Here is a 72089-nt window from a genome sequence, read left to right as displayed (position 1 = left end):
GCTGGTGTAGGAGTGCATTTACAGTATATAGCCAGCAGACTCCTTTTACCATCTACTCCTCCTTTTACTATCTACATGGATGCAAGTTCTCAGTCGCCAGGACTGTTCTCCGTCATTTGGATTCCATAGAAGCCAGCATGTACTTCTATGGAAGCATGTTGCACAGCAAAAATAGCCTATAAGAGCTCAATGACGCATTGAGAGCTTGTAGATAAGCTATTTTTGGTTCTTTTAAGATTAGGGCATTTTAAGTCGTAAAACTAGCAATATGTCCAGAAACATCTTCCATGCCATTTTAATAGTCCAGGCCAGGTGCACCTGCCACTGTTTATTGTAGTGCTACAGGTTTAAACCCTCAATCTGTGAATTATTCACCAAATTGGTTAATTAGTTAATTGGCTAACAGCAGGAACTGTTACTAAAACATGATTTTGTAGGAGTGGAGGCTCCTTTCACATGGATTCACAAATCACACATTAGGAGTTGGCCATACAGTAACAGAAATGGTAAATGGTGCATTTATATAGCGCCTTTATCCAAGGCACTTTACAGAGATTGTGCATTACATTCACCCATTCACACACACATACATACACCGATGGCAGCGGAAACCATGCAAGGCACCAACTAGCACATCGGGAGCAATTAGGGGTTCAGTGTCTTGCTCAAGGACACTTCGACAGTAACTCTGCGGGAGCCCGGGTTCGAACTGGCAACCTTACGGTTACCATCCAGGCACTCTACCCCTGAGCCACCGCCGCCCCGTACAGTACAGTACAGTACAGTACAGTACAGTACAGTACAGTACAGTACAGTACAGTACAGTACAGTACAGTACAGTACAGTACAGTACAGTACAGTACAGTACAGTACCAACGTCAGTCGTGAGATTCTATTTTAGCTTTAATGCTAAAATAGAGGGGGGGGGGGGGGGGGGATTCAGACAGCTAGCCATCAATGAGTACAACGCTCCCAAACATTCTTTTCTGTCTCTGTGACACATCTAGGGGCCGCAATCTGCATTCAAATATGTTCTTGGAAGCGTTGTCATTGGTGGGAAAAAACCCGGTCGAAATGACTAACCAATCAGGAAGTAGACAGGCAAATCGACCAATGACAAAGCTTCTAGGATGCAGATTGCGGCCCCTAGATGTGTCACAGAGACTACTTTTTTTTAAGAGCGTTTTAAAAAGTCATTAAAATTGACATTTCGTCAGTGAAAAAAGGTAGTCGACGAACATTTTTCGTCTTAGTTTTAGTCGACTGAAAACAACACTGCCTGGCATCCATGTTGTTTTGTGCATGTGATAATTATGGCAGAAATGTTGTAATACTGTGGGGGAAACAGAGGGAATGTGGATAAATAGCCGATCTACAAGCTCTCAATGTGTCACATTGTGATGCAGTGTTGAGCTTGTAGCACTGCTATTTAACGACGTGCCCAAAATGGGGTTAATGGTTAACTGCTGGAGTCCTACTGGGTAAGAAAAGGAAAGGGGGAGGGACATTTTGGTGGGTTTTTACAACAAACACGAGTATTCTGTTCCGTCTAATCTAAGCAAGTGAGAGCATCCAGGCTGCTTATATATATAGCCTCTTTCTTTCCTTATCCAGGCAGACAGAATTAAATCTATTCTTATCTACCAATAAGAAGTGTTTTTAAACTTCTGAGCATCCTGCATCCATTCTTCCTTCCTCATATCCGATATCCTAATATATCCTGATGTCCCTAACATCTCCGGTCTCCTCATCTTAAAACCTTTAGTGACCAGTAGCTGGTCACCTTCCAGATGTCATTATGTGTCATCATGTTCTTTTTTGTTTTGTTTTTTTTCTTAATTTTTATCCCACGATTTTGTAACCCATTTCACCCCTGTGTCAATTATCTAATGTGATCCTGGGCTCTACACACCCTCCGCCAACCTGGGGAGAGCAACGGACTTGAACTCATGCCTGAGTGTCCAAGTTGCTCCTTTTACACCTGACATGGGGGAGTTTCCCTGGTTGGACATGGCGCGTGGAAGGAACACGTTATTCCAACCAGTTCCTTTCCCCTCCATCAGGCGCCCCGGCTGGCCAGGGGTTACTGCATGTTTTTTGTGAGGGTACCTACTAGGGATGCACCGAAAGGGAAATTCTTGGCCGAAAACCGAATACCGAATATCCGAATATGATTAATATTATATATCTTTTTTCCTACCATTGTTGTCATGGCCGTACCTTAAAGCTACCTGATTTATGGCAAAAGTAATGGTTATGGCAAAACTTAACTTAAATAATAATCACTATTATGGGTCCATACAACATTTATTCAGCTCTTTTGAATGCATTAATTGCATACACTATTCGGTGATATATTTTCTGCCTATTCGGGCCGAAACCGAATAGGCCTAAAATGCATTTTTAGCCATTTTCTGCCGAATATTTTCTGTGGCCGAATATTCGGTGCATCACTAGTACCTACCCTAGGGGACACGGGGAGAACATGTGAGGGTACCTACCCTAGGGGACACGGGGGGAACATGCAAACTCCACACAGAAAGGCCCTTTCGCCAACCCCGCCTCGGGTATGGGCACTGATGACGCGGAGGAGGGAACACGTTGTACATGTTGGACATGTTTCATCATTCTTAATATAGCAGTTCCATATCACCGCATGATAGTATAGAATTTTCCTAACAACGTAATTTGGTCCTCTGCTCCAACTACATCCATGGTTGTTCTGGTGCTGTTGTTCACAGACAAGGTGGATGGACAGTAAGGTGAGCTGAATGATGTGTGTTTATCCTCTCCTGTTGTTCACAGACAAGGTGGATGGACAGTAAGGTGAGGTGAATGATGTGTGTTTATCCTCTCCTGTCGTTCACAGACAAGGTGGATGGACAGTAAGGTGAGCTGAATGATGTGTGTTTATCCTCTCCTGTTGTTCACAGACAAGGTGGATGGACAGTAAGGTGAGGTGAATGATGTGTGTTTATCCTCTCCTGTTGTTCACAGACAAGGTGGATGGACAGTAAGGTGAGGTGAATGATGTGTGTTTATCCTCTCCTGTCGTTCACAGACAAGGTGGATGGACAGTAAGGTGAGGTGAATGATGTGTGTTTATCCTCTCCTGTCGTTCACAGACAAGGTGGATGGACAGTAAGGTGAGGTGAATGATGTGTGTTTATCCTCTCCTGTTGTTCACAGACAAGGTGGATGGACAGTAAGGTGAGCTGAATGATGTGTGTTTATCCTCTCCTGTTGTTCACAGACAAGGTGGATGGACAGTAAGGTGGGCTGATGGAGGTCCAGGATGGATGGATGGACGGAGCTGATGTGTGTTCTGCTCAGCGTCGGGGACAGTGGATGATGGGTTTTGGGACAAAGCCCCTCGCTGGGACGCCCAGGACTCTGATGGACCGTGGACCCCTCTGGCACCGCAGAGACAGAACACTCTCGCGCACACAAAGTCAAAGTCGTACGATTTGTCACACACGTTACCGCAGTGAAATTTGTTCTGCTCCGCATTCGATCCAATCTCTTGGAGCGGTGAGCCGCAGCCGTGCCGTGCTCTGGAAACATTTGATTAGTTGATTTGACCCCCCAATCCAACCCTTTGATGCTGAGTGTCAAGCAGGGAGGCATTGGGTCCCATTTTTACAGTCTTTGGTATGACCCCGGCCGGGGATCGAACCTCCGACCTCCCAGTTTCAGGGCGGACACTCTAACCACAAGGCCACAGACTCTGGGCTGCAGCGACAGACCACTCACACACACAGACACGCACAGCTAATCGGTTAGCATAATTTAATTTAAACAGGATCAGTCTATCACATAATTGTCTTGGCTTTCGGGCGGAAACCTTGTGTAATAACTTTATGATAGAATCTTTTATTTATATAGCGCCTTTCTCAAACGGAAGTCACAAAGTGCTGCACAGAGAAATTACACTTTGAAACAAAACCAAGGGAAACTAATCACAATTTAAACGGATGCAAATAGAAAACGGCTAAAGCTGATACAGACATTCGACATGAAAAGAGAGGAATTGGGCTGTATAACGATGTCTAAAAGCGTTTTAGTTTCATTGGTTACAGTGCCTAATTTTGTCAGTTTTAGTCATAGTCTTTTGAATAAAATGCAGTTTAGTTTTAAGTCATATTTTAGTCATCTGAAATGTTTTGGTTTTAGTAGACCGAATAATTTGTGGGCGACTAAATTTACAGTTGATTTAAGTCGACGGATTATTCTCAAACGTGCATTCTTTGCAAACGTGAATTTCACTTGTTTTAATATGCGTTTCAATTTGAGAACGGTGGAACATTTACACTCATTCAGCATATCAATCAATCTTTTAATTTACAAACTATAAGATAAGCAAGTCATTCATCATTCACTTCTCTAACCAGTCCAGTCCATGTCAGGTCAGCGGTTTCTTTAGCTTGCAATAATATTTCAGGTTTAGCATAAACACACCATCTTTACCTACCTAAAGTAACCTCGGCTTGTGTGCTTTTGCATTTTGAATGAAATGTGGAATGACTTGTCTCTACTGGATCTCTATGATATTTTCATTGTTTTTGTGTCATCCTAGCTTAGTCTTTATTTTGTTTTTGTCAGTGAAACTTTTTTTGTGAGCTTGTAGATCAGCTATTTTCACGACTTGTTGTCGTGTGACACTGCCATACGACGGGGACGGAGCGGGCATTCCGACGCACCGCCATTCAGACTACGTTGGCTTTCCCGGGTTAGCGTCAAGGACTATTTAACCCATTTAGGCCTGACCTCAACATTTAAAAAAAATCTTCTAAATCCTCCAGTTTTCTGAAATAAATATTTTCACGATTTTTCAAAAATAGCAGACCTACAAGCTCGTAGCGCGCCACTCGGTGGCGCGCTATGAGCTTGTAGATCTGCTATTTTTCAATAGCTAAATTATAACATAATGTTTAAAACACCAAAAGGGGTTCCCGCCCCAAAATGGGTTAAAGAAGACGGGAAGCTGTACGGTGGACTCCATGTTGCTCCCTGGAAAGAAAGAAACATGCGCAAGTTGAGACCAGGAAGTTGTACATGACAAATCATAGATATGGCACAAATTAAATGGCCCCAGCAGATGGCGTGATGCCACTGAAAGGAGAGATGCTTGTATATCATGTCACGTCATTGTATTTTACCTTTTTTATATTAACGTTTTAACAGCAAGTGGATAAGTAAGACCCAGCATGGATCATCATCACACAGACAGTAATGTTGGTCTCAACTGCTCATGTTTCTTTCCTTCCAGGGAGCAACATGGAGTCCACCGTACGGTCTTCTTTCCTTCCAGGGAGCAACATGGAGTCCACCGTACGGTCTTCTTTCCTTCCAGGGAGCAACATGGAGTCCACCGTACGGTCTTCTTTCCTTCCAGGGAGCAACATGGAGTCCACCGTACGGTCTTCTTTCCTTCCAGGGAGCAACATGGAGTCCACCGTACGGTCTTCTTTCCTTCCAGGGAGCAACATGGAGTCCACCGTACGGTCTTCTTTCCTTCCAGGGAGCAACATGGAGTCCACCGTACGGTCTTCTTTCCTTCCAGGGAGCAACATGGAGTCCACCGTACGGTCTTCTTTCCTTCCAGGGAGCAACATGGAGTCCACCGTACGGTCTTCTTTCCTTCCAGGGAGCAACATGGAGTCCACCGTACGGTCTTCTTTCCTTCCAGGGAGCAACATGGAGTCCACCGTACGGTCTTCTTTCCTTCCAGGGAGCAACATGGAGTCCACCGTACGGTCTTCTTTCCTTCCAGGGAGCAACATGGAGTCCACCGTACGGTCTTCGCTTCCTGTCCTCCTTTAATCCATTTTGGGCGGGAACCCCTTTTGGTGTTTTAAGCATTATGTTATGCTTTAGCTATTGAAAAATAGCAGATCTACAAGCTCATAGCGCGGCACCGAGTGCCGCGCTACGAGCTTGTAGGTCTGCTATTTTTGAAAAGTCGTGAAAATGCCTCAAATCTTTGAATATATATTCTTTCAGAGCAAACGTTTTTAACTCAAATCTTTGCTTCTGGGGGGTCCCTGGAATAACATATTTTCAGATGGAGGTCGGTGGCCAATTACATATAATTTTTGGGATCCTTGACATGAAATATTGAGCACCTCTGACAGAAACATATCAGAATTTAGAAGACATTTTTTTAAATTTCGACGTCATGCAGGCCTAAATGGGTTAATAGTCCTTGGTTGGGGTCCGAGATCGGGTTAGGGACAGGGTTCGTAAATGTGGCGAGTCGGAATGGCGATCCGTTGGAATAATGGGCTTCGGAATGCCGGCGTGTACCCGTGACCGTCATGCGACAATAAAAATAGGGCAGTCATTTATAAAAAAGAATTTCCGCCTGATTTTGAATCATTACATTTAAGTTATGCATATAAAACAATGTCAGTATCGGTACACACAAAAGGGCAAACTTGAACTCACTGACGGTACCATACACATGTATTGTTTTAGTCGCTATATTTGGAAGTGGAAAATATGCAATTATGAAGCAGATAGAGTATATATATTTATTTATATATATTGTTTAAAAAGAAAAGAGCAAATTTCAAGTGTGCAAAGAGACAGAACTATAATTTTTGTAATGAGAATCTCGCATTGCTTTATCCATAGTGATAAATGAATGAATAAATAAATATACTTTTATAAAGAGAATTGTGCACTGTCTGCTGTATCTATATGGTTATTGAGTGTGTTTATGGTTTGCATTCTCCAACTTTTATTTACAAATCTATCTGTTATCCTCCCAGGGTGGACAACAGTAATGATTGATGGAAGAAAAGTACTCAAACTCAAACGTTTTACTTAACCCATTTCGGGCGGGAACCCCTTTTGGTGTTTTAAGCATTATGTTATACTGTTATACTTTAGCTATTGAAAAATAGCAGATCTACAAGCTGCTCTACGAGCTTGTAGGTCTGCTATTTTTTTTTAAATCGTGAAAATGTGGCGCAAATCTTTGAATATATATATTCTTTCATAGTGAATGTTTTTAACTCAAATCTTTGCTTCTGGGGGAGGTCCCTGGAACAACATCTTTTCAGATACGGGTCGGTGGCCAAATGCATTCTATTTTTGGGAGTCCTTGACATGAAAACGACTGACATACACTGCAATGTAGATTACAGCCTACTCTTGTACAAATACAAGTCCCGGATTGAAAATGTGCTTGAGTAAAAGTAAGAAAGTATTGGCAACAAAAACATAGCTAAAGCACCAAAAGTAAAAGTACTCATTGTGCAGAATTTGTCCCATTATTACACAAGTTCAAAATGTATACAAAAATCTTGCAAATGGCAAATCTACAAGTTCACAATGTGTCACATTGTGAACATGCAGATCTGCTATTTCCAAATGGCCGATATATATATATATATATATATATATATATATATATATAGCAAGGGTCAAGGTTGTACTTTATTGTTCCATCTTATTGTGTACAGGTACATAAGAGTAAACGTTTTTGTTTGGCTTCCTTAAAGACAAAGCAGCAGCATAGACAGCATAACATTCAAAACAACAAAACCACAGCAAACACAGCAAAGAGTGCAAGAAAGGGCAATCAAAGTGTAACAATAAATAGTGCGGCTGAAGTGGTAGTGTGTTTTAGTAGTAAAAAGTACTATATTTCCCTCTAAGATGTAGTGGTGTTGTGTAGAAGTAAAAGTAGCCTATACTAATACCTCCCCGTGTCACTGTTCAGCTGTGTACTAATTAATATACTGCCACCATGTGGTAGACAGGAGAACATGTGCTCCACAAATAGAATGGCGTGTCTACTGTGAGTCACCTGACCTAGTAGTATGTTTGTGCACATGTTCATTTTAGCTGTGGCCTGTGATGATGGCTGTAATCCCCAGTCTAATCCTTCGCAGACCTTCGCAGTATCTGGCATGGATCAAATGTGTCATAATATTGCTGCTTCACCTGTGGAGAACAATAATAATAATAATAATAATATCTCAAACTTATATAGCGTTTTTCTGAGTACCCAAAGACGCTTTACATGGGGGGGCTTTACAGAGGTAACAACAAAATAAAAACAACTTTATTAGAAAAAATAAATTAAAAAAAAAACACTAAAAGCTAAAGAACATTAAAAGACAGTGAAAAGGGTTAGCTAGGGAAGGCAATATTGAAGAGGTGGGTCTTGAGGGCGGTTTTGAAAGTTTGGAGTGTGGGAGCATCTCTGAGTGCCTTAGGGAGGGCATTCCACAGGGTTGGGGCAGCAAATGCAAAAGCTCTGTCACCCCACGTACAGAGTTTGGTTTTGGGGACGTCGAGGAGGTTTGCATCACCAAAGTATTGAATATAAGAACCAATTCCAACCTGGTGAGTGAGATGCAGTGCTGTCTGGTCTAGGGATGCCAGCAACTGACCATCAGCCAAATCGATTAATTGACAGCTCTCCCGATTATTAATCGATTAATTAATTGATTTTTTTTTCCGTAAAAATAAATATCACATAAAACATATATTATCCAGACCCCCAGGAACGCGCCCAGGGGGGCGGGCCGGGCCAGCGTGCCACCCTGCGTCTGAAACGGTTGAGAAATGACAGAGTTACCGTGTGCCGGTCCCTCTACTGTACCCTCTACTGTACTGTAGCCTACTGTACTGTACTGTCACTGTACTGTACTGGCACACCCAAAATCATCATATATACAGTTAATATGTGCGAGTGTGTTTGTGTGTGTGTTAGGTTGCGCACAGGTGGTGAAAAACAACCATGCTGTTCTGGGTACTCATACCCAGCCAGCCAGGCACCCACATAACTCCGTAAGGGAGTGGTAGCACCACTCAAAAACATGGCAGTCTAGTAAACGGAAAAGAACCACCCAAGAACAGAACACGGCTGCAGCTAGTACTGCAGTGCAGGCCTAATGGGTGTGTTAAGATGTACTAGATGTGTAAGCAAGCATAGACAGTGATTGTCAAAGCTTGCACATTGGTATATGGTTAACACAGGGGTCTGCAACAGGCGGCTCTAGAGCACACCCCTAGTGGCTCCCTGTAGCATTACAAAAAATCGATGGAAATGTATAATGTTTACCCTGTAGAAAAAGAAAGATAGCCGACGAAAAACACAATGCAGATTGGCTGCCTGTATGTTTAATCTGCAGTGAGAAGCTATCAAACAACAAAAAAAGTAACGTTGAAAGACATTTCCAGGGAAAGCATGCTAAATTCTGCTAGTTTCGTTGCAACCCGGGAGATAATAAAGCTTGGCAAGCCGTGTTATAATGCGTACATTTTCTTTGCGGCTCCAGATAGATTTAGAATTTATTTTTGGTAGAAAATGGCTCTTTCAACAACTTGGGTTGCCGACCCCTGGGTTAACAATACATGATGCATAGTGCTGTCGCCTCACAGCTAGAAGGTCCTGGGTTCGATTCCTGCTGGGGACGCTGTGGTGGGCGTGTTCCCTCCTCCGCGTCATCAGTGCCCATACCCGAGGCGGGGTTGGTGAAAGGGCCTTTCTGTGTGGAGTTTGCATGTTCTCCCCGTGTCCCCTAGGGTAGGTATACCCTCACAAAAAACATGCAGCAATCCTGGTCTCTAAACTGCCTCCCCCTGGCCAGCCAGGGCGCCTGATGGAGGGGAAAGGAACTGGTTGGAATAACGTGTTCCTTCCACACGCTACGTCCAACCGGGGAAACTCCCCCCTGTCAGGTGAAAAGATGCGGCTTGGACTCCTCATGCATAGAAGGAAGCATGAGGTCAGTCAGCTGCCCCCCCCCCCCAGGTTGGCAGAGGAAGTGTAGCGCCCAGGATTACATTAGATGGTTGACACTGGGTGAAAAAATGGGTTGCAAAATCGTGGGATAAAAATTATAGTAAAAAAAACAAAACAATAGGCTACATTAAAAAAGGACTGTGTCCTAGTATCATAGCCATTGTTGCTTTTGATTAGCCTGCAGCTGTAGTGTGTTGCTTACATCACAATAGTACTGCCATGTTTTACCCTGCTGCACACACACACACACACACACACACACACACACACACACACACACACACACACACACACACACACACACACACACACACACACACACACACACACACACACACACACACACACACACACACACACACACACACACACACACACACACACACACACACACACACCACCCCGCAGGCCCGCACACACAACACCCAACCCGCCCCGTCTTCTCCCATACCAGCCCTCTTCAATTTGTGGCAGCTCATCTCTCTCATCTTGGCTTCGCATTTCCACAGTGTTTCCCCACATGAGAGCCTCCACAGTCACATGTTCTACTATACTCTTGTAGAGAGAGAGAGTGTGTGTGTGTGTGTGTGTGTGTGTGTGTGTGCGTGCGTGTGTGCGTGTTTTTGTGTGTGCGTGCCCGTGTACCCAGGTATCATACTTATGAGGGCCAGGTGTCCCCACAAGTATAGTAGATCTCAATTGAAGTGGACCTTGTTGAGGACCATTTGCATTATTGTTTTCATGTTTAACAATAAAAAATAAAAACAATACTACAACATGACGTAACAATATCATCCGCTCCCGACCGGATCATACAGACTTTTGAAACAGAGACCAGGCTTTCCTCCGAGGTGGTGGAAAGCCTGGTGAGGCGAGGTCAGGCTTGGGGTAGTTAGTGGCAGGGTTAGACTTGTGGTTATGGTTTGGGTTCCACTTAAAAATGTCAAAAGAAATGGTAAAATAATGAAATAAAATGCTTCTATAATTAATACCACCATATCTCTACGTATTAAGACCACCCATTTCCCAGATGGGTGGTCTTGACCCATCTTTTACCTGCGGGAACGATTTTGTCTTCTAAATCCTGACAGTTTTCTGAAAAACCTATGTTTCTGTGTCAGTGGTGCTCAAACACTTTCATGTCAATTAAGTACCCCCAAGATTATATGTAATTGGCCGCCGACCCCCATCTGAAAATATGTTGTTCCAGGGAACCCCCCAGAAGCAAAGATTTGAGTTAAAAACGTTCGCTCTGAAAGAATATATATATTCAAAGATTTGCACCACATTTTTACGATTAAAAAAAATTAGCAGACCTACAAGCTCGTAGCGTGGCACTCGGTGCCGCGCTGTTATACTTTAACTATTTTTCAATAGCTAAAGTATAACATAATGCTTTAAAACACCAAAAGGGGTTCCCGCCCAAAATGGGTTAATAGCTAAAATTGCTGTACTGTTGGCATAGCGGCGCTGATTGCTATAACTTCTGCGTACTTTAAGCGTGATTTATTACCCAGCGGTTCTCAGCGTTTATCCTGGGTCACAGCCTGGGCCCACCCATCAGCTGCACGGCCCACCCATCTGACCACCCATCAGCTGCCATGTTAATGGTTAAGTGGTCTCTCAAAGAAGGAAGTATTAGAGGAGGGAGAGAAGACACATTACATTACAGAAATTTTTTCGAAAAAAAAGAATTACTGTCTTGTAACCCTTATTGGTGTTTTAAGCATTATGTTATGCTTTAGCTATTGAAAAATAGCAGATCTACAAGCTCGTAGCGCGGCACTCGGTGCCGCGCTACGAGCTTGTAGGTCTGCTATTTTTGGAAAATCGTGAAATCGTGAGTATATATTCTTTCAGAGTTTCAGTTTTTAACTCAAATCTTTGCTTCTGGGAGGGTCCCTGGATGGAACAACATATTTTCAGATTGGGGTCCGTGGCCAAATACATATAATTCTGGGGGTCCTTGATGAAAATGTTTGAGAACGTGGGGTTTTTCAGAAAACCTTCAGGTTTTAGAAGGCATTTGTAGAATCGTCCTCGGGTCTAAATAATATAATAATGAATTTATAATGAATTGCATTTTTATAGCGCTTTTCCAAGTGCTCAAAGCGCTTTACAATGGTTCATTCATTCATACATTGGGAGGTGAAGCGGCGAACAGTCGACGCCAGCGTCCTCACTTCCCACATTCACACACCAATGGTGGCAAGCTTACACCGACCGACTCATTGGAGGCAATGTGGGGTTCAGTGTCTTGCCCATGGACACTTCGACATGTGGACAGGAGGAGCCGGGATTCGAAGCGCCGACCCAGGGATCATTGGACGACCTGCTCTACCTCCTGAGCCACAGCCGCCCCTGAAAGACGCGGTAGGGGTAGGGTAACATACCTGGATGTTTGGCAGTCACATATTCCGCCGTGTTTTTCCAGCGTGAGGAGGATCTCGTCCTTACTGCCGTACTGAGCTGTGGACTACAAACGCACACGGCGTCAATTCTATACACAGACAAGGCGCACGCGAACGTAAAAACCTTTGCTTCTTTAGAACGCCACAACGGTAAGGCCCTCCGGTCTGCTTTTCGGATATGTTATAGAGCTCCACGAGACGCACGCGTGGAACTGTAGTACGTCCTCGGGCGACCTTTCTAGTTGACATGGCGCGCGCGAACGTTCCACTACACCGAGTGGCGCGCTACGAGCTTGTAGATCTGCTATTTAAAACCTTTGCTTCTGTAGAACGCCACAACGGTAAGGCCTTCCGGTCTGATTATCGGATATGTTATAGAGCTCCACGAGACGCACGCGTGGAACTGTAGTACGTCCTCGGGCGACCTTTCTAGTCGACATGGCGCACGAACGTTCCACTACACCGAGTGGCGCGCTACGAGCTTGTAGATCTGCTACTTTAAAACCTTTGCTTCTGTAGAACGCCACAACGGTAAGGCCTTCCGGTCTGATTATCGGATATGTTATAGAGCTCCCAGAGACGCACGCGTGGAACTGTAGTACGTCCTCGGGCGACCTTTCTAGTCGACATGGCGCGCGCGAACGTTCCACTACACCGAGTGGCGCGCTACGAGCTTGTAGATCTGCTATTTAAAACCTTTGCTTCTGTAGAACGCCACAACGGTAACGCCTTCCGGTCTGATTATCGGATATGTTATAGAGCTCCCAGAGACGCACGCGTGGAACTGTAGTACGTCCTCGGGCGACCTTTCTAGTCGACATGGCGCGCACGAACGTTCCACTACACCGAGTGGCGCGCTACGAGCTTGTAGATCTGCTATTTAAAACCTTTGCTTCTGTAGAACGCCACAACGGTAAGGCCTTCCGGTCTGATTATCGGATATGTTATAGAGCTCCCAGAGACGCACACGTGGAACTGTAGTACGTCCTCGGGCGACCTTTCTAGTCGACATGGCACGCGCGAACGTTCCACTACACCGAGTGGCGCGCTACGAGCTTGTAGATCTGCTACTTTAAAACCTTTGCTTCTGTAGAACGCCACAACGGTAAGGCCTTCCGGTCTGATTATCGGATATGTTATAGAGCTCCCAGAGACGCACGCGTGGAACTGTAGTACGTCCTCGGGCGACCTTTCTAGTCGACATGGCGCGCGCGAACGTTCCACTACACCGAGTGGCGCGCTACGAGCTTGTAGATCTGCTATTTAAAACCTTTGCTTCTGTAGAACGCCACAACGGTAAGGCCTTCCGGTCTGATTATCGGATATGTTATAGAGCTCCCAGAGACGCACGCGTGGAACTGTAGTACGTCCTCGGGCGACCTTTCTAGTCGACATGGCGCGCACGAACGTTCCACTACACCGAGTGGCGCGCTACGAGCTTGTAGATCTGCTATTTAAAACCTTTGCTTCTGTAGAACGCCACAACGGTAAGGCCTTCCGGTCTGATTATCGGATATGTTATAGAGCTCCCAGAGACGCACACGTGGAACTGTAGTACGTCCTCGGGCGACCTTTCTAGTCGACATGGCACACGCGAACGTTCCACTACACCGAGTGGCGCGCTACGAGCTTGTAGATCTGCTATTTAAAACCTTTGCTTCTGTAGAACGCCACAACGGTAAGGCCTTCCGGTCTGATTTTCATATGTTATAGAGCCCAGCAACACCGGCCGACACCTCCAAGGCTTCCTGGGTGATGGCGAGGAGGAGGGCTGCCACGTCACCTCACAGTCCAACAGTCTGTATGTACGCCTCTGCTGTGCCTGAGGAAGGCACGCGCGCACACACACACGCACGCGCACACACTCACCTGCCCAGGCCATTGATGCCAGACGACCCTCGGGCCAGGCACTGCAGCCTCAGCCTCTCCACGGGATCTGAACTCACACACAGACGTCTCTTGGCGTCCAGCGCCATCTCTCGGTCGTGCCTCGACGTCCTGGCCATGGCTGAACACACAGAGCACATTAATATAATGTGTAACATTATAGTGGATGCAGTTAGCTTAATGCTAATTCTGATTAGCATAGTTAGCTTCTTATCCATGCTACTGGTGACTGGTTTAGCACAATACAAACTCGGACTCATTACATAACATGCAAATCACACCACCACTCAATATAAAAATAAAACGTTGTCTTATAAAGCAGCATATACTTTGTTTACATTCAGACCCATGGCTTTGTACAACTACTGGCCAAAGTTGAAGTTCATATAGTTGTAAAACATTCACCATAAAAGCCAAAATCGCGACAGTCAGCTATTGATTCATTACTAACTATTTCACAGACCTTGATGTGACTGTTAGCTGTGATAAAGTAAAGTAAACAAAGTGATGATGAATGACACGACACGAAACACACACGTAGGATGTAGCTCTTCTCACAACATTGACGACACAGGTCGGTTCTTTATAAACGGGCATTTATTGGGCATTCTTCTCATCCCTCTGCTGTTCCATGCCGTGAGAACTATGTTCACACAAAATAATAAACACATAAACAATCAACAAATTACGTCGCAATACATAATATTGTCATTGATCAAACAAAGAAATACAAAACATGTAGATTTGCGCGATGCGCAGGTGAACGTGTCCGTCAAAACACCACAATACAACACAACAAAGATAACTCTCAAATAATAATACCTCGTTGGCCGCTTGTTGTGTAAAGAGGTTCTTGATGCTTCTTGAGTTTCATACAGTCCTTTGAATGTCCTTTTGACCGTGTTTAATAACTTTAAACAGTTCAAACACACTACTCTGCTGCGAGTGTGCTTCCTTGTGCAGACCAGAGTCTGAATGAGTGAGAGAAATGTTTGTACCACCTGTGTGCAATGCCAGGCAATCATGCATCAATCAGTCAATCAATCATGGTCCAGTGTTGCTACTGACAGACAGGGAACTTGGTTCTGCCTCAGAAAGTTATCATCACATCATGTTTACATTTTTAACCTCATATGAAATCAATTATGAACCACATATTTATTATTGTATCATGACATTATTATGAATTATGCTTTATGAACTTATGACCATGAATTGTTGTATTTTAGCTATTTTAGTCTTTTTAAAGTAAGCATTTTAATAGCAGCACTTACATAGGAAGTCAGAGAAACGAATCAAAGAAAAGACCGTTATCTGCCAGTGGAATTCAGAACAGCGCCACAGCCCATCCACATGTATGTGGCAGCGGTGGCCGAACGGATAGCGGCGCGGTCTAGATACCGGAAGGTTCCCAGTTCGAATCAGCCGTCCGACACGTTAAAATTACCACCGCTGAAATGCCCTTGAACAAGGCATCAACCACTACGATGAAATGTGTTCTATCCTGGCTGGAAACAAGTTCTTGAGCTTAGCCCAGATACCCTGGGTAAATATAGATTTCATTTCATTTCATTTCATGAAGCCATATGCCTCTCCCCTCCTCTCCTCTCCTCTCTTTTTGAATGAACAGACAAAACACAAAACACAACATGTTCATTAATGTTATTCTTCACAAACTAGACATTTTATTCATATTTAGAAAATGCAGAATCCAATGGCGTCGGTCTGGGCTCTCCACGCCGTTTGCAAAGGTCAATGGTCAGCAAAAAGACTGCCTCCTCTCTCCCCTCTCTCCACAGAAGTGAAAACAGACAAAACACACCTTTAAAATATGTTCCCTAACCCTATTCTTCGCAAACGAGACATTTTATTCATATTTAGAGCGTCCCAAATTCAATGGGGCCGGTCTCGACTTTCCAGGACGTTTGCAAAGGTCAATGGTCAGCAAAAAGACTGCAACGGTGACCCTTTGGGCCAAATTCTTAAAAAAACGGGGTGATATATATTTTTAAAAATATGTAAGAACCTCCAATATCCATATTCAGGACATGTCGAATCCAATGGAACCGGTCTCGAATTTCCACGACGTTTGCAAAGGTCAAAGGTCAGCCGAAAGACTGCCACGGTGACCTTTGGGCCAAATGCCTTAACAAATAAGTGATAGATATTTTTTTAAATATGTAACACCCCCGAATATCCATATTCAGGCCATGGCGAATAAAATGGCGTTGGTCTCGATTTTGTGGGACTCTTACAAGCGTCCGATAAAGGGAACTACACTGCAATGCTAGGCCTCGGGTCAGATTTGAGGTTCCCGAGGTCGCAGAAAAAAAACTCAGACCATCACGAAGATCGGCTCGTCGCCGCGATCGCAGAGGTGTTCGGCCCATCCCGAACAGACTTACGATCGTCGTCGTAGGCGCGCGTGAACGTCAAACTTTGCTTCACTGGAACGTCACGACGGTGAGGCCTTCCGGGATGATTTTCGGATATGTTATAAAGCTCCCGGAGACGCACGCATGGATCTATAGAACGTCCTCGGGCGACCTTTCTAAGAGGCACGGTCTCGTTTCACTTTTTCAGCCAGGACGCTGTTAGAGTCTATGGGTCTATGACGTGTCTGCATGCACAGAGCCAAAGTGAAGGACGTTTTGTACGACTGTCGGAGGCGTACGTCCGAGACACCTAACCGTTCGTCTCGGCTGGCTCTCCGACATATCCGAACGTCGGACCGTGATGTTTTATCGTTGGCGCGTTGTCGCGCGTCAAAGTCGGCAATTTGTAGGCGTTCGTTCAAGGCTACCGCCGCGGCCGTATGTCCGTTTGGCCCGAAACCTATACGGCTGCGATCGGGGCCGCGACCCGGCCGCGGTGATGGTCTCGGATTTGTTCTGCGACTTTCGCGTCAAAGTCGCAAATTTCGAGGCTTTCGTGCAGGGCTACTGTCACGACCGTATGTCCGTTTGGCCCAAACCCTATACGGCTGCGATCGGGGCCGCGACCCGGTTGCGGTAATGGTCTCGGATTTGTTCTGTCGAATTTCGCGACTTTTCTCGCTAACTTACTTTGTGGGAGCAGTTTATGCTAATGAAGGGCGTGGTTCCGGCTACTTTGTGGGTGTGGTATATGCAAATTAGTGGGTGTCGCTTATGTAAATTAGTGGGTGTCACCCCGCCTACTTTGTGGGAGTGGTTTATGCAAATGAAGGGGCGTGGCATGCAAATGAAGGTGCGTGGTATGCAAATGAAGGGCATGTTTCGGCTACTTTGTGGTATTTGCTTATGCAAATTAAGGTGCGTGGTATGCAAATGAAGGGGAGTGGTATGCAAATGAAGGGCATGTTTCGGCTACTTTGCGGGATTGGTTTATGCAAATTAAGGGGCGTGACATGCAAATGAAGGGGATTGGTTTATGCAAATGAAGGGACGTGGCATGCAAATGAAGGTGCGTGGTATGCAAATGAAGGGGAGTGGTATGCAAATGAAGGGCATGTTTCTGCTACTTTGCGGGATTGGTTTATGCAAATGAAGGGGCGTGGCATGCAAATGAAGGGGAGTGGTATGCAAATGAGGTGCGTGGTATGCAAATGAAGGGGCGTGGCATGCAAATGAAGGGGATTGGTTTATGCAAATGAAGGGGCGTGACATGCAAATGAAGGTGCGTGGTATGCAAATGAAGGGGCCACTCCCCTTCATTTGCATACCACGCACATGAAGGGCATGTTTCGGCTACTTTGTGGGATTGGTTTATGCAAATGAAGGGGCGTGGCATGCAAATGAGGGGGAGTGGTATGCAAATTAAGGTGCGTGGTATGCAAATGAAGGGGAGTGGTATGCAAATGAAGGGCATGTTTCGGCTACTTTGCGGGATTGGTTTATGCAAATGAAGGGGCGTGACATGCAAATGAAGGGGATTGGTTTATGCAAATGAAGGGACGTGGCATGCAAATGAAGGTGCGTGGTATGCAAATGAAGGGGAGTGGTATGCAAATGAAGGGGAGTGGTATGCAAATGAAGGGCATGTTTCCGCTACTTTGCGGGATTAGTTTATGCAAATGAAGGGGCGTGGCATGCAAATTAAGGGGAGTGGTATGCAAATGAGGTGCGTGGTATGCAAATGAAGGGGCGTGGCATGCAAATGAAGGGGATTGGTTTATGCAAATGAAGGGACGTGGCATGCAAATGAAGGTGCGTGGTATGCAAATGAAGGGGAGTGGTATGCAAATGAAGGGGAGTGGTATGCAAATGAAGGGCATGTTTCCGCTACTTTGCAGGATTAGTTTATGCAAATGAAGGGGCGTGGCATGCAAATTAAGGGGAGTGGTATGCAAATGAGGTGCGTGGTATGCAAATGAAGGGGCGTGGCATGCAAATGAAGGGGATTGGTTTATGCAAATGAAGGGACGTGGCATGCAAATGAAGGTGCGTGGTATGCAAATGAAGGGGAGTGGTATGCAAATGAAGGGGAGTGGTATGCAAATGAAGGGCATGTTTCGGCTACTTTGCGGGATTGGTTTATGCAAATGAAGGGGCGTGACATGCAAATGAAGGGGATTGGTTTATGCAAATGAAGGGACGTGGCATGCAAATGAAGGTGCGTGGTATGCAAATGAAGGGGAGTGGTATGCAAATGAAGGGGAGTGGTATGCAAATGAAGGGCATGTTTCCGCTACTTTGCGGGATTGGTTTATGCAAATGAAGGGGCGTGGCATGCAAATTAAGGGGAGTGGTATGCAAATGAGGTGTGTGGTATGCAAATGAAGGGGCGTGGCATGCAAATGAAGGGGATTGGTTTATGCAAATGAAGGGGCGTGGCATGCAAATGAAGGTGCGTGGTATGCAAATGAAGGGGAGTGGTATGCAAATGAAGGGGAGTGGTATGCAAATGAAGGGCATGTTTCCGCTACTTTGCGGGATTGGTTTATGCAAATGAAGGGGGCGTGGCATGCAAATGAAGGGGAGTGGTATGCAAATGGGGTGCGTGGTATGCAAATGAAGGGGTGTGGCATGCAAATGAAGGGGATTGGTTTATGCAAATGCAGGGGCGTGGCATGCAAATGAAGGTGCGTGGTATGCAAATGAAGGGGCCACTCCCCTTCATTTGCATACCACGCACATGAAGGGCATGTTTCGGCTACTTTGTGGGATTGGTTTATGCAAATGAAGGGGCGTGGCATGCAAATGAGGGGGAGTGGTATGCAAATTAAGGTGCGTGGTATGCAAATGAAGGGGAGTGGTATGCAAATGAAGGGCATGTTTCCGCTACTTTGCGGGATTGGTTTATGCAAATGAAGGGGCGTGGCATGCAAATTAAGGGGAGTGGTATGCAAATGAGGTGCGTGGTATGCAAATGAAGGGACGTGGCATGCAAATGAAGGTGCGTGGTATGCAAATGAAGGGGAGTGGTATGCAAATGAAGGGGAGTGGTATGCAAATGAAGGGCATGTTTCCGCTACTTTGCGGGATTGGTTTATGCAAATGAAGGGGCGTGGCATGCAAATGAAGGGGAGTGGTATGCAAATGAAGGGGAGTGGTATGCAAATGAAGGGGCGTGGCATGCAAATGAAGGGGAGTGGTATGCAAATGAGGTGCGTGGTATGCAAATGAAGGGGCGTGGCATGCAAATGAAGGGGATTGGTTTATGCAAATGAAGGGGCGTGGCATGCAAATGAATGGGAGTGGTATGCAAATGAAGGTGCGTGGTATGCAAATGAAGGGGAGTGGTATGCAAATGAAGGGGCATGGTTCCAGCTACTTTGTGGGATTGGTTTATGCAAATGAAGGGGCGTGGCATGCAAATTAAGGGGAGTGGTATGCAAATGAGGTGCGTGGTATGCAAATGAAGGGCGTGGTATGCAAATGAAGGGGAGTGGTATGTACGTCGTCGTGTAGGGAACATGTACGTCGTCGTGGAGGGAACATGTACGTCGTCGTGTAGGGAACATGTACGTCGTCGTGGAGGGAACATGTACGTCGTCGTGTAGGGAACATGCACGTCATCGTGGAGGGAACATGTACGCCATCGTGTAGGGAACATGTACGTCATTGTGGAGGGAACATGTATGTCATCGTGGAGGGAACATGTACGTCATCGTGTAGGGAACATGTACGCCATCGTGTAGGGAACATGTACGTCGTCGTGAAGGGAACATGCACGTCATCGTGGAGGGGACATGTACGTCATCGTGGAGGGAACATGTACATCATCGTGGAGGAAACATGTACGTCATCGTGGAGGGAACATGCGCGTCGTCGTGAATTGAACATGTACGCCATCGCGTAGGGAACATGTACGTCATCGTGGAGGAAACATGTACGTCATCGTGGAGGGAGCATGTACGTCATCGTGGAGGAAACATGTACGTCATCGTGAATGGAACATGTACATCATCATGTAGGGAACATGTACGTCATCGTGAAGGGGACATGTACGTTATCGTGAAGGGGACATGTACGCCATCGTGGCGGGAACATGTACGTCATCGTGGAGGAAACATGAACGTCATCGTGTAGGGAACATGCACGTCGTCGTAGATGGAGCATTTACGTCATCATGTAGGGAACATGTACGTCGTCGTGAAGGGAACATGCACGTCATCGTGGAGGGGACATGTACGTCATCGTGGAGGGAACATGTACGTCATCGTGGAGGAAACATGTACGTCATCGTGGAGGGAACATGCGCGTCGTCGTGAATTGAACATGTACGCCATCGTGTAGGGAACATGTACGTCATCGTGGAGGAAACATGTACGTCATCGTGGAGGAAACATGTACGTCATCGTGGAGGGAGCATGTACGTCATCGTGGAGGAAACATGTACGTCATCGTGAATGGAACATGTACATCATCATGTAGGGAACATGTACGTCATCGTGAAGGGGACATGTACGTTATCGTGAAGGGGACATGTACGCCATCGTGGCGGGAACATGTACGTCATCGTGGAGGGAACATGAACGTCATCGTGTAGGGAACATGTACGTCATCGTGGAGGAAACATGAACGTCATCGTGTAGGGAACATGCACGTCGTCGTAGATGGAGCATTTACGTCATCATGTAGGGAACATGTACGTCATCGTGGAGGGGACATGTACGTCATCGTGGAGGGAACATGTACGTCATCGTGGAGGGAACATGTACGTCATCGTGGAGGAAACATGTACGTCATCGTGGAGGGAACATGCGCGTCGTCTTGAATTGAACATGTACGCCATCGTGTAGGGAACATGTACGTCATCGTGGAGGAAACATGTACGTCATCGTGGAGGAAACATGTACGTCATCGTGAAGGGAGCATGTACGTCATCGTGGAGGAAACATGTACGTCATCGTGAATGGAACATGTACATCATCGTGTAGGGAACATGTACGTCATCGTGAAGGGTACATGTACGTTATCGTGAAGGGGACATGTACGCCATCATGGCGGGAACATGTACGTCATCGTGGAGGGACATGTACGTCATCGTGGAGGGAACATGTACGTCATCGTGGCGGAAACATGTACGTCATCGTGGAGGAAACATGAACGTCATCGTGTAGGGAACATGCACGTCGTCGTAGATGGAGCATTTACGTCATCATGTAGGGAACATGTACGTCATCGTGACGGGACCATGTACGTCATCGTGGAGGAAACATGTACGTCATCGTGGAGGGAACATGCACGTCGTCGTGAAGGGAACATGCACGTCATCGTGGAGGGAACATGTACGTCATCGTGTAGGGATCATGTGCGTCATCGTGTAGGGAACATGCACGTCATCGTGGAGGGAACATGTACGTCATCGTGGAGGGACCATGTACGTCATCGTGTAGGGAGCATGTACGTCATCGTGTAGGGAGCATGTACGTCATCGTGTAGGGAACATGCACGTCATCGTGGAGGGAACATGTACGTCATCGTGGAGGGAGCATGTACGTCATCGTGGAGGAAACATGTACGTCATGGTGGAGGGCACATGTGCGTCATCGTGGAGGAAACATGTACGTCATCGTGAATGGAACATGTACATCATCGTGGAGGGAACATGCACGTCGTCGTGAAGGGAACATGCACGTCATCGTGGAGGGAACATGTACGTCATCGTGTAGGGATCATGTGCGTCATCGTGTAGGGAACATGCACGTCATCGTGGAGGGAACATGTACGTCATCGTGGAGGGAACATGTACGTCATCGTGGAGGGAACATGTACGTCATCGTGGAGGAAACATGTACGTCATCGTGGAGGGAACATGCGCGTCGTCTTGAATTGAACATGTACGCCATCGTGTAGGGAACATGTACGTCATCGTGGAGGAAACATGTACGTCATCGTGGAGGAAACATGTACGTCATCGTGGAGGGAGCATGCACGTCATCGTGGAGGAAACATGTACGTCATCGTGAATGGAACATGTACATCATCGTGTAGGGAACATGTACGTCATCGTGAAGGGTACATGTACGTTATCGTGAAGGGGACATGTACGCCATCGTGGCGGGAACATGTACGTCATCGTGGAGGGACATGTACGTCATCGTGGAGGGAACATGTACGTCATCGTGGCGGAAACATGTACGTCATCGTGGAGGAAACATGAACGTCATCGTGTAGGGAACATGCACGTCGTCGTAGATGGAGCATTTACGTCATCATGTAGGGAACATGTACGTCATCGTGACGGGACCATGTACGTCATCGTGGAGGAAACATGTACGTCATCGTGGAGGGAACATGCACGTCGTCGTGAAGGGAACATGCACGTCATCGTGGAGGGAACATGTACGTCATCGTGTAGGGATCATGTGCGTCATCGTGTAGGGAACATGCACGTCATCGTGGAGGGAACATGTACGTCATCGTGGAGGGACCATGTACGTCATCGTGTAGGGAGCATGTACGTCATCGTGTAGGGAGCATGTACGTCATCGTGTAGGGAACATGCACGTCATCGTGGAGGGAACATGTACGTCATCGTGGAGGGAGCATGTACGTCATCGTGGAGGAAACATGTACGTCATGGTGGAGGGCACATGTGCGTCATCGTGGAGGAAACATGTACGTCATCGTGAATGGAACATGTACATCATCGTGGAGGGAACATGCACGTCGTCGTGAAGGGAACATGCACGTCATCGTGGAGGGAACATGTACGTCATCGTGTAGGGATCATGTGCGTCATCGTGTAGGGAACATGCACGTCATCGTGGAGGGAACATGTACGTCATCGTGGAGGGACCATGTACGTCATCGTGTAGGGAGCATGTACGTCATCGTGTAGGGAGCATGTACGTCATCGTGTAGGGAACATGCACGTCATCGTGGAGGGAACATGTACGTCATCGTGGAGGGAGCATGTACGTCATCGTGGAGGAAACATGTACGTCATGGTGGAGGGCACATGTGCGTCATCGTGGAGGAAACATGTACGTCATCGTGAATGGAACATGTACATCATCATGTAGGGAACATGTACGTCATCGTGACGGGAACATGTACGTCATCGTGAAGGGGACATGTACGTTATCATGAAGGGGACATGTACGCCATCGTGGCGGGAACATGTACGTCATCGTGGAGGGAACATGTACGTCATCGTGGCGGAAACATGTACGTCATCGTGTAGGGAACATGCACGTCGTCGTAGATGGAACATTTACGTCATCATGTAGGGAACATGTACGTCATCGTGGAAGGAGCATGTACGTCATCGTGTAGGGAACATGTACGTCGTCGTGGAGGGAACATGTACGTCATCATGTATGTAACATGTACGTCATCGTGAAGGGGACATGTACGTCATCGTGGAGGGAACATGTACGTCATCGTGCAGGGAGCATGTACGTCATCGTGTAGGGAACATGTACGTCATCGTGACGGGAACATGTACGTCATCGTGAAGGGGACATGTACGTTATCGTGAAGGGGACATGTACGCCATCGTGGCGGGACCATGTACGTCATCGTGGAGGGAACATGTACGTCATCGTGGCGGAAACATGTACGTCATCGTGGAGGAAACATGTACGTCATCGTGTAGTGAACATGCACGTCGTCGTAGATGGAACATTTACGTCATCATGTAGGGAACATGTACGTCATCGTGAAGGGAGCATGTACGCCATCGTGGAGGAAACATGTACGTCATCGTGGAGGGAACATGTACGCCATCGTGTAGGGAACATGTACGTCATTGTGGAGGGAACATGTATGTCATCGTGGAGGGAACATGTACGTCATCGTGTAGGGAACATGTACGCCATCGTGTAGGGAACATGTACGTCATCGTGAAAGGAGCATGTACGTCATCGTGTAGGGAACATGTACGTCGTCGTGGAGGGAACATGTACGTCATCATGTATGTAACATGTACGTCATCGTGAAGGGGACATGTACGTCATCGTGAAGGGGACATGTACGTCATCGTGGAGGGAACATGTACGTCATCGTGTAGGGAGCATGTACGTCATCGTGTAGGGAACATGTACGTCATCGTGACGGGAACATGTACGCCATCGTGACGGGAACATGTACGTCATCGTGAAGGGGACATGTACGTTATCGTGAAGGGGACATGTACGCCATCGTGGCGGGACCATGTACGTCATCGTGGAGGGAACATGTACGTCATCGTGGCGGAAACATGTACGTCATCGTGGAGGAAACATGTACGTCATCGTGTAGTGAACATGCACGTCGTCGTAGATGGCACATTTACGTCATCATGTAGGGAACATGTACGTCATCGTGAAGGGAGCATGTACGCCATCGTGGAGGAAACATGTACGTCATCGTGGAGGGAACATGTACGCCATCGTGTAGGGAACATGTACGTCATTGTGGAGGGAACATGTATGTCATCGTGGAGGGAACATGTACGTCATCGTGTAGGGAACATGTACGCCATCGTGTAGGGAACATGTACGTCGTCGTGAAGGGAACATGCACGTCATCGTGGAGGGAACATGCACGTCATCGTGAAGGGAACATGTACGTCATCGTGGAGGGACCATGTACGTCATCGTGGAGGGAACATGCGCGTCGTCGTAAATTGAACATGTACGCCATCATGTAGGGAACATGTACGTCATCGTGACGTGGACATGTACGTCATCGTGGAGGGAACATGCACGTCATCGTGGAGGGAACATGTACGCCATCGTGGAGGAAACATGTACGCCATCGTGAAGGGAACATGTACGTCATCGTGGAGGGAACATGTACGTCGTCGTGGAGGAAACATGTACGTCATCATGGAGGGAACATGTACGCCATCGTGGAGGAAACATGTACGCCATCGTGAAGGGAACATGTACGTCATCGTGGAGGGAACATGTACGTCATCGTGGAGGAAACATGTACGTCATCGTGGAGGGAGCGTGTACGTCATCGTGGAGGAAACATGTCCGTCATCGTGAATGGAACATGTACATCATGTAGGGAACATGTACGTCATCGTGACGGGACCATGTACGTCATCGTGAAGGGGACATGTACGTTATCGTGAAGGGGACATGTACACCATCGTGGCGGGAACATGTACCTCATCGTGGAGGGAACATGTACGTCATCATGTAGGGAACATGTACGTCATCGTGGAGGGAACATATACGTCATCGTGGAGGGAACATGTACGTCATCGTGGAGGGAACATGTACATCATCGTGGAGGGAACATGTACGTCATCGTGGAGGAAACATGTACGTCATCGTGGAGGGAGCATGCACGTCATCGTGGAGGAAACATGTACGTCATCGTGAATGGAACATGTACATCATCATGTGGGGAACATGTACGTCATCGTGAAGGGGACATGTACGTTATCGTGAAGGGGACATGTACGCCATCATGGCGGGAACATGTACGTCATCGTGGAGGGAACATGTACGTCATCGTGGCGGAAACATGTACGTCATCGTGGAGGAAACATGAACGTCATCGTGGAGGGAACATGCGCGTCGTCGTAAATTGAACATGTACGCCATCATGTAGGGAACATGTACGTCATCGTGAAGGGGACATGTACGTCATCGTGGAGGGGACATGTACGTCATCATGGAGGGAACATGTACGCCATCGTGGAGGAAACATGTACGCCATCGTGGCGGGAACATGTACGTCATCGTGGAGGGAACATGTACGTCACCGTGGAGGAAACATGTACGTCATCGTGGAGGGAACATGTACGTCATCGTGGCGGAAGCATGTACGTCATCGTGGAGGGAACATGCACGTCGTCGTAGATGGAACATTTACGTCATCATGTAGGGAACATGTACGTCATCGTGACGGGAACATGTATGTCATCGTGAAGGGGACATGTACGTCATCGTGAAGGGGACATGTACGCCATCGTGGCGGGAACATGTACGTCATCGTGGAGGGAACATGTACGTCATCGTGGAGGGACCATGTACGTCGTCGCGAATGGAACATGTACGTCATCATGTGGGGGACATGTACGTATGTTCCCGCTACTTTGTGGGAGTGGGTTATGAAAATGTGAAGGGCGTTGTTTCGGCTACTTTGTGGGTGAGGGCTATGCAAATTAGTGGGTGTCGCTTATGCAAATTAGTGGGTGTCGCCACGCCCTTCGTTTGCATACCACTCCCCTTCATTTGCATACCACGCACCTTCATTTGCATACCATGCCCCTTCATGTGCATACCACTCCCCTTCATTTGCATACCACGCCCCTTCATTTGCATACCACGCCCCTTCATTTGCATATTATGCCCCTTCATTTGCATACCACTCCCCTTCATTTGCATACCACGCACCTTCATTTGCATATTATGCCCCTTCATTTGCATATCACGCACCTTCATTTGCATACCACGTACCTTCGTTTGCATGCCACGCACCTTCATTTGCATAAGCCAATCCCACAAAGTAGCAGAAACATGCCCTTCATTTGCATACCACTCCCCTTCATTTGCATACCATGCCCCTTCATTTGCATACAACGCACCTTTATTTGCATACCACTCCCCTTCATTTGCATACCATGCTCCTTCATTTGCATACCATGCCCCTTCATTTGCATACCACTCCCCTTCATTTGCATACCACTCCCCTTCATTTGCATACCACGCCCCTTCATTTGCATACCACGCACCTTCATTTGCATACCACGCACCTTCATTTGCACACCATGCTCCTTCATTTGCATACCATGCCCCTTCATTTGCATACTACTCCCCTTCATTTGCATACCATGCCCCTTCATTTGCATATCACGCACCTTCATTTGCATACCACGTACCTTCATTTGCATGCCACGCACCTTCATTTGCATAAGCCAATCCCACAAAGTAGCAGAAACATGCCCTTCATTTGCATACCACTCCCCTTCATTTGCATACCATGCCCCTTCATTTGCATACCACGCACCTTCATTTGCATACCACTCCCCTTCATTTGCATACCATGCTCCTTCATTTGCATACCATGCCCCTTCATTTGCATACCACTCCCCTTCATTTGCATACCACGTACCTTCATTTGCATGCCACGCACCTTCATTTGCATAAACTAATCCCACAAAGTAGCCGGAACCATGCCCCTTCATTTGCATACCACTCCCCTTCATTTGCATACCACTCCCCTTCATTTGCATACCACGCACCTTCATTTGCATACCATGCCCCTTCATTTGCATACCACGCACCTTCATTTGCATAAACTAATCCCACAAAGTAGCCGGAACCATGCCCCTTCATTTGCATACCACTCCCCTTCATTTGCATACCATGCCCCTTCATTTGCATACCACTCCCCTTAATTTGCATACCACGCACCTTCATTTGCATACCACTCCCCTTCATTTGCATACCACGCCCCTTCATTTGCATATTATGCCCCTTCATTTGCATACCACTCCCCTTCATTTGCATACCACGCACCTTAATTTGCATAAACTAATCCCACAAAGTAGCCGGAACCATGCCCCTTCATTTGCATACCACTCCCCTTCATTTGCATACCATGTCCCTTCATTTGCATACCACGCACCTTCATTTGCATACCATGCCCCTTCATTTGCATATCACGCACCTTCATTTGCATACCACGTACCTTCATTTGCATGCCACGCACCTTCATTTGCATACCACGTACCTTCATTTGCATACCACGCACCTTCATTTGCATAAACTAATCCCACAAAGTAGCCGGAACCATGCCCCTTCATTTGCATACCACTCCCCTTCATTTGCATACCACTCCCCTTCATTTGCATACCACACACCTTCATTTGCATACCACGCACCTTCATTTGCATACCATGCCCCTTAATTTGCATACCATGCCCCTTCATTTGCATACCACGCACCTTCATTTGCATACCATGCCCCTTAATTTGCATACCATGCCCCTTCATTTGCATACCACGCACCTTCATTTGCATACCACTCCCCTTAATTTGCATGCCACGCCCCTTCATTTGCATAAACGAATCCCACAAAGTAGCCGAAACATGCCCTTCATTTGCATACCACTCCCCTTAATTTGCATACCACGCACCTTCATTTGCATACCATGCCCCTTAATTTGCATACCATGCCCCTTCATTTGCATACCACGCACCTTAATTTGCATACCACTCCCCTTAATTTGCATGCCACGCCCCTTCATTTTCATAAACGAATCCCACAAAGTAGCCGAAACATGCCCTTCATTTGCATACCACTCCCCTTAATTTGCATGCCACGCCCCTTCATTTGCATAAACTAATCCCACAAAGTAGCCGAAACATGCCCTTCATTTGCATACCACTCCCCTTCATTTGCATACCATGCCCCTTCATTTGCATACCACTCCCCTTCATTTGCATACCACGCACCTTCATTTGCATAAACTAATCCCACAAAGTAGCCGAAACATGCCCTTCATTTGCATACCACTCCCCTTAATTTGCATACCATGCCCCTTCATTTGCATACCACGCACCTTCATTTGCATACCACTCCCCTTAATTTGCATGCCACGCCCCTTCATTTGCATAAACTAATCCCACAAAGTAGCCGAAACATGCCCTTCATTTGCATACCACTCCCCTTCATTTGCATACCCTGCCCCTTAATTTGCATACCATGCCCCTTCATTTGCATACCACGCACCTTCATTTGCATACCACGCCCCTTAATTTGCATACCACGCCCCTTCATTTGCATAAACTAATCCCACAAAGTAGCCGAAACATGCCCTTCATTTGCATACCACTCCCCTTCATTTGCATACCACTCCCCTTAATTTGCATGCCACGCCCCTTCATTTGCATAAAGCAATCCCACAAAGTAGCCGGAACCATGCCCCTTCATTTGCGTGTTTGGGTGTGTGTGTGTAGTATTATTAGAAGTAATACATACGAGATGATGCCTGATCGTCTGACATCCATATTTGGTTGACTGGATGGCATTGTCCTCACCTGGAGAGAAATGCCCCCGGGAATATATGATTCATCCATCCATCCATCCATCCATCCATCCATCCATTTATTTATTTATTTATTTATTTATTTATTTATTTATTTATTTATTCATTCATTCATTCATTCATTCATTCATTCATTCATTCATTCATTCATTCATTCATTCATTCATTCATTCATTCCCCCCGGAAATAAATAAATAAACAAGGCTAATCATCCATCCATGTGTGACAATTGTTTGACACACATCATGTCATGTCATGTCAAGTCATGTCTGTCTATAGCAAGAGGTGGGGGGGGGGGGGGGGGTCCGCCAAAGCATATTTTAGACTGATTCAGTATTGACCATATTAAGCCAGGTATCACGGCAGACAGCACTAATATAATAAACAAACGTGAACGGAGCACTGCTGCCAACATAGTACACGCATATAGTGGCCATACTGGCATACTCACCATAGCCTGGTCAAGGTTTCCCCTTGGTGGACGTGTCATTTCCAACTATTGCCACCGCGAGAGCCCCGGGAGCGCGTCCGGGACGGCGGCCCGGTTCGAACGAGATTCCCCCCGTCCGAAACGGACAAGGGACGGCCGAGATAGGGCCGGGGACCCCCGCGGACCCCCTCCGCGGACCCCCGGCGGACCCCCGGCCCTATGGAGGGGCCGGGATTGATTTATCCTTAGTCCTTAGTCCTTAGTCCTTGTCTTGACTTTTGACTTGTTGACTAAAAGGTGTGATTTATTTGGATTTATCCTTATTATTGTGAAAGATGTCCCCCAAATGTAAATTATTAATTTATTATTATTATTTTAATAATTATTATAAATGTGCCAAAAATATATATATAATTTATTTTACATGATTTCCTCTGATAAGTCCTAGTAGTAAAAAGTAGTAGTAAGGTTGAAATCGTTTTTTTGCAAGTAGAAATTAATCCGGGTTTTACAGGGTTAGTCATTCATTCATTCATTCCCCCCGGAAATAAATAAATAAACACGGCTAATCATCCATCCATGTGTGACAATTGTTTGACACACATCATGTCATGTCATGTCTATCTATAGCAAGAGGTGGAATTGACGTCAGATCTTCTACACAAAGCAAAACAAAAGGGAGCAGTGCACCACCCTGTGGCAACAACTGGCACTGCTGACTGTTACAAGTTGACAGAGTGGATTATCTTGGATTACGTCCGCCAACATACATTCCAATAGTACATTTACTTGACTAAAAGGTAAAGAGTGATTTATTTTGATTTATTCATTCTGGATCCTTAGTCCTTGGTCCGAGGTCCCGAATCTTGACTCGAACCAGCGTCCTCTGGCAGGCACCGTAGGAAGCTGCCCAAACCACTGAGCCATCGTGGAATACTCTTAACCATGGATTTGGGGTCATTTTATCTTTTTGTTTTTTTGGAAGGGAAGACAAAAAAAAATAAAGTCTATTTTACCAATGCAAAGGGTGAAATATTGTCATAATGTACGTTGTGTTTGTTTTGGAAAGGAAAAAGGGTTTGAATGTACTTTTTAGTGACGTTAGGGTAGAGTTTGTTCTTTTCTCCTGCTCCTCGTCCGAGACGACACACACACATCAAAGGGATTTGATACCACACAGTACTTGTGACACTCACACACACACACACACACACACACACACACACACACACACACACACACACACACACACACACACACACACACACACACACACACACACACACACACACACACACACACACACCAGAGACTGGCAGCTGATTGGCTCATTCAGGGTTGCCAGGTTGGTGGCTGTCAGGTTGTCTAATGCCTGCTGCATTGTGTGCAGCTACAACCAGCTACACTGGCATTTAAACACATTCATATTGTAACTGTTGCCACTATAGGTGATATAGTTTGCTTTATTCCTAAAAGCTCCAAGTTCATAATGAAGAAGTTCATAATTAAGTCACATTTACGTTTAAAACATTATTTCATGTATTTGTGTCAAGTTGTAATGCTTTTATTTTGAAGAGTCAAAGTCATGTTCCGTGTCTCGTTTGGTCTGCTCATGTAAATTGGGTACACAGGTTGCTAGCAGCAGCAGGTTGCAGCAGCTCGTACTGATTGACGTTTATACCACTTAAATGGTGTAAAAAGATCCGTTTCTCCAGATAGGGTAAATTGCAGATCACAGATCGAGTCATTCGGAGTGAATATCACCGATTGGTGGCCGATTATCGGTGCATCTCTACTTTTAGACCAAGTGTTTGACTGTACTAACCTGTATTAAAATAGGGTGCATTTTGCATCCCAAAACGCAGTTTATAACATAGTTTTTAGTTAATAAAACAACGACCTCTGCATCCACGGGATGCACTACTGTACTCGGCATGTACACAATAATACACGTAACAAATAATTGCGATATTTTGTTAGCTTTAGTTATAATAATCATTTCTTCTTCTGTTTTCTACATGAATAAAACCACATTATAACCATTATAAAATGAAATGGGAGTTAAATGCTGCAATTTGAAAAACTGGCAAAATATGACTCCTAACGTCGTTAAAGTGGGGACTCATAAAATGTCTCTGGGACTCATTTCTAAAAGACCATCCCTGCATCACGGGACTCATTACATTGGAAACCTATTTACATCACTGCTCTGTAGTACTGTCAATCAATCAATCAATCAATCAATCAATCAATCAATCAATGCTCTCTCACTCTCTCTCTCTCTCTCTCTCTCTCTCTCTGCAGGCATGTATGTGTGTGTGAAATGTGAGCACCAGCTGTTCTCCAGCAGGTCCAAGTATGATCACTCGTCCCCGTGGCCGGCCTTCACAGAGACCATCCTCGAGGACAGTGTCTCCAAACACCAGGAGAGACCGGGTGCTTATAAGGTGACTTCATCTGACAACACACTCGTTCAGTCATTCATTCATCAATGGCTCAGGGGTAGAGTCGGACAGTCGGATGGGAACAGTGAGGGTTCCCAGTTCGATCCCTGTGGGCTCCCCCAGAGTTAGTGTCGAAGTGTCCTTGAGCAAGACTCTGAACCCCTAATTGCTCCCGATGAGCAGGTTGGTGCCTTGCATGGTTTCCTCCGCCTACGGTGTGTGAATAGGTGACTGTAATGCAATCTATCTAAAGCGTCTTGGAGAAAGGCGCTATATGTCACCAACTCACCATTTACTATTTATCCATACCCTCATTCATTCAGCCGTCCAATTAATTAATTCATGCATTACATTAGATTAGTTATATATACAGCATCACAATCGTTTCAAAACCACTGTATCCATTTATTTGTTGGGCTCTTCAAAAAATATCAGATCTACAAGCTCACACTCACAGCGAGCTTGTGCGTCTGTTTTTTTGGGGGGGTGGGGTTTATACGATTTTTGTCAGATTTCAGTCTGCGGCCAAATACTTTTTTTTGGGGGGGGGGGGGGGGGGGGGGGGGTCCTTGCAGTGTTGTTTTTGGTTTTAGTCACAGTCTCTTGAATAGTTTTAGTCACATTTTAGTCACCTGGAATGTTTTACTGTTAGTCTAGTTTTAGTCGACTAAATGTCATAAGATTTTAGTCGACTAAATCTACAGTTGATTTTCGTCGAACAAAATGTATTTTGGCGGGCCTTGATGCCGTCGTAATGACTTGCTGTCGCGTTGTGGGCTTGTAGATCGTCTATTTTCAGCATGCAACCAAGTGTAAAATGACTTATACTGGATCTCTTGTCCACTAGTCCCTTCCTCAAATTTTAGTCTAGTTTTTATTTGTTGACAAAATCAGTATATTTAGCCATAGTTTTAGTCATCATATGGCTTAGTTTTTGTCAGTGAAAAAAGGTAGTCGACGAACATTTTTTCGTCATAGTATTAGTCGATGAAAACAACACTGGTGTGGACAGTCACCTCAGTCTTAACGATCGGTTTTGAGAAACAAACGTGCAGCTTTGTCTCACGTGGTTTGAACAAAGCCTTTACTGTCAGGGTTCCTTCTTTGTCCTCGGTGGAAACCTGGCATATTGTCAGCAGCGCTCACTCCTGGAGCTGACATGTTGTAGCTCTTCGGTTTGGCTCCGCGTTATCTTTCTTTTTTCAACTCTCGTCGTGTCTCCTAACCTTTTCCACCATGTTTAATTCTTGTCTAAGCGATGGTGTTGTATCTCATTTCTACTACTGTACTACTACTATTACTACTACTACTTCATCAGACACTGATGAAGGCTGGATAGCCGAAACGTTTGTCTCCTGTCCAACATGCAAGAATACATTATTGAAATGCAGTCTTGGTGTGTGTGCAACCCATTACCGTTATTTATATGATATGATTTGAACGGGTAACGCACCTTAACCCATTTTGGGCGGGAATCCCTTTTGGTGTTATACTTTAGCTATTGCAAAATAGCAGATCTACAAGCTCATAGCGCGGCACCGAGTGCCGGTCTGCAATTTTTGAAACATTTTGAAAAATGTGCCTCAAATCTTTGAACATATATTATTACAGAGTGAACATTTTTAACTCAAATCTTTGCTTCTGGGGAGGTCCCTGGAACAACATATTTTCAGATGGGGGGGGGGGGGGGGGGGGCATATTACATTTTTGGGGGTCCTTGACATGAAATATTGAAACATAAGGGTTTTCAGAAGACTGTCAGGATTTTGAAGACATTTTTTTAATTTCGACGTCATGCAGGCCTAAATGGGTCAAGTCAGAGCGCGGTGGTCACATGACGAGTAATATTTTGTCACTGTGATGCAAACACATACGTCCTTACATTGGTGTCATGTGTCCTGTTTTATAACCTGTCTGTAAAGCACTTTGTAACTATATGTTTGGAAAGGTGCTATACAAATAAATTCATTCATTCATTCATTCATGTCTCTCCAGGTGCTTTGTGGGAAGTGTGGCAATGGACTGGGCCACGAGTTTGTGAACGACGGCCCGGGCAGAGGACAGTCACGCTTCTGAATCTTCAGCAGCTCACTGAAGTTCGTCCCTAAAGGTACAAGCGGTCGGTCTGCTTCTGTGGAGATGGTGGTTATGTGAAAGAAATGTCACTATATCTAGGCTCATGCTCTAACCCATTTTGGGCGGGAACCCCTTTTGGTGTTTCAAGCATTATGTTATACTTTAGCTATCGAAAAATAGCAGATCTACAAGCTCATAGCGCGGCACCGAGTGCTGCGCTACGAGCTTGTAGGTCTGCTACTTTTGAAAAATCGTGAAAATGTGGTGCAAGAATGAATATGTATTCTTTCAGAGCGAACATTTTTAACTCAAATCCTTGCTTCTGGGAGGTCCCTGGAACTACATATTTTCAGATGGGGGTCTGCAGCCAAATACGGATAATTCTGGGCGTCCTTGACATGAAATTGTTGAGCACCACTGACACAGAAACGTAGGTTTCTTTTAGAACAGGATTTAGAAGACATTTTGTAGAATCGTCCTCAGGTCTAAATGCTCTAATAGGCATGCTGGTGTAGGAGTGCATTTACAGTATATAGCCAGCAGACTCCTTTTACCATCTACTCCTCCTTTTACTATCTACATGGATGCAAGTTCTCAGTCGCCAGGACTGTTCTCCGTCATTTGGATTCCATAGAAGCCAGCATGTACTTCTATGGAAGCATGTTGCACAGCAAAAATAGCCTATAAGAGCTCAATGACGCATTGAGAGCTTGTAGATAAGCTATTTTTGGTTCTTTTAAGATTAGGGCATTTTAAGTCGTAAAACTAGCAATATGTCCAGAAACATCTTCCATGCCATTTTAATAGTCCAGGCCAGGTGCACCTGCCACTGTTTATTGTAGTGCTACAGGTTTAAACCCTCAATCTGTGAATTATTCACCAAATTGGTTAATTAGTTAATTGGCTAACAGCAGGAACTGTTACTAAAACATGATTTTGTAGGAGTGGAGGCTCCTTTCACATGGATTCACAAATCACACATTAGGAGTTGGCCATACAGTAACAGAAATGGTAAATGGTGCATTTATATAGCGCCTTTATCCAAGGCACTTTACAGAGATTGTGCATTACATTCACCCATTCACACACACATACATACACCGATGGCAGCGGAAACCATGCAAGGCACCAACTAGCACATCGGGAGCAATTAGGGGTTCAGTGTCTTGCTCAAGGACACTTCGACAGTAACTCTGCGGGAGCCCGGGTTCGAACTGGCAACCTTACGGTTACCATCCAGGCACTCTACCCCTGAGCCACCGCCGCCCCGTACAGTACAGTACAGTACAGTACAGTACAGTACAGTACAGTACAGTACAGTACAGTACAGTACAGTACAGTACAGTACAGTACAGTACAGTACAGTACAGTACAGTACCAACGTCAGTCGTGAGATTCTATTTTAGCTTTAATGCTAAAATAGAGGGGGGGGGGGGGGGGGGATTCAGACAGCTAGCCATCAATGAGTACAACGCTCCCAAACATTCTTTTCTGTCTCTGTGACACATCTAGGGGCCGCAATCTGCATTCAAATATGTTCTTGGAAGCGTTGTCATTGGTGGGAAAAAACCCGGTCGAAATGACTAACCAATCAGGAAGTAGACAGGCAAATCGACCAATGACAAAGCTTCTAGGATGCAGATTGCGGCCCCTAGATGTGTCACAGAGACTACTTTTTTTTAAGAGCGTTTTAAAAAGTCATTAAAATTGACATTTCGTCAGTGAAAAAAGGTAGTCGACGAACATTTTTCGTCTTAGTTTTAGTCGACTGAAAACAACACTGCCTGGCATCCATGTTGTTTTGTGCATGTGATAATTATGGCAGAAATGTTGTTAATACTGTGGGGGAAACAGAGGGAATGTGGATAAATAGCCGATCTACAAGCTCTCAATGTGTCACATTGTGATGCAGTGTTGAGCTTGTAGCACTGCTATTTAACGACGTGCCCAAAATGGGGTTAATGGTTAACTGCTGGAGTCCTACTGGGTAAGAAAAGGAAAGGGGGAGGGACATTTTGGTGGGTTTTTACAACAAACACGAGTATTCTGTTCCGTCTAATCTAAGCAAGTGAGAGCATCCAGGCTGCTTATATATAGCCTCTTTCTTTCCTTATCCAGGCAGACAGAATTAAATCTATTCTTATCTACCAATAAGAAGTGTTTTTAAACTTCTGAGCATCCTGCATCCATTCTTCCTTCCTCATATCCGATATCCTAATATATCCTGATGTCCCTAACATCTCCGGTCTCCTCATCTTAAAACCTTTAGTGACCAGTAGCTGGTCACTGTGACCCTTCCAGTTTCTTCTTTTTCTTAATTTTTATCCCACGATTTTGTAACCCATTTCACCCCTGTGTCAATTATCTAATGTGATCCTGGGCTCTACACACCCTCCGCCAACCTGGGGAGAGCAACGGACTTGAACTCATGCCTGAGTGTCCAAGTTGCTCCTTTTACACCTGACAGGGGGGACTTTCCCTGGTTGGACGTAGCGCGTGGAAGGAACACGTTATTCCAACCAGTTCCTTTCCCCTCCGTCAGGCGCCCCGGCTGGCCAGGGGTTACTGCATGTTTTTTGTGAGAGTACCTACTAGGGATGCACCGAAAGGGAAATTCTTGGCCGAAAACCGAATACCGAATATCCGAATATGATTAATATTATACATCTTTTTTCCTACCATTGCTGTACCTTAAAGCTACCTGATTTATGACAATAGTAATGGTTATGGCAAAACTTAACTTAAATAATAATCACTATTATGGGTCCATAAAACATTTATTCAGCTCTTTTGAATGCATTAATTGCATACACTATTCGGTGATATATTTTCTGCCTATTCGGGCTGAAACCGAATAGGCCTAAAATGCATTTTTAGCCATTTTATGCTGAATATTTTCTGCGGCCGAATATTCGGTGCATCACTAGTACCTACCCTAGGGGACACGGGGAGAACATGTGAGGGTACCTACCCTAGGGGACACGGGGGGAACATGCAAACTCCACACAGAAAGGCCCTTTCACCAACCCCGCCAACCGAGTGGCGCGCTACGAGCTTGTAGGTCTGCTATTTTTGAAAAATCGAAGAACCACTGACAGAACATAGCTTTTTCAGAAAAACTGTCAGGATGTAGAAGACATTTTTAGAATCTGATCTCAGGTCAAAATGGGTTAATATAGCAGTTCCATATCACCACATGATACTATAGAATTTTCCTAACAACGTAATTTGGTCCTCTGCTCCAACTACATCCATGGTTGTTCTGGTGCTGTTGTTCACAGACAAGGTGGATGGACAGTAAGGTGAGGTGAATGATGTGTGTTTATCCTCTCCTGTTGTTCACAGACAAGGTGGATGGACAGTAAGGTGAGGTGAATGATGTGTGTTTATCCTCTCCTGTTGTTCACAGACAAGGTGGATGGACAGTAAGGTGAGGTGAATGCTGTGTGTTTATCCTCTCCTGTTGTTCACAGACAAGGTGGATGGACAGTAAGAGGTGAATGATGTGTGTTTATCCTCTCCTGTTGTTCACAGACAAGGTGGATGGACAGTAAGGTGAGCTGAATGATGTGTGTTTATCCTCTCCTGTTGTTCACAGACAAGGTGGATGGACAGTAAGGTGAGGTGAATGATGTGTGTTTATCCTCTCCTGTTGTTCACAGACAAGGTGGATGGACAGTAAGGTGAGGTGAATGATGTGTGTTTATCCTCTCCTGTTGTTCACAGACAAGGTGGATGGACAGTAAGGTGAGGTGAATGATGTGTGTTTATCCTCTCCTGTTGTTCACAGACAAGGTGGATGGACAGTAAGGTGAGGTGAATGATGTGTGTTTATCCTCTCCTGTTGTTCACAGACAAGGTGGATGGACAGTAAGGTGAGCTGATGGAGGTCCAGGATGGATGGATGGACGGAGCTGATGTGTGTTCTGCTCAGTGTCGGGGACAGTGGATGATGGGTTTTGGGACTAAAGCCCCTCGCTGGGACGCCCAGGACTCTGATGGACCGTGGACCCCTCTGGCACCGCAGAGACAGAACACTCTCGCGCACACAAAGTCAAAGTCGTACGATTTGTCACACACGTTACCGCAGTGAAATTTGTTCTGCTCCGCATTCGATCCAATCTCTTGGAGCGGTGAGCCGCAGCCGTGCCGCGCTCGGGAATCATTTGATTAGTAGATATGCCCCCCCCCCCCCCAATCCAACCCTTTGATGCTGAGTGTCAAGCAGGGAGGCATTGGGTCCCATTTTTACAGTCTTTGGTATGACCCCGGCTGGGGATCGAACCTCCGACCTCCCAGTTTCAGGGCGGACACTCTAACCACAAGGCCACAGACTCTGGGCTGCAGCGACAGACTACACACACACACACACACATACACACACACACACACACACACACACACACACACACACACACACACACACACACACACACACACACACACACACACACACAGACACGCACAAACAGCTAATCGGTTAGCATAATTTAATTCACAACAGGATCAGTCTATCACATAATTGTCTTGGCTTTCGGGCGGAAACCTTGTGTAATAACTTTATGATAGAATCTTTTATTTATATAGCGCCTTTCTCAAACGGAAGTCACAAAGTGCTGCGCAGAGAAATTACACTTTGAAACAAAACCAAGAGAAACTAATCACAATTTAAACGGATGCAAATAGAAAACGGCTAAAGCTGATACAGAAATTCGACATGAAAAGAGAGGAATTGGGCTGTATAACAATGTCTAAAAGCGTTTTAGTTTCATTGGTTACAGTGGTAATTTTGTCAGTTTTAGTCATAGTCTTTTGAATAAAATGCAGTTTAGTTTTAAGTCATATTTTAGTCATCTGAAATGTTTTGGTTTTAGTAGACCGAATAATTTGCGGTCGACTAAATTTACAGTTGATGTAAGTCGACAGATTATTCTCAAACATGCATTCTTTGCAAACGTGCATTCACTTGTTTTTAACACATTTTGGGCGGGAACCCCTTTTGGTGTTTTAACTAAGCATTATGTAATACTTTAGCTATTGAAAAATAGCAGATCTACAAGCTCATAGCGCGCCGCCGAGTGGCACGCTACGAGCTTGTAGGTCTGCTATTTTTGATAATAAAAATGTGGCACAAATCTTTATTTCGACGTCAGGCCTAAATGGGTTAATACATATGCGTTTCAATTTGAGAACGGTGGAACATTTACACTCATTCAGCATATTATCGAACAATCTTTTAATTTACAAACTATAAGATAAGCAAGTCATTCATCATTCACTTCTCTAACCAGTCCAGTCCATGTCAGGTCAGCGGTTTCTTTAGCTTGCAATAATATTTCAGGTTTAGCATAAACACACCATCTTTACCTACCTAAAGTAACCTCGGCTTGTGTGCTTTTGCCTTTTGAATGAAATGCGGAATGACTTGTCTCTACTGGATCTCTATGATATTTTCATTTTTTGTGTGTCATCCTAGCTTAGTCTTTATTTTGTTTTTGTCAGTGAAACCTTTTTTTGTGAGCTTGTAGATCAGCTATTTTCACGACTTGTTGTCGTGTGACACTGCCATACGACGGGGACGGAGCGGGCATTCCGACGCACCGCCATTCAGACTACGTTGGCTTTCCCGGGTTAGCGTCAAGGACTATTTAACCCATTTAGGCCTGACCTCAACATTGTTTTAAAAATCTTCTAAATCCTCCAGTTTTCTGAAATAAATATTTTCACGATTTTTCAAAAATAGCAGACCTACAAGCTCGTAGCGCGCCACTCGGTGGCGCGCTATGAGCTTGTAGATCTGCTATTTTTCAATAGCTAAATTACAACATAATGTTTAAAACACCAAAAGGGGTTCCCGCCCCAAAATGGGTTAAAGAGGACGGTAAGCGAAGACTGTACGGTGGACTCCATGTTGCTCCCTGGAAAGAAAGAAACATGCGCAAGTTGAGACCAGGAAGTTGTACATGACAAATCATAGATATGGCACAAATTAAATGGCCCCAGCAGATGGCGTGATGCCACTGAAAGGAGAGATGCTTGTATATCATGTCACGTCATTGTATTTTACCTTTTTTATATTAACGTTTTAACAGCAAGTGGATAAGTAAGACCCAGCATGGATCATCATCACACAGACAGTAATGTTGGTCTCAACTGCTCATGTTTCTTTCCTTCCAGGGAGCAACATGGAGTCCACCGTACGGTCTTCTTTCCTTCCAGGGAGCAACATGGAGTCCACCGTACGGTCTTCTTTCCTTCCAGGGAGCAACATGGAGTCCACCGTACGGTCTTCTTTCCTTCCAGGGAGCAACATGGAGTCCACCGTACGGTCTTCTTTCCTTCCAGGGAGCAACATGGAGTCCACCGTACGGTCTTCGCTTCCTGTCCTCCTTTAATCCATTTTGGGGGCGGGAACCCCTTTTGGTGTTTTAAGCATTATGTTATGCTTTAGCTATTGAAAAATAGCAGATCTACAAGCTCATAGCGCGGCACCGAGTGCCGCGCTACGAGCTTGTAGGTCTGCTATTTTTGAAAAGTCGTGAAAATGCCTCAAATCTTTGAATATATATTCTTTCAGAGCAAACGTTTTTAACTCAAATCTTTGCTTCTGGGGGGTCCCTGGAATAACATATTTTCAGATGGAGGTCGGTGGCCAATTACATATCATTTTCGGGTTCGGGTTAGGGTCCGAGATCGGGTTAGGGACAGGGTTCGTAAATGTGGCGAGTCGGAATGGCGATCCGTTGGAATAATGGGCTTCGGAATGCCGGCGTGTACCCGTGACCGTCATACGACAATAAAAATAGGGCAGTCATTTATAAAAAAGAATTTCCGCCTGATTTTGAATCATTACATTTAACTTATGCATATAAAACAATGTCAGTATCGGTACACACAAAAGGGCAAACTTGAACTCACTGACGATACCATACACATGTATTGTTTTAGTCGCTATATTTGGAAGTGGAAAATATGCAATTATGAAGCAGATATAGAGTATATATATTTATTTATATATATTGTTTTTAAAAAAAGAGCAAATTTCAAGTGTGCAAAGAGACAGAACTATAATTTTTGTAATGAGAATCTCGCATTGCTTTATCCATAGTGATAAATGAATGAATAAATAAATATACTTTTATAAAGAGAATTGTGCACTGTCTGCTGTATCTATATGGTTATTGAGTGTGTTTATGGTTTGCATTCTCCAACTTTTATTTACAAATCTATCTGTTATCCTCCCAGGGTGGACAACAGTAATGATTGATGGAAGAAAAGTACTCAAACTCAAACGTTTTACTTAACCCATTTCGGGCGGGAACCCCTTTTGGTGTTTTAAGCATTATGTTATACTGTTATACTTTAGCTATTGAAAAATAGCAGATCTACAAGCTGCTCTACGAGCTTGTAGGTCTGCTATTTTTTTTTAATCGTGAAAATGTGGCGCAAATCTTTGAATATATATATTCTTTCATAGTGAATGTTTTTAACTCAAATCTTTGCTTCTGGGGGAGGTCCCTGGAACAACATCTTTTCAGATACGGGTCGGCGGCCAAATGCATTCTATTTTTGGGAGTCCTTGACATGAAAACGACTGACATACACTGCAATGTAGATTACAGCCTACTCTTGTACAAATACAAGTCCCGGATTGAAAATGTGCTTGAGTAAAAGTAAGAAAGTATTGGCAACAAAAACATAGCTAAAGCACCAAAAGTAAAAGTACTCATTGTGCAGAATTTGTCCCATTATTACACAAGTTCAAAATGTATACAAAAATCTTGCAAATGGCAAATCTACAAGTTCACAATGTGTCAGATTGTGAACATGCAGATCTGCTATTTTCAAATGGCCGAGATATATATATATATATAGCAAGGGTCAAGGTTGTAGGCTACTTTATTGTTCCATCTTATTGTGTACAGGTACATAAGAGTAAACGTTTTTGTTTGGCTTCCTTAAAGACAAAGCAGCAGCATAGACAGCATAACATTCAAAACAACAAAACCACAGCAAACACAGCAAAGAGTGCAAGAAAGGGCAATCAAAGTGTAACAATAAATAGTGCGGCTGAAGTGGTAGTGTGTTTTAGTAGTAAAAAGTACTATATTTCCCTCTAAGATGTAGTGGTGTTGTGTAGAAGTAAAGGTAGCCTATACTAATACCTCCCCGTGTCACTGTTCAGCTGTGTACTAATGAATATACTGCCACCATGTGGTAGACAGGAGAACATGTGCTCCACAAATAGAATGGCGTGTCTACTGTGAGTCACCTGACCTAGTAGTATGTTTGTGCACATGTTCATTTTAGCTGTGGCCTGTGATGATGGCTGTAATCCCCAGTCTAATCCTTCGCAGACCCAAAGGTATCTGGCATGGATCAAATGTGTCATAATATTGCTGCTTCACCTGTGGAGAACAATAATAATAATAATAATAATAATATCTCAAACTTATATAGCGCTTTTCTGAGTACCCAAAGACGCTTTACATGGGGGGCTTTACAGAGGTAACAACAAAATAAAAACAACTTTATTAGAAAAGATAAATACAAAAAAAACACTAAAAGCTAAAGAACATTAAAAGACAGTGAAAAGGGTTAGCTAGGGAAGGGAATATTGAAGAGGTGGGTCTTGAGGGCGGTTTTGAAAGTTTGGAGTGTGGGAGCATCTCTGAGTGCCTTAGGGAGGGCATTCCACAGGGTTGGGGCAGCAAATGCAAAAGCTCTGTCACCCCACGTACGGAGTTTGGTTTTGGGGACGTCGAGGAGGTTTGCATCACCAAAGTATTGAATATAAGAACCAATTCCAACCTGGTGAGTGAGATGCAGTGCTGTCTGGTCTAGGGATGCCAGCAACTGACCATCAGCCAAATCGATTAATTGACAGCTCTCCCGATTATTAATCGATTAATTAATTGATTTTTTTTTTGTAAAAATAAATATCACATAAAACATATATTATCCAGACCCCCAGGAACGCGCCCAGGGGGGCGGGCCGGGCCAGCGTGCCACCCCGCGTCTGAAACGGTTGAGAAATCACAGAGTTACCGTGTGCCGGTCCCTCTACTGTACCGTCTACTGTACTGTAGCCTACTGTACTGTACTGTCACTGTACTGTACTGGCACACCCGAAATCATCATATATACAGTTAATACGTGCGTGTGTGTTTGTGTGCGTGTTAGGTTGCGCACAGGTGGTGAAAAACAACCATGCTGTTCTGGGTGCTCATACCCAGCCAGCCAGGCACCCACATAACTCCGTAAGGGAGTGGTAGCACCACTCAAAAACATGGCAGTCTAGTAAACTGAAAAGAACCACCCAAGAACAGAACACGGCTGCAGCTAGTACTACAGTGCAGGCCTAATGGGTGTGTTAAGAGTTACTAGATGTGTAAGCAAGCATAGACAGTGATTGTCAAAGCTTGCACATTGGTATATGGTTAACATACATGATGCATAGTGCTGTCGCCTCACAGCTAGAAGGTCCTGGGTTCGATTCCTGCTGGGGACGCTGTGGGCGTGTTCCCTCCTCCGCGTCATCAGTGCCCATACCCGAGGCGGGGTTGGTGAAAGGGCCTTTCTGTGTGGAGTTTGCATGTTCTCCCCGTGTCCCCTAGGGTAGGTATACCCTCACAAAAAACATGCAGCAATCCTGGTCTCTAAACTGCCTCCCCCTGGCCAGCCGGGGCGCCTGATGGAGGGGAAAGGAACTGGTTGGAATAACGTGTTCCTTCCACGCGCTACGTCCGGCCAGGGAAACTCCCCCCCCTGTCAGGTGAAAAGAAGCAGCTTGGACTCCTCATGCATAGAAGGAAGCATGAGGTCAGTCAGCTGCCCCCCCCCCCCAGGTTGGCAGAGGAAGTGTAGCGCCCAGGATTACATTAGATGGTTGACACTGGGTGAAAAAATGGGTTGCAAAATCGTGGGATAAAAATTATAGTAAAAAAAACAAAACAATAGGCTACATTAAAAAAGGACTGTGTCCTAGTATCATAGCCATTGTTGCTTTTGATTAGCCTGCAGCTGTAGTGTGTTGCTTACATCACAATAGTACTGCCATGTTTTACCCTGCTGCGCGCACACACACACACACACACACACACACACACACACACACACACACACACACACACACACACACACACACACACACACACACACACACACACACACACACACACACACACACACACACACACACACACACACACACACACACACACACACACACACACACACACACACACACACACACACCACCCCGCAGGCCCGCACACACAACACCCAACCCGCCCCGTCTTCTCCCATACCAGCCCTCTTCAATTTGTGGCAGCTCATCTCTCTCATCTTGGCTTCGCATTTCCACAGTGTTTCCCCACATGAGAGCCTCCACAGTCACATGTTCTACTATACTCTTGTAGAGAGAGAGTGTGTGTGTGTGTGTGTGTGTGTGCGTGCGTGTGTGCGTGTTTTTGTGTGTGCGTGCCCGTGTACCCAGGTATCATACTTATGAGGGCCAGGTGTCCCCACAAGTATAGTAGATCTCAATTGAAGTGGACCTTGTTGAGGACCATTTGCATTATTGTTTTCATGTTTAACAATAAAAAATAAAAACAATACTACAACATGACGTAACAATACCATCCGCTCCCGACCGGATCATACAGACTTTTGAAACAGAGACCAGGCTTTCCTCCGAGGTGGTGGAAAGCCTGGTGAGGCGAGGTCAGGCTTGGGGTAGTTAGTGGCAGGGTTAGACTTGTGGTTATGGTTTGGGTTCCACTTAAAAATGTCAAAAGAAATGGTAAAATAATGAAATAAAAGGCTTCTATAATTAATACCACCATATCTCTACGTATTAAGACCACCCATTTCCCAGATGGGTGGTCTTGACCCATCTTTTACCTGCGGGAACGATTTTGTCTTCTAAATCCTGACAGTTTTCTGAAAAACCTATGTTTCTGTGTCAGTGGTGCTCAAACACTTTCATGTCAATTAAGTACCCCCAAGATTATATGTAATTGGCCGCCGACCCCCATCTGAAAATATGTTGTTCCAGGGAACCCCCCAGAAGCAAAGATTTGAGTTAAAAACGTTCGCTCTGAAAGAATATATATATTCAAAGATTTGCACCACATTTTTACGATTAAAAAAAATTAGCAGACCTACAAGCTCGTAGCGTGGCACTCGGTGCCGCGCTATGTTATACTTTAGCTATTTTTCAATAGCTAAAGTATAACATAATGCTTTAAAACACCAAAAGGGGTTCCCGCCCAAAATGGGTTAATAGCTAAAATTGCTGTACTGTTGGCATAGCGGCGCTGATTGCTATAACTTCTGCGTACTTTAAGCGTGATTTATTACCCAGCGGTTCTCAGCGTTTATCCTGGGTCACAGCCTGGGCCCACCCATCAGCTGCACGGCCCACCCATCTGACCACCCATCAGCTGCCATGTTAATGGTTAAGTGGTCTCTCAAAGAAGGAAGTATTAGAGGAGGGAGAGAAGACACATTACATTACAGAAATTTTTTCGAAAAAAAAGAATTACTGTCTTGTAACCCTTATTGGTGTTTTAAGCATTATGTTATGCTTTAGCTATTGAAAAATAGCAGATCTACAAGCTCGTAGCGCGGCACTCGGTGCCGCGCTACGAGCTTGTAGGTCTGCTATTTTTGGAAAATCGTGAAATCGTGAGTATATATTCTTTCAGAGTTTCAGTTTTTAACTCAAATCTTTGCTTCTGGGAGGGTCCCTGGATGGAACAACATATTTTCAGATTGGGGTCCGTGGCCAAATACATATAATTCTGGGGGTCCTTGATGAAAATGTTTGAGAACGACTGAAATAGAAACATGGGGTTTTTCAGAAAACCTTCAGGTTTTAGAAGGCATTTGTAGAATCGTCCTCGGGTCTAAATAATATAATAATGAATTTATAATGAATTGCATTTTTATAGCGCTTTTCCAAGTGCTCAAAGCGCTTTACAATGGTTCATTCATTCATACATTGGGAGGTGAAGCGGCGAACAGTCGACGCCAGCGTCCTCACTTCCCACATTCACACACCAATGGTGGCAAGCTTACACCGACCGACTCATTGGAGGCAATGTGGGGTTCAGTGTCTTGCCCAAGGACACTTCGACATGTGGACAGGAGGAGCCGGGATTCGAAGCGCCGACCCAGGGATCATTGGACGACCTGCTCTACCTCCTGAGCCACAGCCGCCCCTGAAAGACGCGGTAGGGGTAGGGTAACATACCTGGATGTTTGGCAGTCACATATTCCGCCGTGTTTTTCCAGCGTGAGGAGGATCTCGTCCTTACTGCCGTACTGAGCTGTGGACTACAAACGCACACGGCGTCAATTCTATACACAGACAAGGCGCACGCGAACGTAAAAACCTTTGCTTCTTTAGAACGCCACAACGGTAAGGCCCTCCGGTCTGCTTTTCGGATATGTTATAGAGCTCCACGAGACGCACGCGTGGAACTGTAGTACGTCCTCGGGCGACCTTTCTAGTCGACATGGCGCACGAACGTTCCACTACACCGAGTGGCGCGCTACGAGCTTGTAGATCTGCTATTTAAAACCTTTGCTTCTGTAGAACGCCACAACGGTAAGGCCTTCCGGTCTGATTATCGGATATGTTATAGAGCTCCCAGAGACGCACGCGTGGAACTGTAGTACGTCCTCGGGCGACCTTTCTAGTCGACATGGCGCGCACGAACGTTCCACTACACCGAGTGGCGCGCTACGAGCTTGTAGATCTGCTATTTAAAACCTTTGCTTCTGTAGAACGCCACAACGGTAAGGCCTTCCGGTCTGATTTTCGGATATGTTATAGAGCCCAGCAACACCGGCCGACACCTCCAAGGCTTCCTGGGTGATGGCGAGGAGGAGGAGGAGGGCTGCCACGTCACCTCACAGTCCAACTGTCTGTATGTACGCCTCTGCTGTGCCTGAGGGAGGCACGCGCGCACACACACGCGCATTACATAACATGCAAATCACACCACCACTCAATATAAAAATAAAACGTTGTCTTATAAAGCAGCATATACTTTGTTTACATTCAGACAGTGTTGGGCATCGTTACTTTAGAAAGTAACGTCGTTAGGTTACTGGATTACTGCCCATAAAAATAATCCCTTACCGTTACAAATTACCTTCTGAGAAAAGTAAAAGGTTAGATTATTTTCCGTTATTTTCCGTTACCCGACAATTAAAACCCATTTTTAATGCTTGCGCAAGTTGTTTACATTGTAGGCTATTAGGCTACTGCCTACCGTCATTGCGCCGCATTATTACGGCCCTAATAAACTATGGTTAAAAACGAGAATGATACACACCATGAACTGACCATAGACAATATCCCCTTTACAGCTCTCTCTTGATTAACGAATATAATTAACCACAATCGCCAGCCTATACACGTAGGACTGGACAGAAAGGCTGTTGCGCTGCGCTCCAACCAGCCAGCAGCGCGCATAATGCCCTCTCCACGGCGCACACCGCGGCGCATGAACACCACCACCACCGTGGACCCACGTATGAACTACATAGTTTATAAGAAATGGCACGGCGGCCATCCAGTGACAGTAACAGAATGAGAATCCTGTAACCTGTTATTTTGGGGGGGCATTAGCCCTGAAACATGACTGGCATGCTCGTGAAGTACGAGCGTCATGTGAACCATGGCTAGGGGGGCATCAACAACAGCCTGTTGATGATGAATGTTACTATGAAACTTAAACAATTCATTAAACTAGTACTCACCTAATGACGCAGCCACGGAGGATCTACCGTGTTTAACGTAATTCCAAAGTGTTTAGCCTACATTGTTTAAGTCAAAGACGCATGCGTTTTTTTGGGCTTAAAGCATGTTGTTATTATTCCACTACCGGCACTGTCATGGCAGCTGGCTACAACCGAAACAACTTCCTCTTCCTCTTCAAAATAAAAGCTGCTTGTAACAATACTTTTATTTCTTAAGTGAACTTACAGGATGTAGTAGACGCAGGACGTGTCCGTCAAAACACCACAATACAACACAACAAAGATAACTCTCAAATAATAATACCTCGTTGGCCGCTTGTTGTGTAAAGAGGTTCTTGATGCTTCTTGAGTTTCATACAGTCCTTTGAATGTCCTTTTGACCGTGTTTAATAACTTTAAACAGTTCAAACACACTACTCTGCTGCGAGTGTGCTTCCTTGTGCAGACCAGAGTCTGAATGAGTGAGAGAAATGTTTGTACCACCTGTGTGCAATGCCAGGCAATCATGCATCAATCAGTCAATCAATCATGGTCCAGTGTTGCTACTGACAGACAGGGAACTTGGTTCTGCCTCAGAAAGTTATCATCACAAAATGTTTACATTTTTAACCTCATATGAAATAAATTATGAACCACATATTTATTATTGTATCATGACATTATTATGAATTATGCTTTATGAACTTATGACCATGAATTGTTGTATTTTAGCTATTTTAGTCTTTTTAAAGTAAGCATTTTAATAGCAGCACTTACATAGGAATCAGAGAAACGAATCAAAGAAAAGACCGTCATCTGCCAGTGGAATTCAGAACAGCGCCACAGCCCATCCACATGTATGAAGGCATATGCCTCTCCCCTCCTCTCCTCTCCTCTCTTTTTGAATGAACAGACAAAACACAAAACACAACATGTTCATTAATGTTATTCTTCACAAACTAGACATTTTATTCATATTTAGAAAATGCAGAATCCAATGGCGTCGGTCTGGGCTCTCCACGCCGTTTGCAAAGGTCAATGGTCAGCAAAAAGACTGCCTCCTCTCTCCCCTCTCTCCACAGAAGTGAAAACAGACAAAACACACCTTTAAAATATGTTCCCTAACCCTATTCTTTGCAAACGAGACATTTTATTCATATTTAGAGCGTCCCAAATTCAATGGGGCCGGTCTCGACTTTCCAGGACATTTGCAAAGGTCAATGGTCAGCAAAAAGACTGCAACGGTGACCCTTTGGGCCAAATTCTTAAAAAAACGGGGTGATATATATTTTTAAAAATATGTAAGAACCTCCAATATCCATATTCAGGTCATGTCGAATCCAATGGAACCGGTCTCGAATTTCCACGACGTTTGCAAAGGTCAAAGGTCAGCCGAAAGACTGCCACGGTGACCTTTGGGCCAAATGCCTTAACAATTAAGTGATAGATATTTTTTAAAATATGTAACACCCCCGAATATCCATATTCAGGCCATGGCGAATAAAATGGCGTTGGTCTCGATTTTGTGGGACTCTTACAAGCGTCCGATAAAGGGAACTACACTGCAATGCTAGGCCTCGGGTCAGATTTGAGGTTCCCGAGGTCGCAGAAAAAAACTCAGACCATCACGAAGATCGGCTCGTCGCCGCGATCGCAGAGGTGTTCGGCCCATCCCGAACAGACTTACGATCGTCGTCGTAGGCGCGCGTGAACGTCAAACTTTGCTTCACTGGAACGCCACGACGGTGAGGCCTTCCGGGATGATTTTCGGATATGTTATAGAGCTCCCGGAGACGCACGCATGGATCTATAGAACGTCCTCGGGCGACCTTTCTAAGAGGCACGGTCTCGTTTAACTTTTTCAGCCAGGACGCTGTTAGAGTCTATGGGTCTATGACGTGTCTGCATGCACAGAGCCAAAGTGAAGGACGTTTTGTACGACTGTCGGAGGCGTACGTCCGAGACACCTAACCGTTCGTCTCGGCTGGCTCTCCGACATATCCGAACGTCGGACCGTGATGTTTTATCGTTGGCGCGTTGTAGCGCGTCAAAGTCGGCAATTTGTAGGCGTTCGTTCAAGGCTACCGCCGCGGCCGTATGGCCGTTTGGCCCGAAACCTATACGGCTGCGACCGGGGCCGCGACCCGGCCGCGGTGATGGTCTCGGATTTGTTCTGCGACTTTCGCGTCAAAGTCGCAAATTTCGAGGCTTTCGTGCAGGGCTACTGTCGCGACCGTATGTCCGTTTGGCCCAAACCCTATACGGCTGCAATCGGGGCCGCGACCCGGTTGCGGTGATGGTCTCGGATTTGTTCTGTCGAATTTCGCGACTTTTCTCGCTAACTTACTTTGTGGGAGCAGTTTATGCTAATGAAGGGCGTGGTTCCGGCTACTTTGTGGGAGTGGTTTATGCAAATGAAGGGTGTGGTTCCTGCTACTTTGTGGGTGTGGGCTATGCAAATTAGTTGGTCATTATGCAAATGAGTGGGTGTCGCCCGCCTACATTGTTGGAGCGGTTTATGCAAATGAAGGGCGTGTTTCGGCTACTTTGTGGGATTGGCTTATGAAGGGGAGTGGTATGGGAGTGGTATGCAAATGAAGGGGAGTAGTATGCAAATGAAGGTGCGTGGTATGCAAATGAAGGGGCATGGTATGCAAATGAAGGGCGTGTTTCGGCTACTTTGTGGGATTAGTTTATGCAAATGAAGGGGCGTAGTATGCAAATGAAGGGGAGTGGTATGCAAATTAAGGGGAGTGGTATGCAAATGAAGGGGCATGGTATGCAAATGCAGGGGAGTGGTATGCAAATGAAGGGGCATGGTATGCAAATGAAGGGGAGTAGTATGCAAATGAAGGGGAGTGGTATGCAAATTAAGGTGCGTGGTATGCAAATGAAGGGGCATGGTATGCAAATGAAGGGGAGTAGTATGCAAATGAAGGTGCGTGGTATGTAAATGAAGGGGCATGGTATGCAAATGAAGGGCGTGTTTCGGCTACTTTGTGGGATCGGCTTATGCAAATGAAGGGGCGTAGTATGCAAATGAAGGGGAGTGGTATGCAAATGAAGGGGAGTAGTATGCAAATGAAGGTGCGTGGTATGCAAATGAAGGTGCGTGGTATGCAAATGAAGGGGAGTGGTATGCAAATGAAGGGCCATGGTATGCAAATGAAGGGGCATGGTATGCAAATGAAGGGGAGTGGTATGCAAATGAAGGGGCATGGTATGCAAATGAAGGGCGTGTTTCGGCTACATTGTGGGAGCGGCTTATGCAAATGGAGGGGCGTAGTATGCAAATGAAGGGGAGTGGTATGCAAATGAAGGGGCATGGTATGCAAATGAAGGGGAGTGGTATGCAAATGAAGGGGCATGGTATGCAAATGAAGGGGAGTAGTATGCAAATGAAGGTGCGTGGTATGCAAATGAAGGGCGTGTTTCGGCTACATTGTGGGATTAGTTTATGCAAATGAAGGGGCGTAGTATGCAAATGAAGGGGCATGGTATGCAAATGAAGGGGCATGGTATGCAAATGAAGGGGGGTGGTATGCAAATGAAGGGGCATGGTATGCAAATGAAGGGCGTGTTTCGGCTACATTGTGGGAGCGGCTTATGCAAATGAAGGGGCATAGTATGCAAATGAAGGGGAGTGGTATGCAAATGAAGGTGCGTGGTATGCAAATGAAGGGGCAAGGTATGCAAATGAAGGGCGTGTTTCGGCTACTTTGTGGGATCGGCTTATGCAAATGAAGGGGCGTAGTATGCAAATGAAGGGGAGTGGTATGCAAATGAAGGGGAGTAGTATGCAAATGAAGGTGCGTGGTATGCAAATGAAGGGGAGTGGTATGCAAATTAAGGTGCGTGGTATGCAAATGAAGGGGAGTGGTATGCAAATGAAGGGCATGTTTCGGCTACTTTGCGGGATTGGTTTATGCAAATGAAGGGGCGTGACATGCAAATGAAGGGGATTGGTTTATGCAAATGAAGGGACGTGGCATGCAAATGAAGGTGCGTGGTATGCAAATGGAGGGGAGTGGTATGCAAATGAAGGGGAGTGGTATGCAAATGAAGGGCATGTTTCCGCTACTTTGCGGGATTGGTTTATGCAAATGAAGGGGCGTGGCATGCAAATGAAGGGGAGTGGTATGCAAATGAGGTGCGTGGTATGCAAATAAAGGGGCGTGGCATGCAAATGAAGGGGATTGGTTTATGCAAATGAAGGGGCGTGGCATGCAAATTAAGGTGCGTGATATGCAAATGAAGGGGAGTGGTATGCAAATGAAGGGGAGTGGTATGCAAATGAAGGGCATGTTTCCGCTACTTTGCGGGATTGGTTTATGCAAATGAAGGGGCGTGGTATGCAAATGAAGGGGAGTGGTATGCAAATGAGGTGCGTGGTATGCAAATGAAGGGGCGTGGTATGCAAATGAAGGGGAGTGGTATGCAAATGAAGGGGCATGGCTCCGGCTACTTTGTGGGATTAGTTTATGCAAATGAAGGTGCGTGGTATGCAAATGAAGGTGCGTGGTATGCAAATGAAGGGGAGTGGTATGCAAATGAAGGGGAGTGGCATGCAAATGAAGGGCATGTTTCCGCTACTTTGCGGGATTGGTTTATGCAAATGAAGGGGCGTGGCATGCAAATGAAGGGGAGTGGTATGCAAATGAGGTGCGTGGTATGCAAATGAAGGGGCGTGGCATGCAAATAAAGGGGATTTGTTTATGCAAATGAAGGGGCGTGGCATGCAAATAAAGGTGCGTGGTATGCAAATGAAGGGGAGTGGTATGCAAATAAGGTGCGTGGTATGCAAATGAAGGGGCGTGGCATGCAAATGAAGGGGATTGGTTTATGCAAATGAAGGGGCGTGGCATGCAAATGAAGGTGCGTGGTATGCAAATGAAGGGGCCACTCCCCTTCATTTGCATACCAAGCACATGAAGGGCATGTTTCGGCTACTTTGTGGGATTGGTTTATGCAAATGAAGGGGCGTGGCATGCAAATGAAGGGGAGTGGTATGCAAATTAAGGTGCGTGGTATGCAAATGAAGGGGAGTGGTATGCAAATGAAGGGCATGTTTCGGCTATTTGCGGGATTGGTTTATGCAAATGAAGGGGCGTGACATGCAAATGAAGGGGATTGGTATGCAAATGAAGGGGCGTGGTATGCAAATGAAGGGGAGTGGTATGTACGTCGTCGTGTAGGGAACATGTACGTCGTCGTGTAGGGAACATGTACGTCGTCGTGTAGGGAACATGTACGTCGTCGTGTAGGGAACATGCACGTCATCGTGGAGGGAACATGTACGTCATCGTGAAGGGAACATGCACGTCATCGTGAAGGGAACATGCACGTCATCGTGAAGGGGACATGTACGTCATCATGGAGGAAACATGTACGTCATCGTGGAGGGAACATGTACGTCATCGTGACGGGAACATGTACGTCATCGTGACGGGAACATGTACGTCATCGTGGAGGGAACATGCACGTCGTCGTGAAGGGAACATGCACGTCATCGTAGATGGAACATTTACGTCATCGTGAAGGGAACATGTACGTCATCGTGAAGGGGACATGTACGTCATCATGGAGGCAACATGTACGTCATCGTGGAGGGAACATGTACGTCATCGTGGAGGGAACATGCACGTCGTCGTAAATTGAACATGTACGCCATCATGTAGGGAACATGTACGTCATCGTGACGTGGACATGTACGTCATCGTGGAGGGGACATGCACGTTATCGTGGAGGGAACATGTACGTCATCGTGGAGGAAACATGTACGTCGTCGTGGAGGGAGCATGTACGTCATCGTGGAGGAAACATGTACGTCATCGTGGAGGGAACATGTACGCCATCGTGTAGGGAACATGTACGTCATCGTGGAGGAAACATGTATGTCATCGTGAAGGGAGCATGTACGTCATCGTGTAGGGAACATGCACGTCATCGTGGAGGGAACATGTACGTCATCGTGGAGGAAACATGTACGCCATCGTGGAGGGAGCATGTACGCCATCGTGGAGGGAGCATGTACGTCATCGTGGAGGAAACATGTACGTCACCGTGGAGGGAACATGTACGCCATCGTGTAGGGAACATGTACGTCATTGTGGAGGGAACATGTATGTCATCGTGGAGGGAACATGTATGTCATCGTGGAGGGAACATGTACGTCATCGTGTAGGGAACATGTACGCCATCGTGTAGGGAACATGTACGTCGTCGTGAAGGGAACATGCACGTCATCGTGGAGGGAACATGCACGTCATCGTGAAGGGAACATGTACGTCATCGTGGAGGGAACATGTACGTCATCGTGGAGGGAACATGCGCGTCGTCGTAAATTGAACATGTACGCCATCATGTAGGGAACATGTACGTCATCGTGACGTGGACATGTACGTCATCGTGAAGGGGACATGTACGTCATCGTGGAGGAAACATGCACGTCATCGTGGAGGGAACATGTACGTCATCGTGGAGGAAACATGTACGCCATCGTGGAGGGAGCATGTACGTCATCGTGGAGGAAACATGTACGTCGCCGTGGAGGGAACATGTACGCCATCGTGTAGGGAACATGTACGTCATTGTGGAGGGAACATGTATGTCATCGTGGAGGGAACATGTACGTCATCGTGTAGGGAACATGTACGCCACCGTGTAGGGAACATGTACGTCGTCGTGAAGGGAACATGCACGTCATCGTGGAGGGAACATGCACGTCATCGTGAAGGGAACATGTACGTCATCGTGGAGGGAACATGTACGTCATCGTGGAGGGAACATGCGCGTCGTCGTAAATTGAACATGTACGCCATCATGTAGGGAACATGTACGTCATCGTGACGTGGACATGTACGTCATCGTGAAGGGGACATGTACGTCATCGTGGAGGAAACATGTATGTCATCGTGGAGGAAACATGTACGTCATCGTGAAGGCAACATGCACATCATCATGTAGGGAACATGTACGTCATCGTGAAGGGGACATGTACGCCATCGTGGCGGGAACATGTACGTCATCGTGGAGGAAACATGTACGTCATCGTGGAGGGAGCATGCACGTCATCGTGGAGGAAACATGTACGTCATCGTGAAGGCAACATGCACATCATCATGTAGGGAACATGTACGTCATCGTGAAGGGGACATGTACGCCATCGTGGCGGGAACATGTACGTCATCGTGGAGGGAACATGTACGTCATCGTGGAGGGACCATGTACGTCGTCGCGAATGGAACATGTACGTCATCATGTGGGGGACATGTACGTATGTTCCCGCTACTTTGTGGGAGTGGGTTATGAAAATGTGAAGGGCGTTGTTTCGGCTACTTTGTGGGTGAGGGCTATGCAAATTAGTGGGTGTCGCTTATGCAAATTAGTGGGTGTCGCCACGCCCTTCGTTTGCATACCACTCCCCTTCGTTTGCATACCACTCCCCTTCATTTGCATACCATGCCCCTTCATGTGCATACCACTCCCCTTCATTTGCATACCACTCCCCTTCATTTGCATACCACGCCCCTTCATTTGCATATTATGCCCCTTCATTTGCATACCACTCCCCTTCATTTGCATACCACGCACCTTCATTTGCATATTATGCCCCTTCATTTGCATATCACGCACCTTCATTTGCATACCACGTACCTTCATTTGCATGCCACGCACCTTCATTTGCATAAGCCAATCCCACAAAGTAGCAGAAACATGCCCTTCATTTGCATACCACTCCCCTTCATTTGCATACCATGCCCCTTCATTTGCATACCACGCACCTTTATTTGCATACCACTCCTTCATTTGCATACCATGCTCCTTCATTTGCATACCATGCCCCTTCATTTGCATACCACTCCCCTTCATTTGCATACCACTCCCCTTCATTTGCATACCACTCCCCTTCATTTGCATACCACGCCCCTTCATTTGCATACCACGCACCTTAATTTGCATACCACTCCCCTTCATTTGCATACCATGCTCCTTCATTTGCATACCATGCCCCTTCATTTGCATACCACTCCCCTTCATTTGCATACCAAGCACCTTCATTTGCATAAACTAATCCCACAAAGTAGCCGGAACCATGCCCCTGCATTTGCATACCACTCCCCTTCATTTGCATACCACTCCCCTTCATTTGCATACCATGCCCCTTCATTTGCATACCATGCCCCTTAATTTGCATACCACTCCCCTTCATTTGCATACTACGCCCCTTCATTTGCATAAGCCGATCCCACAAAGTAGCCGAAACACGCCCTTCATTTGCATACCACTCCCCTTCATTTGCATACCACGCACCTTCATTTGCATAAGCCAATCCCACAAAGTAGCAGAAACATGCCCTTCATTTGCATACCACTCCCCTTCATTTGCATACCACTCCCCTTCATTTGCATACCACGCACCTTCATTTGCATACCACGCACCTTCATTTGCATAAACTAATCCCACAAAGTAGCCGGAACCATGCCCCTTCATTTGCATACCACTCCCCTTCATTTGCATACCATGCCCCTTCATTTGCATACCATGCCCCTTCATTTGCATACCACGCACCTTCATTTGCATACCATGCCCCTTCATTTGCATATCACGCACCTTCATTTGCATACCACGCACCTTCATTTGCATACCATGCCCCTTCATTTGCATATCACGCACCTTCATTTGCATACCACTCCCCTTCATTTGCATACCATGCCCCTTCATTTGCATACCACGCACCTTTATTTGCATACCACTCCCCTTCATTTGCATACCACGCACCTTCATTTGCATACCACGTACCTTCATTTGCATGCCACGCACCTTCATTTGCATAAGCCAATCCCACAAAGTAGCAGAAACATGCCCTTCATTTGCATACCACTCCCCTTCATTTGCATACCACTCCCCTTCATTTGCATACCACTCCCCTTCATTTACATACCACGCCCTTCATTTGCATACCACGCCCTTCATTTGCATAAGCCTATCCCACAAAGTAGCCGAAACATGCCCTTCATTTGCATACCACTCCCCTTCATTTACATACCACGCCTTTCATTTGCATACCACGCCCTTCATTTGCATAAGTCTATCACACAAAGTAGCCGAAACACGCCCTTCATTTGCATACGCCAATCCCACAAAGTAGTCGAAACATGCCCTTCATTTGCATACCACTCCCCTTCATTTACATACCACGCCCTTCATTTGCATACCACGCCCTTCATTTGAATAAGCCTATCACACAAAGTAGCCGAAACACGCCCTTCATTTGCATACGCCAATCCCACAAAGTAGTCGAAACATGCCCTTCATTTGCATACCACTCCCCTTCATTTGCATACCACTCCCCTTCATTTACATACCACGCCCTTCATTTGCATACCACGCCCTTCATTTGAATAAGCCAATCCCACAAAGTAGCCGAAACACGCCCTTCATTTGCATAAGCCACTCCCGCAAAGTAGTCGAAACATGCCCTTCATTTGCATACCACTCCCCTTCATTTACATACCACGCCCTTCATTTGCATACCACACCCCTTCATTTGCATAAACTAATCCCACAAAGTAGCCGAAACATGCCCTTCATTTGCATACCACTCCCCTTCATTTGCATACCATGCCCCTTCATTTGCATACCACGCACCTTCATTTGCATTCCAAGCCCCTTCATTTGCATAAGCCTATCACACAAAGTAGCCGAAACACGCCCTTCATTTGCATACGCCAATCCCACAAAGTAGCCGAAACATGCCCTTCATTTGCACACGCCAATCCCACAAAGTAGCCGACACATGCCCTTAATTTGCATACCACTCCCCTTCATTTGCATACCACTCCCCTTAATTTACATACCACGCCCTTCATTTGCATACCACGCCCTTCATTTGCATAAGCCTATCACACAAAGTAGCCGAAACACGCCCTTCATTTGCACACGCCAATCCCACAAAGTAGCCGACACATGCCCTTAATTTGCATACCACTCCCCTTCATTTGCATACCACTCCCCTTCATTTGCATATCACGCACCTTCATTTGCATAAACTAATCCCACAAAGTAGCCGAAACATGCCCTTCATTTGCATACCACTCCCCTTCATTTGCATACCACGCACCTTCATTTGCATACCACACCCCTTCATTTGCATAAACTAATCCCACAAAGTAGCCGAAACATGCCCTTCATTTGCATACCACTCCCCTTCATTTGCATACCATGCCCCTTCATTTGCATACCACGCACCTTCATTTGCATTCCAAGCCCCTTCATTTGCATAAGCCTATCACACAAAGTAGCCGAAACACGCCCTTCATTTGCATACGCCAATCCCACAAAGTAGCCGAAACATGCCCTTCATTTGCATACCACTCCCCTTCATTTACATACCACGCCCTTCATTTGCATACCACACCCTTCATTTGCATACCATGCCCCTTCATTTGCATACCACTCACCTTCATTTGCATTCCAAGCCCCTTCATTTGCATAAGCCTATCACACAAAGTAGCCGAAACACGCCCTTCATTTGCATACGCCAATCCCACAAAGTAGCCGAAACATGCCCTTCATTTGCATACCACTCCCCTTAATTTACATACCACGCCCTTCATTTGCATACCACGCCCTTCATTTGCATAAGCCTATCACACAAAGTAGCCGAAACACACCCTTCATTTGCATACGCCAATCCCACAAAGTAGCCGAAACACGCCCTTCATTTGCATACGCCAATCCCACAAAGTAGCCGAAACATGCCCTTCATTTGCATACCACTCCCCTTAATTTACATACCACGCCCTTCATTTGCATACCACGCCCTTCATTTGCATAAGCCTATCACACAAAGTAGCCGAAACACGCCCTTCATTTGCATACGCCAATCCCACAAAGTAGCCGAAACATGCCCTTCATTTGCATACCACTCCCCTTCATTTACATACCACGCCCTTCATTTGCATACCACGCCCTTCATTTGCATACCATGCCCCTTCATTTGCATACCACTCACCTTCATTTGCATTCCAAGCCCCTTCATTTGCATAAGCCTATCACACAAAGTAGCCGAAACACGCCCTTCATTTGCATACGCCAATCCCACAAAGTAGCCGAAACATGCCCTTCATTTGCATACCACTCCCCTTAATTTACATACCACGCCCTTCATTTGCATACCACGCCCTTCATTTGCATAAGCCTATCACACAAAGTAGCCGAAACACACCCTTCATTTGCATACGCCAATCCCACAAAGTAGCCGAAACACGCCCTTCATTTGCATACGCCAATCCCACAAAGTAGCCGAAACATGCCCTTCATTTGCATACCACTCCCCTTAATTTACATACCACGCCCTTCATTTGCATACCACGCCCTTCATTTGCATAAGCCTATCACACAAAGTAGCCGAAACACGCCCTTCATTTGCATACGCCAATCCCACAAAGTAGCCGAAACATGCCCTTCATTTGCATACCACTCCCCTTCATTTACATACCACGCCCTTCATTTGCATACCACGCCCTTCATTTGCATAAGCCAATCCCACAAAGTAGCCGAAACACGCCCTTCATTTGCATAAGCCACTCCCGCAAAGTAGTCGAAACCACACCCACAAAGCAGGTGGGACGCAGCCCACTAATTTGCATAAGCAAAATGTGAGGTGTGTGTGTGTGTGTGTGTGTGTGTGTGTGGTAGTAGTAGTAGTAGTAGTAGTACAACATACGAGATGATGCCTGATCTTCTGACATCCATAGTTGGTTGACTGGATGGCGTTGTCCTCACCTGGAGAGAAATGCCCCCGGAAATATGATCCATCCATCCATCCATCCATCCATCCATTTATTTATTTATTTATTTATTTATTTATTTATTTATTTATTTATTCATTCATTCATTCATTCATTCATTCATTCATTCATTCATTTATTCATTCATTCATTCCCCCCGGAAATAAATAAATAAACAAAGATAATCATCCATCCATGTGTGACAATTGTTTGACTCATGTCATGTCATGTCAAGTCATGTCTGTCTATAGCAAGAGGTGGGGGGGGGGGGGCAGACAGCACTAATATAATAAACAAACGTGAACGGAGCACTGCTGCCAACATAGTACACGCATATAGTGGCCATACTGGCATACTCACCATAGCCTGGTCAAGGTTTCCCCCTGGTGGACGTGTCATTTCCAATTATTGCCACCGCGAGAGCCCCGGGAGCGTGTCCGGGACGGCGGACCGGTTCGAACGAGATTCCCCCCGTCCGAAACGGACAAGGGACGGCCGAGATAGGGCCGGGGACCCCCTCCGGACCCCCTCCGCGGACCCCCGCGGACCCCCTCCGCGGACCCCCGGCGGACCCCCTCCGCGGACCCCCGGCGGACCCCCGGCCCTATGGAGGGGCCGGGATTGATTTATCCTTAGTCCTTATTAGTAGTAAAAAGTAGTAGTAAGGTTGAAATCGTTTTTTTTGCAAGTAGAAATTAATCCGGGTTTTACAGGGTTAGACATTCATTCATTCATTCATTCATTCATTCCCCCCGGAAATAAATAAATAAACACGGCTAATCATCCATCCATGTGTGACAATTGTTTGACACACATCATGTCATGTCATGTCTATCTATAGCAAGAGGTGGAATTGACGTCAGATCTTCTACACAAAGCAAAACAAAAGGGAGCAGTGCACCACCCTGTGGCACCAACTGGCACTGCTGACTGTTACAAGTTGACAGTGGATTATCTTGGATTACGTCCGCCAACATACATTCCAATAGTACATTTACTTGACCAAAAGGTAAAGACTGATTTATTTTGATTTATTTATTCTGGATCCTTAGTCCTTGGTCCGAGGTCACGAATCTTGACTTGTCTCGAACCAGCATCCTCTCACACCATCAGCAACTGCCAGAACCACTGAGCCATCGTGGAATACTCTTAACCATGGATTTTGGGTAATTTTATCTTTTAGTTTTTTTGGAAGGAAGGGAAGAAAAAAATAAAAAAGTCTATTTTACCAATGCAAAGGGTGAAATATTGTCATAATGTACGTTGTGTTTGTTTTGGAAAGGAAAAACTGTTTTAATGTACTTTTTAGTGACGTTAGGGTAGAGTTTGTTTTAACAGTACAGGACTCTCTCTCTCTCACACACACACCAGAGACTGGCAGCTGATTGGCTCATTCAGGGTTGCCAGGTTGGTGGCTGTCAGGTTGTCTAATGCCTGCTTCCTTGTGTGTGTGTGTGTGTGTGTGTGTGAACCAGCTACACTGGCATTTAAACACATTCATATTGTAACTGTTGCCACTATAGGTGATATAGTTTGCTTTATTCCTAAAAGCTCCAAGTTCATAATGAAGAAGTTCATAATTAAGTCACATTTACGTGTTATTATTTCATGTATTTGTGTCAAGTTGTAATGCTTTTATTTTGAAGAGTCAAAGTCATGTTCCGTGTCTCGTTTGGTCTGCTCATGTAAATTGGGTACACAGGTTGCTAGCAGCAGCAGGTTGCAGCAGCTCGTACTGATTGACGTTTATACCACTTAAATGGTGTAAAAAGATCCGTTTCTCCAGATAGGGTAAATTGCAGATCACAGATCGAGTCATTCGGAGTGAATATCACCGATTGGTGGCCGATTATCGGTGCATCTCTACTTTTAGACCAAGTGTTTGACTGTACTAACCTGTATTAAAATAGGGTGCATTTTGCATCCCAAAACGCAGTTTATAACATAGTTTTTAGTTAATAAAACAACGACCTCTGCATCCACGGGATGCACTACTGTACTCGGCATGTACACAATAATACACGTAACAAATAATTGCGATATTTTGTTAGCTTTAGTTATAATAATCATTTCTTCTTCTGTTTTCTACATGAATAAAACCACATTATAACCATTATAAAATGAAATGGGAGTTAAATGCTGCAATTTGAAAAACTGGCAAAATATGACTCCTAACGTCGTTAAAGTGGGGACTCATAAAATGTCTCTGGGACTCATTTCTAAAAGACCATCCCTGCATCACGGGACTCATTACATTGGAAACCTATTTACATCACTGCTCTGTAGTACTGTCAATCAATCAATCAATCAATCAATCAATCAATCAATCAATCAATGCTCTCTCTCTCTCTCTCTCTCTCTCTCTCTCTCTGCAGGCATGTATGTGTGTGTGAAATGTGAGCACCAGCTGTTCTCCAGCAGGTCCAAGTATGATCACTCGTCCCCGTGGCCGGCCTTCACAGAGACCATCCTCGAGGACAGTGTCTCCAAACACCAGGAGAGACCGGGTGCTTATAAGGTGACTTCATCTGACAACACACTCGTTCAGTCATTCATTCATCAATGGCTCAGGGGTAGAGTCGGACAGTCGGATGGGAACAGTGAGGGTTCCCAGTTCGATCCCTGTGGGCTCCCCCAGAGTTAGTGTCGAAGTGTCCTTGAGCAAGACTCTGAACCCCTAATTGCTCCCGATGAGCAGGTTGGTGCCTTGCATGGTTTCCTCCGCCTACGGTGTGTGAATAGGTGACTGTAATGCAATCTATCTAAAGCGTCTTGGAGAAAGGCGCTATATGTCACCAACTCACCATTTACTATTTATCCATACCCTCATTCATTCAGCCGTCCAATTAATTAATTCATGCATTACATTAGATTAGTTATATATACAGCATCACAATCGTTTCAAAACCACTGTATCCATTTATTTGTTGGGCTCTTCAAAAAATATCAGATCTACAAGCTCACACTCACAGCGAGCTTGTGCGTCTGTTTTTTTGGGGGGGTGGGGTTTATACGATTTTTGTCAGATTTCAGTCTGCGGCCAAATACTTTTTTTTGGGGGGGGGGGGGGGGGGGGGGGGGTCCTTGCAGTGTTGTTTTTGGTTTTAGTCACAGTCTCTTGAATAGTTTTAGTCACATTTTAGTCACCTGGAATGTTTTACTGTTAGTCTAGTTTTAGTCGACTAAATGTCATAAGATTTTAGTCGACTAAATCTACAGTTGATTTTCGTCGAACAAAATGTATTTTGGCGGGCCTTGATGCCGTCGTAATGACTTGCTGTCGCGTTGTGGGCTTGTAGATCGTCTATTTTCAGCATGCAACCAAGTGTAAAATGACTTATACTGGATCTCTTGTCCACTAGTCCCTTCCTCAAATTTTAGTCTAGTTTTTATTTGTTGACAAAATCAGTATATTTAGCCATAGTTTTAGTCATCATATGGCTTAGTTTTTGTCAGTGAAAAAAGGTAGTCGACGAACATTTTTTCGTCATAGTATTAGTCGATGAAAACAACACTGGTGTGGACAGTCACCTCAGTCTTAACGATCGGTTTTGAGAAACAAACGTGCAGCTTTGTCTCACGTGGTTTGAACAAAGCCTTTACTGTCAGGGTTCCTTCTTTGTCCTCGGTGGAAACCTGGCATATTGTCAGCAGCGCTCACTCCTGGAGCTGACATGTTGTAGCTCTTCGGTTTGGCTCCGCGTTATCTTTCTTTTTTCAACTCTCGTCGTGTCTCCTAACCTTTTCCACCATGTTTAATTCTTGTCTAAGCGATGGTGTTGTATCTCATTTCTACTACTGTACTACTACTATTACTACTACTACTTCATCAGACACTGATGAAGGCTGGATAGCCGAAACGTTTGTCTCCTGTCCAACATGCAAGAATACATTATTGAAATGCAGTCTTGGTGTGTGTGCAACCCATTACCGTTATTTATATGATATGATTTGAACGGGTAACGCACCTTAACCCATTTTGGGCGGGAATCCCTTTTGGTGTTATACTTTAGCTATTGCAAAATAGCAGATCTACAAGCTCATAGCGCGGCACCGAGTGCCGGTCTGCAATTTTTGAAACATTTTGAAAAATGTGCCTCAAATCTTTGAACATATATTATTACAGAGTGAACATTTTTAACTCAAATCTTTGCTTCTGGGGAGGTCCCTGGAACAACATATTTTCAGATGGGGGGGGGGGGGGGGGGGGCATATTACATTTTTGGGGGTCCTTGACATGAAATATTGAAACATAAGGGTTTTCAGAAGACTGTCAGGATTTTGAAGACATTTTTTTAATTTCGACGTCATGCAGGCCTAAATGGGTCAAGTCAGAGCGCGGTGGTCACATGACGAGTAATATTTTGTCACTGTGATGCAAACACATACGTCCTTACATTGGTGTCATGTGTCCTGTTTTATAACCTGTCTGTAAAGCACTTTGTAACTATATGTTTGGAAAGGTGCTATACAAATAAATTCATTCATTCATTCATTCATGTCTCTCCAGGTGCTTTGTGGGAAGTGTGGCAATGGACTGGGCCACGAGTTTGTGAACGACGGCCCGGGCAGAGGACAGTCACGCTTCTGAATCTTCAGCAGCTCACTGAAGTTCGTCCCTAAAGGTACAAGCGGTCGGTCTGCTTCTGTGGAGATGGTGGTTATGTGAAAGAAATGTCACTATATCTAGGCTCATGCTCTAACCCATTTTGGGCGGGAACCCCTTTTGGTGTTTCAAGCATTATGTTATACTTTAGCTATCGAAAAATAGCAGATCTACAAGCTCATAGCGCGGCACCGAGTGCTGCGCTACGAGCTTGTAGGTCTGCTACTTTTGAAAAATCGTGAAAATGTGGTGCAAGAATGAATATGTATTCTTTCAGAGCGAACATTTTTAACTCAAATCCTTGCTTCTGGGAGGTCCCTGGAACTACATATTTTCAGATGGGGGTCTGCAGCCAAATACGGATAATTCTGGGCGTCCTTGACATGAAATTGTTGAGCACCACTGACACAGAAACGTAGGTTTCTTTTAGAACAGGATTTAGAAGACATTTTGTAGAATCGTCCTCAGGTCTAAATGCTCTAATAGGCATGCTGGTGTAGGAGTGCATTTACAGTATATAGCCAGCAGACTCCTTTTACCATCTACTCCTCCTTTTACTATCTACATGGATGCAAGTTCTCAGTCGCCAGGACTGTTCTCCGTCATTTGGATTCCATAGAAGCCAGCATGTACTTCTATGGAAGCATGTTGCACAGCAAAAATAGCCTATAAGAGCTCAATGACGCATTGAGAGCTTGTAGATAAGCTATTTTTGGTTCTTTTAAGATTAGGGCATTTTAAGTCGTAAAACTAGCAATATGTCCAGAAACATCTTCCATGCCATTTTAATAGTCCAGGCCAGGTGCACCTGCCACTGTTTATTGTAGTGCTACAGGTTTAAACCCTCAATCTGTGAATTATTCACCAAATTGGTTAATTAGTTAATTGGCTAACAGCAGGAACTGTTACTAAAACATGATTTTGTAGGAGTGGAGGCTCCTTTCACATGGATTCACAAATCACACATTAGGAGTTGGCCATACAGTAACAGAAATGGTAAATGGTGCATTTATATAGCGCCTTTATCCAAGGCACTTTACAGAGATTGTGCATTACATTCACCCATTCACACACACATACATACACCGATGGCAGCGGAAACCATGCAAGGCACCAACTAGCACATCGGGAGCAATTAGGGGTTCAGTGTCTTGCTCAAGGACACTTCGACAGTAACTCTGCGGGAGCCCGGGTTCGAACTGGCAACCTTACGGTTACCATCCAGGCACTCTACCCCTGAGCCACCGCCGCCCCGTACAGTACAGTACAGTACAGTACAGTACAGTACAGTACAGTACAGTACAGTACAGTACAGTACAGTACAGTACAGTACAGTACAGTACAGTACAGTACAGTACAGTACCAACGTCAGTCGTGAGATTCTATTTTAGCTTTAATGCTAAAATAGAGGGGGGGGGGGGGGGGGGATTCAGACAGCTAGCCATCAATGAGTACAACGCTCCCAAACATTCTTTTCTGTCTCTGTGACACATCTAGGGGCCGCAATCTGCATTCAAATATGTTCTTGGAAGCGTTGTCATTGGTGGGAAAAAACCCGGTCGAAATGACTAACCAATCAGGAAGTAGACAGGCAAATCGACCAATGACAAAGCTTCTAGGATGCAGATTGCGGCCCCTAGATGTGTCACAGAGACTACTTTTTTTTAAGAGCGTTTTAAAAAGTCATTAAAATTGACATTTCGTCAGTGAAAAAAGGTAGTCGACGAACATTTTTCGTCTTAGTTTTAGTCGACTGAAAACAACACTGCCTGGCATCCATGTTGTTTTGTGCATGTGATAATTATGGCAGAAATGTTGTTAATACTGTGGGGGAAACAGAGGGAATGTGGATAAATAGCCGATCTACAAGCTCTCAATGTGTCACATTGTGATGCAGTGTTGAGCTTGTAGCACTGCTATTTAACGACGTGCCCAAAATGGGGTTAATGGTTAACTGCTGGAGTCCTACTGGGTAAGAAAAGGAAAGGGGGAGGGACATTTTGGTGGGTTTTTACAACAAACACGAGTATTCTGTTCCGTCTAATCTAAGCAAGTGAGAGCATCCAGGCTGCTTATATATAGCCTCTTTCTTTCCTTATCCAGGCAGACAGAATTAAATCTATTCTTATCTACCAATAAGAAGTGTTTTTAAACTTCTGAGCATCCTGCATCCATTCTTCCTTCCTCATATCCGATATCCTAATATATCCTGATGTCCCTAACATCTCCGGTCTCCTCATCTTAAAACCTTTAGTGACCAGTAGCTGGTCACTGTGACCCTTCCAGTTTCTTCTTTTTCTTAATTTTTATCCCACGATTTTGTAACCCATTTCACCCCTGTGTCAATTATCTAATGTGATCCTGGGCTCTACACACCCTCCGCCAACCTGGGGAGAGCAACGGACTTGAACTCATGCCTGAGTGTCCAAGTTGCTCCTTTTACACCTGACAGGGGGGACTTTCCCTGGTTGGACGTAGCGCGTGGAAGGAACACGTTATTCCAACCAGTTCCTTTCCCCTCCGTCAGGCGCCCCGGCTGGCCAGGGGTTACTGCATGTTTTTTGTGAGAGTACCTACTAGGGATGCACCGAAAGGGAAATTCTTGGCCGAAAACCGAATACCGAATATCCGAATATGATTAATATTATACATCTTTTTTCCTACCATTGCTGTACCTTAAAGCTACCTGATTTATGACAATAGTAATGGTTATGGCAAAACTTAACTTAAATAATAATCACTATTATGGGTCCATAAAACATTTATTCAGCTCTTTTGAATGCATTAATTGCATACACTATTCGGTGATATATTTTCTGCCTATTCGGGCTGAAACCGAATAGGCCTAAAATGCATTTTTAGCCATTTTATGCTGAATATTTTCTGCGGCCGAATATTCGGTGCATCACTAGTACCTACCCTAGGGGACACGGGGAGAACATGTGAGGGTACCTACCCTAGGGGACACGGGGGGAACATGCAAACTCCACACAGAAAGGCCCTTTCACCAACCCCGCCAACCGAGTGGCGCGCTACGAGCTTGTAGGTCTGCTATTTTTGAAAAATCGAAGAACCACTGACAGAACATAGCTTTTTCAGAAAAACTGTCAGGATGTAGAAGACATTTTTAGAATCTGATCTCAGGTCAAAATGGGTTAATATAGCAGTTCCATATCACCACATGATACTATAGAATTTTCCTAACAACGTAATTTGGTCCTCTGCTCCAACTACATCCATGGTTGTTCTGGTGCTGTTGTTCACAGACAAGGTGGATGGACAGTAAGGTGAGGTGAATGATGTGTGTTTATCCTCTCCTGTTGTTCACAGACAAGGTGGATGGACAGTAAGGTGAGGTGAATGATGTGTGTTTATCCTCTCCTGTTGTTCACAGACAAGGTGGATGGACAGTAAGGTGAGGTGAATGCTGTGTGTTTATCCTCTCCTGTTGTTCACAGACAAGGTGGATGGACAGTAAGAGGTGAATGATGTGTGTTTATCCTCTCCTGTTGTTCACAGACAAGGTGGATGGACAGTAAGGTGAGCTGAATGATGTGTGTTTATCCTCTCCTGTTGTTCACAGACAAGGTGGATGGACAGTAAGGTGAGGTGAATGATGTGTGTTTATCCTCTCCTGTTGTTCACAGACAAGGTGGATGGACAGTAAGGTGAGGTGAATGATGTGTGTTTATCCTCTCCTGTTGTTCACAGACAAGGTGGATGGACAGTAAGGTGAGGTGAATGATGTGTGTTTATCCTCTCCTGTTGTTCACAGACAAGGTGGATGGACAGTAAGGTGAGGTGAATGCTGTGTGTTTATCCTCTCCTGTTGTTCACAGACAAGGTGGATGGACAGTAAGGTGAGCTGATGGAGGTCCAGGATGGATGGATGGACGGAGCTGATGTGTGTTCTGCTCAGTGTCGGGGACAGTGGATGATGGGTTTTGGGACTAAAGCCCCTCGCTGGGACGCCCAGGACTCTGATGGACCGTGGACCCCTCTGGCACCGCAGAGACAGAACACTCTCGCGCACACAAAGTCAAAGTCGTACGATTTGTCACACACGTTACCGCAGTGAAATTTGTTCTGCTCCGCATTCGATCCAATCTCTTGGAGCGGTGAGCCGCAGCCGTGCCGCGCTCGGGAATCATTTGATTAGTAGATATGCCCCCCCCCCCCCCAATCCAACCCTTTGATGCTGAGTGTCAAGCAGGGAGGCATTGGGTCCCATTTTTACAGTCTTTGGTATGACCCCGGCTGGGGATCGAACCTCCGACCTCCCAGTTTCAGGGCGGACACTCTAACCACAAGGCCACAGACTCTGGGCTGCAGCGACAGACTACACACACACACACACACATACACACACACACACACACACACACACACACACACACACACACACACACACACACACACACACACACACACACACACAGACACGCACAAACAGCTAATCGGTTAGCATAATTTAATTCACAACAGGATCAGTCTATCACATAATTGTCTTGGCTTTCGGGCGGAAACCTTGTGTAATAACTTTATGATAGAATCTTTTATTTATATAGCGCCTTTCTCAAACGGAAGTCACAAAGTGCTGCGCAGAGAAATTACACTTTGAAACAAAACCAAGAGAAACTAATCACAATTTAAACGGATGCAAATAGAAAACGGCTAAAGCTGATACAGAAATTCGACATGAAAAGAGAGGAATTGGGCTGTATAACAATGTCTAAAAGCGTTTTAGTTTCATTGGTTACAGTGGTAATTTTGTCAGTTTTAGTCATAGTCTTTTGAATAAAATGCAGTTTAGTTTTAAGTCATATTTTAGTCATCTGAAATGTTTTGGTTTTAGTAGACCGAATAATTTGCGGTCGACTAAATTTACAGTTGATGTAAGTCGACAGATTATTCTCAAACATGCATTCTTTGCAAACGTGCATTCACTTGTTTTTAACACATTTTGGGCGGGAACCCCTTTTGGTGTTTTAACTAAGCATTATGTAATACTTTAGCTATTGAAAAATAGCAGATCTACAAGCTCATAGCGCGCCGCCGAGTGGCACGCTACGAGCTTGTAGGTCTGCTATTTTTGATAATAAAAATGTGGCACAAATCTTTATTTCGACGTCAGGCCTAAATGGGTTAATACATATGCGTTTCAATTTGAGAACGGTGGAACATTTACACTCATTCAGCATATTATCGAACAATCTTTTAATTTACAAACTATAAGATAAGCAAGTCATTCATCATTCACTTCTCTAACCAGTCCAGTCCATGTCAGGTCAGCGGTTTCTTTAGCTTGCAATAATATTTCAGGTTTAGCATAAACACACCATCTTTACCTACCTAAAGTAACCTCGGCTTGTGTGCTTTTGCCTTTTGAATGAAATGCGGAATGACTTGTCTCTACTGGATCTCTATGATATTTTCATTTTTTGTGTGTCATCCTAGCTTAGTCTTTATTTTGTTTTTGTCAGTGAAACCTTTTTTTGTGAGCTTGTAGATCAGCTATTTTCACGACTTGTTGTCGTGTGACACTGCCATACGACGGGGACGGAGCGGGCATTCCGACGCACCGCCATTCAGACTACGTTGGCTTTCCCGGGTTAGCGTCAAGGACTATTTAACCCATTTAGGCCTGACCTCAACATTGTTTTAAAAATCTTCTAAATCCTCCAGTTTTCTGAAATAAATATTTTCACGATTTTTCAAAAATAGCAGACCTACAAGCTCGTAGCGCGCCACTCGGTGGCGCGCTATGAGCTTGTAGATCTGCTATTTTTCAATAGCTAAATTACAACATAATGTTTAAAACACCAAAAGGGGTTCCCGCCCCAAAATGGGTTAAAGAGGACGGTAAGCGAAGACTGTACGGTGGACTCCATGTTGCTCCCTGGAAAGAAAGAAACATGCGCAAGTTGAGACCAGGAAGTTGTACATGACAAATCATAGATATGGCACAAATTAAATGGCCCCAGCAGATGGCGTGATGCCACTGAAAGGAGAGATGCTTGTATATCATGTCACGTCATTGTATTTTACCTTTTTTATATTAACGTTTTAACAGCAAGTGGATAAGTAAGACCCAGCATGGATCATCATCACACAGACAGTAATGTTGGTCTCAACTGCTCATGTTTCTTTCCTTCCAGGGAGCAACATGGAGTCCACCGTACGGTCTTCTTTCCTTCCAGGGAGCAACATGGAGTCCACCGTACGGTCTTCTTTCCTTCCAGGGAGCAACATGGAGTCCACCGTACGGTCTTCTTTCCTTCCAGGGAGCAACATGGAGTCCACCGTACGGTCTTCTTTCCTTCCAGGGAGCAACATGGAGTCCACCGTACGGTCTTCGCTTCCTGTCCTCCTTTAATCCATTTTGGGGGCGGGAACCCCTTTTGGTGTTTTAAGCATTATGTTATGCTTTAGCTATTGAAAAATAGCAGATCTACAAGCTCATAGCGCGGCACCGAGTGCCGCGCTACGAGCTTGTAGGTCTGCTATTTTTGAAAAGTCGTGAAAATGCCTCAAATCTTTGAATATATATTCTTTCAGAGCAAACGTTTTTAACTCAAATCTTTGCTTCTGGGGGGTCCCTGGAATAACATATTTTCAGATGGAGGTCGGTGGCCAATTACATATCATTTTCGGGTTCGGGTTAGGGTCCGAGATCGGGTTAGGGACAGGGTTCGTAAATGTGGCGAGTCGGAATGGCGATCCGTTGGAATAATGGGCTTCGGAATGCCGGCGTGTACCCGTGACCGTCATACGACAATAAAAATAGGGCAGTCATTTATAAAAAAGAATTTCCGCCTGATTTTGAATCATTACATTTAACTTATGCATATAAAACAATGTCAGTATCGGTACACACAAAAGGGCAAACTTGAACTCACTGACGATACCATACACATGTATTGTTTTAGTCGCTATATTTGGAAGTGGAAAATATGCAATTATGAAGCAGATATAGAGTATATATATTTATTTATATATATTGTTTTTAAAAAAAGAGCAAATTTCAAGTGTGCAAAGAGACAGAACTATAATTTTTGTAATGAGAATCTCGCATTGCTTTATCCATAGTGATAAATGAATGAATAAATAAATATACTTTTATAAAGAGAATTGTGCACTGTCTGCTGTATCTATATGGTTATTGAGTGTGTTTATGGTTTGCATTCTCCAACTTTTATTTACAAATCTATCTGTTATCCTCCCAGGGTGGACAACAGTAATGATTGATGGAAGAAAAGTACTCAAACTCAAACGTTTTACTTAACCCATTTCGGGCGGGAACCCCTTTTGGTGTTTTAAGCATTATGTTATACTGTTATACTTTAGCTATTGAAAAATAGCAGATCTACAAGCTGCTCTACGAGCTTGTAGGTCTGCTATTTTTTTTTAATCGTGAAAATGTGGCGCAAATCTTTGAATATATATATTCTTTCATAGTGAATGTTTTTAACTCAAATCTTTGCTTCTGGGGGAGGT

At 45.2% G+C, this 72089-nt stretch overlaps 1 protein-coding gene and 2 long non-coding RNA genes across 3 annotated transcripts; 2 read left to right on the top strand and 1 right to left on the bottom strand.

Annotated features, from left to right (window-relative positions):
• Positions 1-12100: 12100 nt before the first annotated feature.
• Positions 12101-15013, bottom strand: LOC306937269 (uncharacterized protein; the record flags this gene model as incomplete). The annotated part of the gene is made up of 3 exons (XM_079520935.1): positions 14884-15013; positions 14044-14182; positions 12101-12239 (listed from the first exon to the last, which is right to left on the bottom strand). The coding sequence occupies exons 1-3, from the start codon at positions 14933-14935 to the stop codon at positions 12101-12103; spliced, it is 330 nt and encodes a 109-aa protein (XP_079377061.1). The 5' UTR covers positions 14936-15013.
• Positions 15014-32235: 17222 nt separating this feature from the next.
• Positions 32236-38411, top strand: LOC306936819. Its single transcript, XR_013791543.1, has 3 exons — positions 32236-32363; positions 34356-34470; positions 38291-38411. It is a non-coding gene; the product is annotated as an uncharacterized lncRNA (long non-coding RNA).
• Positions 38412-62376: 23965 nt separating this feature from the next.
• Positions 62377-68552, top strand: LOC306936095. Its single transcript, XR_013791462.1, has 3 exons — positions 62377-62504; positions 64497-64611; positions 68432-68552. It is a non-coding gene; the product is annotated as an uncharacterized lncRNA (long non-coding RNA).
• The last annotated feature ends 3537 nt before the right edge of the window (positions 68553-72089 follow it).

Source organism: Electrona antarctica, assembly GCF_951216825.1.
Source record: "Electrona antarctica genome assembly, chromosome: 14".
NCBI lineage: Eukaryota > Metazoa > Chordata > Actinopteri > Myctophiformes > Myctophidae > Electrona > Electrona antarctica.
This window is presented reverse-complemented; position numbering and strand designations above follow the sequence as displayed.